At 24.1% G+C, this 72,089-nt stretch overlaps 4 protein-coding genes and 4 long non-coding RNA genes across 9 annotated transcripts in view; 5 read left to right on the top strand and 3 right to left on the bottom strand.

Annotated features, from left to right (window-relative positions):
- The window catches only part of LOC135929620 (uncharacterized), a 3,715-nt gene extending 791 nt beyond the window's left edge, over nucleotides 1-2,924 (top strand). Inside the window, exons 2-4 of the long non-coding RNA XR_010572619.1 lie at nucleotides 2,726-2,752; nucleotides 2,814-2,846; nucleotides 2,894-2,924. This is a non-coding gene — a long non-coding RNA (uncharacterized LOC135929620). The remainder of the gene's footprint in view (nucleotides 1-2,725; nucleotides 2,753-2,813; nucleotides 2,847-2,893) is intronic.
- Nucleotides 2,925-7,101: 4,177 nt separating this feature from the next.
- Nucleotides 7,102-8,780, top strand: LOC135929433 (uncharacterized). Its single transcript, XR_010572595.1, has 4 exons — nucleotides 7,102-7,119; nucleotides 7,265-7,288; nucleotides 8,642-8,689; nucleotides 8,748-8,780. It is a non-coding gene; the product is annotated as an uncharacterized LOC135929433 (long non-coding RNA).
- A 468-nt stretch (nucleotides 8,781-9,248) lies between these two features.
- Nucleotides 9,249-23,017, top strand: LOC135929951 (uncharacterized). The gene is made up of 23 exons (XM_065466709.1): nucleotides 9,249-9,278; nucleotides 9,328-9,348; nucleotides 13,719-13,751; nucleotides 13,820-13,840; nucleotides 15,858-15,893; nucleotides 16,102-16,125; nucleotides 18,436-18,456; nucleotides 19,081-19,113; nucleotides 19,172-19,195; nucleotides 19,261-19,287; nucleotides 19,382-19,405; nucleotides 19,460-19,492; nucleotides 19,558-19,581; nucleotides 19,625-19,657; nucleotides 19,710-19,730; nucleotides 22,044-22,073; nucleotides 22,137-22,151; nucleotides 22,211-22,228; nucleotides 22,360-22,392; nucleotides 22,507-22,530; nucleotides 22,589-22,621; nucleotides 22,673-22,705; nucleotides 22,910-23,017. Coding segments are annotated over exons 2-23 (579 nt in total). The 5' UTR covers nucleotides 9,249-9,278; nucleotides 9,328-9,347; the 3' UTR covers nucleotides 22,948-23,017.
- Nucleotides 23,018-23,906: 889 nt separating this feature from the next.
- LOC135929361 (uncharacterized) lies at nucleotides 23,907-24,498 on the bottom strand. Its single transcript, XR_010572572.1, has 3 exons — nucleotides 24,454-24,498; nucleotides 23,994-24,064; nucleotides 23,907-23,954 (listed from the first exon to the last, which is right to left on the bottom strand). It is a non-coding gene; the product is annotated as an uncharacterized LOC135929361 (long non-coding RNA).
- A 3,887-nt stretch (nucleotides 24,499-28,385) lies between these two features.
- LOC135929955 (uncharacterized) lies at nucleotides 28,386-30,155 on the top strand. The gene is made up of 5 exons (XM_065466711.1): nucleotides 28,386-28,578; nucleotides 28,626-28,832; nucleotides 28,883-29,333; nucleotides 29,381-29,543; nucleotides 29,592-30,155. Exons 2-4 carry the CDS (start codon nucleotides 28,741-28,743, stop codon nucleotides 29,462-29,464), a joined length of 627 nt encoding a protein of 208 aa, XP_065322783.1. The 5' UTR covers nucleotides 28,386-28,578; nucleotides 28,626-28,740; the 3' UTR covers nucleotides 29,465-29,543; nucleotides 29,592-30,155.
- A 20,043-nt stretch (nucleotides 30,156-50,198) lies between these two features.
- LOC135930480 (uncharacterized) lies at nucleotides 50,199-50,592 on the bottom strand. The gene is made up of 3 exons (XR_010572783.1): nucleotides 50,452-50,592; nucleotides 50,304-50,411; nucleotides 50,199-50,260 (listed from the first exon to the last, which is right to left on the bottom strand). It is a non-coding gene; the product is annotated as an uncharacterized LOC135930480 (long non-coding RNA).
- Nucleotides 50,593-53,844: 3,252 nt separating this feature from the next.
- Nucleotides 53,845-55,152, top strand: LOC135929726 (homeobox protein 3-like). Its single transcript, XM_065466430.1, has 11 exons — nucleotides 53,845-53,950; nucleotides 54,001-54,039; nucleotides 54,101-54,166; nucleotides 54,222-54,302; nucleotides 54,349-54,489; nucleotides 54,535-54,594; nucleotides 54,647-54,727; nucleotides 54,772-54,849; nucleotides 54,890-54,985; nucleotides 55,029-55,083; nucleotides 55,124-55,152. The coding sequence occupies exons 1-10, from the start codon at nucleotides 53,845-53,847 to the stop codon at nucleotides 55,034-55,036; spliced, it is 756 nt and encodes a 251-aa protein (XP_065322502.1). The 3' UTR covers nucleotides 55,037-55,083; nucleotides 55,124-55,152.
- Nucleotides 55,153-71,449: 16,297 nt separating this feature from the next.
- Nucleotides 71,450-72,089, bottom strand: part of LOC135929755 (uncharacterized) — a 7,342-nt gene continuing 6,702 nt past the window's right edge. For both annotated transcript variants that reach the window (XM_065466461.1, XM_065466460.1), the window contains exon 7: nucleotides 71,450-71,693. In XM_065466461.1, the coding sequence (XP_065322533.1) occupies nucleotides 71,533-71,693 (161 nt within the window). In that variant the 3' untranslated portion in view covers nucleotides 71,450-71,532. The remainder of the gene's footprint in view (nucleotides 71,694-72,089) is intronic.

A 72,089-nucleotide genomic window follows, 5' to 3' on the forward strand; every position in this document is an offset into this window, starting at 1 on the left:
CCTCTCTATTTTCTAGCCATATCCTATTTTTAATATCTGTTTTTTTATAAATTTTTGAATAGCAAATAAATTTATATATAATTTTAAGAGTATTTTGCTTTTTTTGGCATTGGGTCATTATTTATTTGTATAAAAAATATATTATAACAAAATGACAATATACAACACAAATAAAATAATGGAAAATACAAAATAAATAAAAGCGAATATAATATTGTTAAAAAATTTTATAGCTACAACCAGTACATTAATTCAAAAAAGACCCCTAATGATCAAGAGAGATCAAATTAACAAACATAATTAGCCTTAAGAATGGCTATTGTGATTCCCTGCCTTTAAAAGACTTCACGAGACTCCTCGAAATCTTCCTGATTAGGAGACCCATGTTCTTAAAATTTTTTATCCAATACCATATGTTGTCAAAGTGGAATAAATGATTGGTACAAATATGTAATTAGAAGAATAAGCGCTGTATATGACGATCTTAAAATTTTGCGCTCTCTTCAGAATGTTCTTGTTCAAATTGGAAGGAGAGTTCGTGTCCAAACAAGAAAAATCCCATATTAGAAACTTCTTTGTGAACATGGAATTCGTGTGATTCCATCAGACGCCTACCATCTGGAAAGAAACATTAATGCAAGAAATATAATTTGATTGCATCAATGCAGCATATTGTTCATCAATATAACATTTGTCTCTTTTATATAGTAATAAGAAAGGAATGTTGAGGCTGTTATATAGAGCATAGATGAACTCATGGTTGTTCAAATGAATTATGAAATTACTAAATGGATTAAACATCTAAAAAATTTTATCCATGATAAGTTCAATGATGAATGATATCTAGCCAAAGGTGTTTTCACAATTAGTAGATCCCAATCCTTGTTTCAGAGATCGAAAGGTTGTGGAGGATTTTGACCACTTCGTGCTTGCTGTATTTAAAAGACATCATGGATTGATAGATGTTGGTCAGTTAATCTATGTGCCTGTATGTAGCTAGCAATAAACACAGATCTCATACCAAGACCACCATGTTTGGAAAGAAGGGTGACTTGATGCCAAGCCTTATATGTAGACTTGATGTTTAAGCAGTCACTAAGAATGACTCTTATTCTGGTTTCGAATCTCACTAGATGCTCCCTCTCTAATATTGGGCTCTATCGTAGGATATAAAGGATATTAGGGATATTAAAAAATTCGGAAAAATAAAGGCCTTGCGAACAGAGAGATAGGGAAGAATGTCGTAAATATTGCCAAGAAAAGAAGAACTCACAGACTTCTCACCAATGGGAAAGCTCAAATGCCATAAATTTTTCAAGGAGATATGCTTAAAATCAACTTTAAATAAAATTATAGTGATTTCGAATATTCGGGGGTTTTGGTTTGGTTAATTACAAGTACAAGACTGTCAGCGAAAAATTAACAATATTGACAGCTTGTTTCAACTATATATGACCCCATCATCAATATACGATAGCATAGATCTATAGGAGGCGAGTAATAATTTTTGATTTTAGTTATCAACAGACAAAATAATATGGAGCCCATGTGGTCTCCCTGATGAATACCTTCAGAAGATGATAAGACATAATGGCCAAATACAAAGAGGGTGGTTTCTTACAGGATAAATGGATTGGTAAAAACTGGGAAATTTAATAAATACTTTTCTGTGAATGCTATTTTACGTATTTTTTCAAAATTAATATTTTGTTAATACAATAAAGTCTATCAAATCACCAAATAATTTATAATTTTCTCGATCTATTCAATGTCCCTACTTTAAAAAAATATTTTTTTAAATTTCTTTCATATAATAAAAATAAGCAGATTAGAATAAATAACTAAATAATTGAAACAATGGAAATTAAAATATAATATAAATTATTATCATTTGCTTTATTACTAATACATTCAATCAAAGGGAAATTTGCACATAATTTATTTTATTTTCCCATTATTTTTAAATTTTAAATATAACACAGCCATTAGCATGAATATTTCCTATTAAATTGACTTCTTTCTTGTATGTCTTTAAAAATTATAAAAATGATACTTCTATCATGGTTTCATGCTATATATTTTTGTTTTTTTCATTTAATATATCGAAATTTTAGTAAAAGATACCAAAGATATTTTGTTATCGGGGACCCTATTTAATTCAAGTAGATTCATTTTTACTTATATAATTAGAAGGAAACAAGATTTATTACATCTTAAAAAAATTGAATAATTTGTATTTTTTTAAAATTATATAAACCCAAGCCAAGACAGAAGAATTACTACGTATATACTAAATTTAAAAAAAGAATATATTTATATATTTCATATATTCTAATAAACCATTAAAAAATTATTCTCAAATCTCATTAATTATTTCCATTTCTGTTAAATTTTAAAATTATAATTCTTTGAGTATATGAAAATAATTGCAAAAAATGTATTTATTGAATCTAGACCATTTGAATGGTACCTTAATAATATCTTTAGGTAAACAGGATTAAATATATAAAATATTACTATTATAAAACATTTGTTCGATTAATCTATTCTTCATTTGATATATTTTTTATAATACTAACATAACATCCAATTCTAATATAACTTAAATCAAATTTTTTTTTACCTATTATAAAATAACGACAATAGTCATAAATATATAGATTCTTACTCATTATTTCAATAAGGAAATTTAAAAGCAAACATAACATTTTCTTCTAAAATTTAGGAAAAACAGAAATATTTCGTGGGCGAGGTATATATATAATTTATAAACCTTAATAACACAATCTCTAATTATTTTAACAAAATTATAGTCTCCTGGTATATTGAAATTTTATCCTCAAAAGGTAAAAAATGTATGTTATGATATGATTTAAAAATTTTTATATTTTAGACGCTAGATCATATTTTCTACAGCATAATGGTATGTCAATAATATATTTTATATTTGGACTATATTGAATTTTTACAAAATATATATTCTTTAGTAAAAAAACAAAAAATATTATATATTCATAAATTTTTGATGGGAATATATGTATTTAGTATAGAGAAATTATTGAAATCTGAGTTGATATTCAGTTTATTTCTGCACCATTGTTTTATGTATTGCAAATTAAAAAATAATATATTTTTACGCAATATAAAATTATATATTATATTATATATTATTTTTTAGGGAACTCTACACGTAATAAATATTAAAACATATTACAAACCTTAACTATGATTTAGTAACATATCTGTTAATATAAATTCTAAAAATAAGTCATAATTTTGCTAAACAATTTATTTCTTTTATTTTTTGAATTTAATATTTTTATGTTTTATTTATTAAATTTTAAAAAATAGCATTAAAATAATATGTAAAAAAAACATGTAAACAATTGAAAACAAGACAAATATAAACACATATTAAAAATATTTAAAAAAAACATATAAGAAGAGGGGGAAGGAAAGAGGTCTCATACTAAGATAGTTGCCTCGGATCACGGTGATTGTAACATTTTAAAATAGAAACTATTGAGATAAAGTGAAAATTCTTTCGGCTGTAATAATCAGGTCAATATTTAGTTTAGAGGAAAATGGAGACATCATGAATTAATAAAGTGTCTCTCTCTTTAAACCAAGAAAAAAATGTCAGTAAAACCATCTGGGTTTTCATATCTGACAGGGATAAATGAACAAGTTTCTAGAGGTTTTGGCAGTTGGTAAACCCTAATTTGTCAGAAATTAAAGAGTTATTTTATTTTATTTCAATATTCATAAATTAATATATTATTTTTTTACAAGAATAAAATTAAATGGAAAATTATTGTAGAGAAAATAAAATACAATTTAACGATCTATAAAATATTTATATTATAACACTATAGTAGTTGTAAGAGTTACACACCCCTTACTTCCAACCTTTCCTAAACTTACTCTGCAATTAAATTGAAACGATTGGATGATGTTAATTTTCTTTATTTAATTTCAACAATTTCGATACACAAAATATAAACCCAAAATATGAATATTTCATAATAATATATCATATATAAAAAAAACTAATTTTATAATCATCAAAAATATCAGAAAAAAATCAAAAATAATCTACAAGAATTTCAATAATCAAAATATATCAGAAAAAAAAAATCTCATAATAATTTTTAATAATGTTATCAATTATATTCGAACGAAAATATAAAATCACGTGTTCTTCAATGTTAATTATATTCCAATCAACCTTATTTGTTTCGGTTGATTGGCATTATATAATATTAATATAAATGTATATAAAAATACGACATGCCACTCCTTTATGGGCCAATGGCATGCCGACAAATTAAAAAAATATATATATCATATTTACTATATAAAATAGATGATGTTACGCAAATACGAGAAATTTTTTTTACTAGGCCTCTTGATTATTAAAAACATCTCTGGAATAATGAATATTCAAGGTCCTCTAAATATGCTAAATGGACACCATCATATAAATTGTTAGGATAGTACTCGCCTAATATGAATTATCATAACATCAATAGAATACTGAATATTCATGGTCCTACGCTATAGGAATATCATATACTTGTTAGACTGTAATCTGCTAATATGAATTCCCCATCCTATCATTTTCATAGCGTGCAAAGGTTTGATCTATACTACATTTAGGTCCTATGTATGTCTCATGGATCATTTTGTGTATCGATGGTCATCAGGTGATTGTGGTCTTGATTTGAATACTTGAAACGACGCAAATTTTTTTTTTCTTGGTTGGAGAAGGAGTAAATTCAGTAAAAAAAATTTATTCTATGTTCTCTTTTTTTTAAATATAATTTTCAAATTACAAATTATGCCATATTCTCTCCATAAACATTAATTAAATTATGGAACGTCTCTTCTCGCTGCCTGGCAAAGAAAACAAAAATAAACAAGGAATATTAAAAATATAATTTAAAAAGGGGGAAAAAGATTAAAAAAAAATAAAACACACAATCCATGTACAGTATCATCCCACATTAGCACTATATCTTTCATTTTTTTCCTTCTGCGGCTTGTTCAGATCAAAGCATTCCACAAGGATATAATAAAAAGAGAAAAATCACAAAATAAAAACAAACCTTCTCACCTAAACAACAATTAAAATCTTCTCCTTTTAGACTCGGCCAAAGATAGGAATTCATTGTACACTAACTCATCAATATACATTTTTATTTATTACGAAACAAACATTATAAATATATAAATTACAAAAAAAACACGTGCACGCTCTTATCTCACATTACAACAAAAATTTCTTCATTTTCACTTTCTTCTTGCGGCCTGACAAAGATGAAAAGCAATCACAAATATGTAATAAAAATATTAAAACGGTTTCTCTAACTCAAAACATGATTCCCTTTTAACAATTAACAATATAATATACATCAACTTTCCATTTTAATCTTACATTATATTTCAACTCTTATTTATGACTAATAACTAATAACCTCAATGAATACCAACTTTTTCCATTACAAACATGAAAGAATTGAAACCAATAAACTTGCATTTTATCAATACATCTCACTGCCACCGTGTAATAATTAATAAACCAAAACAAAAAGGATACCAACAGTTCACTTACATTTTAATTCCCGTTTATTCTTTATTTTTTACCCCGCAACTCCTCATAAACACAGAACACTTTAGATGCCTGTTAAGAGTATTTTTCCCATCAATTTTTCCAAATTATATTATGTAGTACATAATTACCCTTTCACCCCGGTTACTCCCTGGGTTTTACTGTTGTCCTCAACTATTAATTCAGTGGAAAGTATATGCATCTCAGAATTACAGGTTGAATTCCCTTCTTTTACAGTTGAATCCGTCCCTTCTATCTCTTAAATTTTATCTCAAACAGTATAAGCCATCCTCATGTTCTTAGTCTCATTTGTAGCCTCCGGTATCGCAAAAATATTCCAAAAATTATCAAGGGACCCAAGAACAATCCAACTCCACCCCATGATGGTTTTCACACTTTCCTTCACCACCCATAAATGCAGGGAAAAGATTACATCATTAATATTAACCCCCAATTTGGCCTTTCCCAACACGGCAACTTCTGACCCATCAAATTGCATGACGCACATAGCCTTTTTTAAGTTTAACCAGAGGCCAATACTTATAAAAATTCTCCTGAGACATTAGAGAAATACTAGCCCCGGTGTCAAACAGCATCTCTATATTCCTATGGTCAATTTTAAACTTAACCCTGGGACACGTACATGGTCCATTTAATCTCTCCGTCATTAGCAAGTATCCCTTTTGTGTCCCCTCCACCCGCAACGATTATAAATGATAATCTCTAAACATTTGTTTACTGACACTCAATTATTTTTCTGTAACTATCTTTACCATTATTCTATTTTGTTCACGTGTATGGCACTTCACGGAATTTCTGCTCAACCTCATCAACGCATTGATGACTTCATTCATTTCTTTTACTTCTTGGAGGATTTTCTCGGACCTCTCCAAACCATTTCCTTGATTTAATCTAAAACATCTTTTAGACTACTTCCAAGTCTGATACTTTTTTAACATAAACAGCTAACACCGGATAGTACTACTGCGTTGTCAAAAATTTATCAGATAAAATATATATCAACAAAAATTTTGTTTTACCTTTAAAACTTAATCACTCCAAATCTTCCGATCTGCGTCACGAGCACCACTGTAAACGTTACACAATATTTTCAAAAAAAATTATATCTCGTAATTTGAAATTTTTTGAATTGTAATAATAAATCAGATATAAAACGTATGAATAATACAAAAATATAAATAGTTCCCTTAATGAAAACTAAAATTTAATAAAAGAATTACGTATTTTCCAAAGAGGCATATTTGAGCTGCGAAACTATATTACACTATCTATATCAATCAATATTTATAAAAATTAGCAATATTTATATAAAGAGATCTATGTTTTTAATTAAAAATATATGAAAAAGAATATTTAAAATATACTAATAAGAAATAATGCTTAAAATTAAGCTAAAAAATAAATACAAGTATCTTTTTCTGGTTATACTTAAAACACAAATTTTATTTTTATTTTAACATCTATTTTAGACTTAGAAGCTGATCCGAGTAAATAATATTAGATTTTTTTGTATCATTAGTGCTATAGTGGTAGATTTATTGATTTTAAAAGCATATCCGTATCCGTTAATACTATTATATATTATCCACTGTAAATGGTTCAAATTTATATATTATATTTTTTGTTTACTAGTATTGGGCGAATCTGTGGATCACAGTATCAAACTTATGATATTTTATTTAAAATATAAATTCGCTAAGATAAGCTTATAAATAAATATAATCAAAATTTTGATAAATTTAATATAAACCTGTATTTTAGATATCCGAGCATAGTTTAAAAAATATAAAAATTACAAATTAGAAATCAATTTTTTTTTAATTAATTTGAATTCTATAAAAAATGTGGGAAGTTTATATAGTGAATGAACCATTATTTTAAATGGGTAATTTTCTAAAGTTCCTTGCCAGATATGTCTTTGGTATAAACAATAACTTCTTTTTTTTCTTTTTACCCTAGATATGCTGTTTTGTTTCTTTTATAAAACCGAACCAATTTAAAAATGTGTATTTTTTTTGCCAGATCTGATAATTTTTACAACATAGAATCCCTCTTCTTTTATAAAATTTTTAGATGTAAGTTATTACGATTTAATTCTAATTTTAAAACATTGGTATTTTAAGATTCCCATTAAAAATTAATTTTTTTATTTAAAATTTTTGATCTAGTCATCGCCCTTTTGACTTTTTGATTATATGATAAAAATCATTAAATAACTACTATGATGCTACATTTATTTTAGATCTTAATATTGTTTAGTAAAATTATTAACAGTTTAGACTTCTTTCCTTGTTATACTATTGTGTAAGAATGGCTCAAAGAAATTTATCTACATGTAATAGTAGTATTTTAATTTTAAGACAATATTAAAATAATATGAGATTTAGTATATTTTATTTTGCATTCGGTTGTTGTTTTACTGACTTCTGAATAAATATAAAATATAGATATTATAATTAAATTTTATATATTAGGTATTAAAAAATGTATTTGATGTATGTTGTAATTGGCTTGATTTAAATTAGTATTTTAGCCAAAATAATAATATCAAGTATTATGTTAATAGTTGTCCAAACCTTTCTGCATTTATGAGAAAAATCTCTAGGCTTGCATAATATTTTTTGCTAAGATTTTGGTTTGACGTTTAATAACACTAAAGATATAGTCAGTCAAGACCGCGTAAAATCGCCTTCCTTCAAAACTAGTATTTTATAACTATTACTAGAACTTTGATTCCAGAATATAGATTATCAATAGAGCTGTAATTTAGAACTAAAATATTTTGATTTAAAAAATTAATCTTGTTAAAGTAAAGAATATATAAATTGATCATATCTGCCCATACCAACTTCAGTTTTTGATATTTAGTAAACTTAATATTTATTAATATATAAATTCATAATTATTTAAATTACAAATATGGTTTTGTTAATTTATATGGGAGATACTATTTTAGTTATAGATAATTTGTTAAAAATTTTATTTATTAAATTATAAAACCCATTTTAGAATCAAATATGATAATTTGTCTGAGAAAAAAACCTTATTTCTTAACGCGTAAGCTACTTTTAATTTATATTTAATTCATATAAAACATTTTACTAATTTAAAATAGCTATTTCAACCAATACCATTTGCAAAGCGGAAAGTATTTATTTTAAAAACCCTATTAAATTATTGTATTGCAAATAATTCACTATATAATTTATTTGTAGATGGCGATATCTTAATCAAAAAAGGTTTATTAATTAATTATAACAACTAATAGTTGGCGTATATGTTGCATAATTTTTGCACAATATCTGCAATTAATAAAGCTTCCATAATATGATATCCCTTATTATTTACTTTATATTTTTATTAAAAATTTTATAGGAAACTTAAGCAGCGTTGTAAATGGTAGCTCTTATACTTTAAAAAAATTATTATAAAATATTTATATTTCTTTTAGATTACTTAAATTATACCGAAATTTCTATCCAAGGTATATTATTTTCATAATAACTTTTGATATTTCCTATATTTAAATATTACTTAAGATTCTGATTTCACAATGGGAATAAGTAAAAATAGAAATGATAATTATTTATGTAACATGTTTTAAAAACATTAGGATTGGGAAATAAAAAGCTCACTATTAACATAGGTATACTAACATTTTAAGAAGTTATCTATAGCATATATTTTTTAAATAGAACAAGAAAATAGACTCACAAGTAAAATACGATATATAAATCAAATTTTATATATAAATAGATTATACGTTAATACTTTCTTTCTTTTAATATTATATTTTCATAAATTTTTCTATAATTGTAATGATATATTTTGTTGCCTTTTGTTATTTACAATAATTACAAAGATATTAATAGCAAAATAAATATTAGATTAAATATACAATTATAAAGCTCCATAGTATATATATATTAATAACAGATTTACTGTTATATTATTTGTATTTAGATATATGTCAACATTTAGGATATTTCAATATACTTACTCATTTGTGGAACACATAATAAATATATTTACATGTGAATAAAAATAAATGTGTATTAGAAGATGATAAACTGTGATAAGATAGAGCTAATCTTATTTCCATTTGTAGATTAAATTACCATATTTCTAAAATGAAGACAAAATGAATTTTGAACATTATTTAGAGAATTTAAATCAATTAATGGACTTAAATGGTTATAAAACATTTCTGATTTACAAAGGTTAGGAAATATAAAAATTAGCTTAATGGAGTATCATAAAAGATAAAGAAACATTAATAATAATTTTAGGAAAAATTTCTATTTATTATTTTATAATTCAATCCAGTGCATGCAGAAGTTTGTTCTCCAGTTTAGTCTAAGGTTAAAATTTTGAGAAAGCTACAATAGACATGATGCTAAGAAATTAACCTACTTTGGTTTATGACCTCTGAAACCATTACGCGACTATAGTTTGATAATAATTTAATAATAGAATAAGCCATGAGCTGACCCGGAAAGAGCACAGATATAACGAATAACACTTTGGAAGCTCATAGGGATACAAATTGAAGAGTAATAGTCAATAAAATTATTACAATATTTTGATTCTATTAGAAGCAAGGGATATGATAATAATCCTAATGTATATCATAAAATATAGATGTTCAAAATGCAATCCGCCACATGGGGATTTACAAGCCTCAATACATCCTAACATATACCATTGGCTCAAACAACCTAAGAAATCTCGAATTACCTGTGGAATAATAAAATAGATAGTTCATTCACTATACATTTTACACAATAACAATGATATACTAAACAACGAGATGTTCAAATGTATGATTTTAGGTCTCAAGCATTAATTAATGTAAATAAAGTTTAAAGGCCTAAAATAATTCCATGTAAATAATTTTTACTTATGGTAATTAAATCTAAGTCATGGAGAAAAATTAATGTTACAATACATTTTAGCAAGATTAAACGTTAACTTACGACAGGAAAGGTGGTTGAACAAAGCATTTTAGACTGCCCTGGATTTTGGCGTTTATTTTGCCTATCCCTAAAAAGGAAGATTAGAGATTTGAGTACTCATAATATATTTACTGAATTCAATTATTTTTATAGTACCAAATCATAATTCATTTAATTAAAATTATTTTTTATTCAAAACAAATAAAAAATGATATTTTTTAATTATAAAATACATAAATATATATCAACCTTTAAACTTTAACGCACCTTCAATCTTTTTTTATGGCATTTTAGGAAGTTTTTACTGTTTTATCTTCTATCAATCAAGGCTATTATTCTTAAATTTAGAGCAATAAAAAAGTCATCTTTTTTTATTATTGATTCATAGTTTATTAACCGAGATTTATCTATCTTGTTAAAATATATACCAATCTAAAATGATGCGAAGTCAATACATGATAAATTAATATACGTATTTTATAATCGATTAATGAATTGTAAATTTAAGCTACGCCGAGGATTTGCTATATTAGGAATTTCTTGTCTTGTATATTTATATCTTAATGCAGTTGACTTTTCATAGTATTTTTATTCAAAGGTTTCTAATTTCCTAAATTCATTGCATTAATTCTTATCTGATTAAAAGTAGATAACGGTATGTTTCATTCATAAGCTGAAAGTTTGAAAACTAGATAAATAACTCAAGATTAAACATTTAACCTTCAGTTTGTTTATTTAGTTAATTAATTTAAATTCCAGTGTAAGAATATAAAAAATAATCTTCATAGTATTCGTGACCCTAGAAAAACTCGTGGCTTCTTCTTATAAAAATAGGTGGATTTTTCTTATTTAAAAGAATTCTTGCTTAAAAATTAATGCACCCCGTCAAAACTAGCCCCAGGTCTTAACACTTATTTAAAATTTAAAAGATATTAATTACCATTATTGTCAATATTTTTAAACATAAAATTGAGATTAATTTATAATTTAGATTCAAATAAAATCTTAGTAATTTTTATTTATTAGTAAATATTTAAAGAGTTACTTTGACTTGTTAAAATTTTAATTTGCATTTTAAATTTTTATGAGCATATGGGAAACTTATTGGACATTATTTAATGCTTAATTAATTTAATATTAAACAAATAAAAAAATTAAATTAAATTTATCAACATTGACTATTATGATGGTTTACCAATTTATAAAATTAAATGTTTTACTTTTAATAAATTATAGAAGATTAATATTTTATAATTTTATCTCATGCTGAGTAAATTTTTAAAATTTATTATTTTACTCCATTGTAACTTTAAAAGCTTTTATGGGTAAAAATTAAATTTCTTTGTGTTTACTTCATATTTATCGATCTTTATAAAAAAAATATCTGATATCCATTTTAACCAAATTTATTTTGGGAGAGGCATCACAAGATAGAATATAATCAGAGTGTTGTGTTTAATTTAATAAATTGGATTATGATACATTGCTAGTAGGCCTATTCAAAAACGAATTCGAATTCGTACGAATAATAAAATCTACTATTTGTATTCGATTCGAATTATTCTAATAATAGAAATAAAATTTTGTAAAAAAAATATATCATACTCAAATATATTTACAATTTTTTTATCATAAATTTAATATCAAACATAAAAAATTTTATAATAATCTTATGATTAAAAAATATGTAATCAAATTATTAACAAAATTATATTAATTTAATTTATAATTCTAAGCCTATTTTTAAGGCAAAAAGTTTTTCTTATATTTTCTTCCTTATTTGACAAAAAATTATTTCCAACTAAGAAAAGTCTTTCACAAACAGTTGAAGTTCTTGCATGGATAGATAATTCCTCGACATTTTTGCGGGTGGGGATTTAATATGCATTTGCCTCCCACCACATTTAACGGGTCGGTATCACTCTTTGCTCATTGCTCACTCAGATATTTCTCTCAATTAAATATTATTTTGTTTAAAAAGAAATTCTAATGTGTTTTATTGACACCTTTATTTATTTGGTGGTTAAAATTATCAGCTTATAAATTAAAATCATATTCCGTTAAATTGGGGTATATTAAATACCTTGTCAGTTAACTTGGATTGAGCTAGTCTAGATGCCAGGTGAAATTATTCCTTTTATTTTTGAATATTATTTCCTTGGCCAACTGTTCTTTTTCTGAAAATGTATTATATATGTAATTTAAGAGTATTGGAGCAGATTAATTTTACAGAACAATCAAGATCACTTATAAAATCTTAAAAGTTTTAAAAGGTATTTATTATTTATAAATAACTGTAGCAATCTTTAAAATTAATTTTTTAGCTAAAGAAATTAGTAATGTAGGCTTTAAAAATTGTCATTTTTATTATATTTTTACTGGGTGTGAATGGAACCTATTATGATGATTAATAAGAGAAGATGTTGTTTTGAATTTACTTTTTATAATGTTCTTGAGATGATTGCAAACAGCTTTTGACAGCCTATATTGATTTGATATAGTTCCTATAAAATCGTTTTTATTGTAAGGAAATTTTGTCAACTTTAACACAAGTATAACTATTTCATCAGAAGCATTCTCCTCTATCATAATTAGGTTAGTTAATAATAATTTATTGAGATGTATTATATTTTTATATACTTTTGTTTTGTGCAATTTTTTTATATAATTTATTAAGAGATTCAAAATAGGAAAAATAAAATTTTAAATATTGCTTCAATTTTACTTAAAGAGATTTTTAAATTTGTGTTAATCTTTTTATAATACCCTTATGTCAGATCGGGAGGTTATTTAATATAAATGACAAATGTTAGATTTATTAAAAACTATAAATATTCGGAATATTAGAATTATTCGAATCGAATAAATAAATATTCGTATAAGACAAATAATTCACATTATTCGTATTCGTATTTATTAGAATAAATATTTGAACTTTTTTGAATAGGCCTAATTGCAAGAATAATTAAAAGATATCATAAAATATTATGAAATTACTACAATTTTATAGTTTATATAAGTTTATCATAAATATATACTGGTATTATAATTTTAAATTCGATGATATATTTTAAAATCAACTTTATTATATGTGATAAATGTTTATCTAATATGAAAAAACTAATATATAGTGAAAGAAGCATCAGGTCAAGGTCGTACTACAAGTAGATTAATTTTAATAATATATTCAAAAAATTAAATAATTATTTTTTTAAAATTTATTGCGATTTAGTGATGTTACTTAAACGACTGGGTATGTAATAAATATATGATTTTTAAAATCTAATCAAATCCCACAATTGCTTATCAGCATTGACATATTTTTTCGGCCTTCGATTGGATCACGTTTAAGAAATATTTATTTAATCTTTTCTCTTAGTTATTAATTTTTTTAATAATGTATACTATCTTTTTATCTTCATATCCTTGAGGTTGGTCGAACAATTGAAAACATAAATTGTAAAATCTATGTATATTTACGTGCCTATAACCAAAATAAAAAATATTGACAACACTTTGAGTAATCTTACGAATAAATGAGAGCACTTATTCTAATTTTTTTCTTGGGTTGCGTCCTAACTCGACTTAGTCTTTGTTTTTAATTTTAAAATATATTCAGGAAAATTGCCTGTATATCATTGTTTGCTATATTTAATAGATTATGACATAAAGTTATAATATCTATAAAATACTTTTAAAGATGTACATATTTCCTTCAATTTTTTAAATTTAAAAATTAAAATTCTGAAAAAATATTTATACTTTTTAGTTATTTTAATGCTTTTAGTGTATAAAAAAAGATAATATTTAGCGATATAGGAATAAATTACAAAATTGGCATTATACAATTTAAGTGTCTTGCTTATTAAATCTTCAATCCATTTAGCCAACCAAAAAAAAATAAACAAATAAAAACTATGATTGCTCCCGTTTTTAGGCGAAATTTTTGAAAGTATTAATTCATATCAACAATTAGTGTGTATTTAGTACATCTAAGTGATTTTATGGTTAGATTGTTTTTTTAACAAATTTAGCTGCAAAATAAGGCAAAATAGCATTATATTAATATCAATAAAATTATAGATCGAATATCTAGGTGCCTATATTTGATTTCTGCTAGTATTCATTGATTCGCCCATAATTTTTGCCAATATAGAAACCTAGTTTAAAGTTAAATAAAATCAACAAAAATTACGCTACCTGTATCTTAATATCAGATTTTAAATAGTGATTTAAATATATCTAAATACATTATTATTCAGAATGTTTTGAATATCATGATAATACTATCTTTATTTGATATTATTTGTTGTTTTCTATTTATGTAAATATAGAAGTATTATAGATAAAATCTAATTCTATTAGTTTTTTTTAAAGTCTGACATGAATCTGAATCACCTTAAAACGCAGACTTATGCATAAAATTTGCCTAGCCCACATTAAGTTGGAAGCCTATTAAGTTATTAAGTATCACTTAATTGGTGTATATTTATGTTTGATGATTCATTTGATAGATTAAAGAAAATTTATAGCAAAATAAAACAATTTCAAAATTAGCATCATAAATCAATATAGAACCCAAATTTAGAGGCAATAAAAACTTATAATAAAAAATAAATTAATAATAGCTGTTGTTCGTATAAACAAGTATTAATAAATTAATGGCTTCTTTGAAAAATGTTATACTAAAAAGAGGGATTAATTATTGTGAAAATAAACAATTACAATAGATTAATTTTATCCTCAAGCAAAGCTATTGATTAATAAATTCAAATTAATATTAAATGTGCCTCTACACATGGAAATAGAAAATGTCTAATTCTAATATAAGAAGCACTTTCAAAATACAGAATACTTAATCCTTGATAATTTTAAATTATAGTGTCTTTTGAAAAACTTTTTTTATTAGAATAATATATTCATAGTTCAGAATACTTTACATTTTAAATGTAAGAATACCAAAGAGTTTTTATAAAAGAAACAAATTAATATTTCTAAGGTGGGGGATGTGGGTTAATCAATGTTAAAATTAAAAAATATAATTAAATAAAATTTTACCCCATTATTTTACCAAATGGAACCTCAACTCCACCTTTCTTCTAGATATATATATGTTTTTAAAAAACTAATCAATTAACCCTATAATATTTTTCATAGGGGATATCCCCAACCCTCTATCTCTCTCATGTCTTCATTAATGCCTACCTATCATTTAAATTTATTACAAGTCTTAGTAGATACTAATATGTATGTAAATTTATTAAATCTAGGACCTATTATAAACGGCAACATAGTAATACAGATAGGTAATAATTTATACATTAATATTTTTTTAAATTTAATTACTATAGGCAATATATAATTCTAAATATAAAATATTAACCTTAGTTGTTGACACGTATAGGCTTTTATATAATATTTTCTCTCATGTAAAATGATTACAACGATAGGTTTATACACCTAAATTCAAACTTAAATGTCAATAGCAATTATAATATAAAATTCTTTTTTTAGGAAACAAAACCTTTCGTGAACAAAGTACAAAATTATAAATGGATTCTTAATAAATAATTCCTTAATTATAATATTATTTTAGTCTCAAAATATATAGTTGTTAAGAGTGATTTAACAAGTAAATTAAAATTAATACTTGCATCCTAGAATAATTCCAAAAAATAAATTATTTTTAGAAATTAAAGAATATCTTCTACAACAGAATGGTATTTAATTAAAATATATAAACATTTTTATTATAAATAACTTTTTAAATGTCCTGATAAGATTTTTTTTAGACACATCTTCCTTCACTTTTTGATATTTATGTAAAATTCTATGAAGTCTTATTTAAATCATTACTCCTGATGACTTTCCTTATAAAACTTTTATAATGTAGTATGATTCAAATATATGTGGCATTTGAATTTTTATATCTTGCGACCGCATTAAAATATTTTCCCCAACAAAACCATATCCAAATATTTTTAGGTGATTAGAGCGTAATGGAATGGTGTTTAATGCTCTTATTGAAAAAGGAAGTGAACTTATCTATAAAATACCAAAATAAATGATCTTAACTTTTGAGGTAATGCAAACAAGGGTATTTACTTATATTGATCTATCACAGGTAGAGTCCCTGGTCTACTTAACAGATTTTATTATGCATTTATATACCAAATTATATCTTATTCCCTCTCCTTGTATAGCCAATAATTCCGGATTTATTAGTTTTACACAATGTTTTTTTCTTTAGTAAAAAGCATTGGCTCCTGAATCCACTTTATATATGCCGGTGGACCTTAACCCTTACCTTTGTTTTTAAACACTTATAAAAAAGGATTAGCTTTTTAAAATATATTTATGTCCATATTTTTCTAATTTATTACATTAAATTCAATAATTTTATCATAATTAACCAATTATATATTTTTTTATATTTTTGCTTAAATTTTTTTTAAATTTTGGAATCTGATTCTCTTAAAATATTATGATAATGCTATCTCCGCTTTGACGTCAGGACAGAGCTAATTGATTTTTCCAGTTATTGTAATTTAAATTTCACAATAAAAAAACTCTCTTTTCAATTGTTATCTTGTTACAATATAATCAATAGTATGTCACACAATCGTTTATCTATATAAAATAAGAATTTGATAACATCTTAAGTTTGAATAAAATTAATATATTATAAAAAAATTTATGAAAAAATTATTTAAAATATAAATATTCTAAACCATCCTATTTTATATCAATCTATCAACAGAAAAAAGCTCAGTAAAGAATATATGCAAAATTATTTGCTACTACATATTAACAACATATTATATTAGTAAATATTCAAATAAACTAACCATGACCAGAAAAAAAAAATAAAATAAAAAAATTATCAATAAAAATATTAAGCAACATATAAATATTTTATTATATTAGGAGTCTCATGAGGTACAGAAGGATTTTTCAAATTTTTAAATAATCATCTACAATCATTATTCCTCATACTACCAGTTTTAAGTAAATTACCGATCAATCAAGCTTATTTTATTCTCAAAAATACTCTTTTAATTTCACATATTTATTAATGCTTAAAAGCCTTGGTGGTTTCGCATTTGAAACTCTTTAGACTACGAACAAACATTTTTAAAATAATGTAATAGTTATTAAATATTCTAACTCCTGGTTTCAGGCAACTCTTCTTGCAAATCTATAGGCTTAGGTGAGATCTGAATTAAATTGTCCTCATTTCTTCATCTAATGGCTTGATTCCTACCCCAGTATCTTAAAAAATTAAACGCAACTTTTCGGTTTGCGCCTGGGTATACCACGTTTAAACCACTTGAAACAAATGTAATCAGGTCGCAAACTTGTGGCCATACGCTAGATTGTAAACTCATATCAGATATTAATAAACACAACAAAATAAATACACCTATTGTCTCAACTTAGCATTCTCCTTTATATATATAAATTTTTTTTTACCTTTTAATAAAATATTTGTTCATTTTTCAAATATTTTTCATGTGTTATTTAATATAATTTTATATGTTAATATATATATTTTTTTTTAAATAAAAAATGATTTCTTAAAAAAAATATATAGACTTTCTTTTTAAAACCATTTTATTGCCTCAATCAAAAAACAATTGAAGTTTTAAAAAAACCTAGATCTATATAAATAAAAGGCCGCATTTGTATTTTTGCATAAAAATATTTATTTACTACTTCCATTGGCTTCTATATCATTTTATCAGCTATAGACTAAAAAAATAGATGCCAATTTTATTAAATATAAGATTCTTATTATAACTTAAGAATATAATTAAAGTAATTTCAGATATTTATTTATTTTATCAGGTGTGGACATGAGAGATCTAAGTAAATATATATTTTTATTTATTTTTTAAATTTGAAAAGTTGAAACTAAATATTTTTGTTTGTTAAAATGATAGATATCACATAATATGTCTATTAAATTTCTGAGAATTTTTTATAAAAGAAATTTTGTTCCTAGCATTCCTTTTCGAATTCAAATGGGCCAAATTTTAATAAATTAAAAAAGTAAAAATTTTGTTCAAAAGGTATAATTTCTTATCGGAAATAAAATGTTAAGAAATTTTTCTGAGATGAGAAAAATTGATTAAAAATCTTTACAAAAATGAATTTATAAAAATTAATATTAGATTTTCAACCTACCAGCAGAAAAACTTATTTAAAACATATATTTTCCCGATTAATATATTGTAGCAAAATAATAATAAATAAATTAATATTTTTAGATTTCAAATTTTTAACCTAACAGCAGAAATTTATTTACAACTTTAATTTTCCCGATTATTATATTGCTAGCAAAATATAAAAAAATTCGTAAATATACATAATTTCGCAATTTTAAAGTTATCGAAGACGTAGGCCAAATATTATTAAGTTCTATCAGTTTTAAATAATGAATCAATATCATCATGTTAATTAATTATTTTTCATCAAAATACCTTTATTTAGTTAAAAATATAATGATTTGTGAAAGAGATTCAGGTAAGCTATTATTTTAACGAATGATATAAATATTTTTAAATTTAAATATTTATTTTAGTCAATATCACTTGCAGAAAAGAAAGTATATTTATTAAATTAAAAGATATTAAATTTATCATTGCAATTAAATATATTCTTTATTTATAGATGGCGATATTATAAAAACCACATTAGGTTTATCAATAAATTAATTAAAAAATTGTAGATTATGTGTGTATTTAATAACATTGAACTAATAATTCTCTACACCTTCTTTTTATAAATATAGAAAATATTCCATCCATCTTAAATAGTATATATATTTTTTTAGAAATATGCATTTGAATATAATATATATTTATTATAGAGTACTTAAATGTTGTAGAGTATTTCATCGAAAGTATATTATTTTACCATTTAATAAATATTGAACTCAATGTTACTTTAAAAATATTAAATATTAAGGTCCAAATATGTGGATTGGGATAAGTAAATTTATAGACAGATTTTGCAATATAATTTAATATTCTAGAAGTGGTAAACGGAAACCTCACTCTTAATCTAGGTAATATAAAAATATAAAAATTTATTCTGAAGTAAATATTTTTCTAAAACAGAACAAGAAAAGAAGCCCAAATGTAAGAGATTATATGTGAAGGAAATTATATATCCTAAATAATATTTATAAATAGTCTAAATCATATCCATAAAAATTTTTATCTTTCTAAAAATTCGTTGCAATATAATAATTTAAAAACATATTTTAATAACCATTAAATTTCCGCAAGGTCTGTAAGCGAAAGGCTATAAAATAATGTTAAAGAAAATGATTAATGACAAATTTGTTGATTATAATAACAAAAAATGGAGATTTTAAGAACATTTTAATTTTTTTATTCATTGTTATAATTTGCGGTTTTAATTTAATTTTACAATATTAATTTTTAAATTAAATTTTTAATTAAATTATATTATATTTGATCATGATTTATATAAATACAATTTTTAAAAAATGGAATTTTTAAAATTATATTTTTATTCTATTTATTTTCTTAAGTATTTTTCAAAACTAAATTGTCAGTAAGTATCAGGTATTCAAACCAAACCTAAACAGGGCCGTAAAACCGGTATTTTTTATAGAATCTGAAACGAACCTGATGTTAAATGAAACGGAACCGCTATATTGCTTTTGAACCTCGAACCTCATGATTTTATGATTATAAAATTATATGAAAGTTATTAGTATATTGATAACATTTAATATAATTTTTATAACCATTAGTATATCACTATTTTATATACATTTAAATATTTTTCAGCTTAGATCGTGTCCTGGGTTGACTTAATTTTGATAGTTAATTGTTTCTTAGGATAAAAATCTTTTTAAAACACCCAATTTTTGTTTTTTTTAAATTTGGTGGCATTGTTATTATTCGTATTTTTTTTCTTGTTTTTATTTTGTTTTTCTTAAAACTAAACCCCGATATTCGTTTCGATTCAGATCGCTGGTAATTACAAAGATACAGATATGACAAAACAGATGAGAAAATACATATAGAAATTTACACTGAAGTTTTACCTACCGAGAAGGGTTTAACTCTGTTGGCGGCTTCTCAGTATTGGATGTAGTAAATGACAAATATGTTTTTTAATATATTTGTTTAGGTTTTCGGTTCAAAAAGTTGCGATAACATTCTGTGGGAAAAAGCTAACACTTAAACTTTTGATGTTTTTATTTTCTATATTATTTTTTATCCTTTCGTATCATGCAACCTCTTATAGACCTTGCGCAAAAAAATATATTTAAAAAATAATATAGCACATTAGAATAAATCATCTCAAAAAAATATAAAAAAATAATATAACATATTAAAATAAATCATATCAAAAAAATATAAAATAATATAACTATTTAAATATATTATCTCAAAAAATATACTTAAAAAATAATATACATCAAAATAAACCTCAAAAAAAATATTTAAAAAATAATAATACATTATAAAAATTATCTCAGAAAAATATATTAAATAAAATAATATAAAAGTTTAACCATCTTAAAATTTAAATAATATAACTAACAAAATCTATGAAATATAAAAATTTTATAAATAATAAAAATTAATTTGTAACAAATGAATAATAAATTTATTAATTTATAAAATAGAATACATTACCGAAATAACCACTACCACTCCGAAAATAGCACATTGATGCTAACATCTAAATATCAAACTCTGAATTTGAATATCTTTAGAAATAAATTTTATATTTTCCATTAAAATTCACTTTATCCATATTTTCTATTCAAATTTACTTTATATTCTTTTTGAAATTTATTTGGCTATTATAATTCCTCTATTTTTCTCTTCCAAGCTTATTTCTTCCAGATTTAAATCTTTACAGGATATTTGGTATATCTAATTCATTCATCTTTGATTGGCATGTTTTTTTTTATCTTTTCATCTACTTCGACCTCATAGGCATGTTCGTTCTCCTTTTATCACGCCAGGTATATCCTTGTTTTATTTTATTTTCTATCATCATTGCCTGCCTATTACCAAATATCCAAAAAAAAAAATTATATTTGTTTTATTTCCATATTCTACTTCCCCTCCATTTACGCATCGATATGATATTAATATTAGACATCTAAATTTTTTTATGTATTTTCTTTGCCTGCATGCTACTCATAATAAACATTGTCACTAACCATATTAGGCAGATTCATGTAATCTCTTAAGAATATAGTGGGCCTTTACAAATTTCAATACCATTTCCTTTGGCATCCTATTGAAGTTTTGTTTTTAGTTATCTATGTCTTTTACTATGACCTACAGATACGATCGTGCTAATGATCGTATACTAGGTATACTGCTTTTTAGACCTCTCCTTATTTTTTAAGTTACAGATAATAAACGATATATTGTCTTTAACTATTTTATATATAGTAACTGAAAAAAAATTGGATTTTACCTCAGGTATAATTTTAACTTCATCTTATATTTATTCATTCGAAAAATTATTTATGTAAATTGTGATAGGAGGAGGCTTCATCGGTAATTTATAATGTTAAAATAAGTTAATATAAAAAAATTTAATTTGAAAAATAAAAAAGAGTTAGAAAGACTACTAGGTATATATAATTTTTTTTATTAAAACTGATATCCAAATTTTATTTAATCATTAAAAAACAACATCAAATAAATAGTTTTGTTATCATCCAGGCATAATTTAAGATTTATATATTTCATTAATCAAATCTAGAACCTGTAAATGGAATCTTAATATTATCTTTCGGTAAAAAGAAAATTATATTTATTTAATTAACTGTTCAAATTAAGATTTAAAAAATTAGTTAATATTTTTACATAACTATTATATTAAATATTACAATTCATTTTTATATTTTAGATAACAAAAATATCAGTGTGCCTGGTATACAATATAATTTAAGATCTTTATCACTAATCAATTTAAAAAAAAATTATTTCAGTCTCGGACTTTGTTTTAATTAGAACCCATATAGGTATAATAAATTTATAATGAATTATATTTATTCTAATATATTTTATTTTAGTATTGAAACCTTATTATACTATAAAGCATAATGGTATACAAATATAATAAATGTTTTCGTATAATTCATCATTTAATTTCAATATTTTGTCATAAAATTAGGTGGATTTATGCATTTTAAAATCACTATTAAAATATAATAAATTTATTTTTAATTTCTTTCAATAAATAGTAATTATTTCAAAACTTATACTAAGATTTACAAAATATATATTATCAATATGTATTTATAATAAAGGAACAAAAGTCAATTTAGCCCAAGAGAAGAAGAATTAAATTTTCAACAATTTTACATTTGCATGTATTTTTTATAATTATATAAAATCTTTTTCGTTATATGACTTGGGTTTTGCAATTAATTATAAATCATTATTCCAATATAGTTTATGGGATTGATTATTTAATAAAATTTATAAAACAGGTTATCAAGTGTATTTTGTTTTGATTGAATATAATCGTAATTAGAAAGAGTGAGGGGGATTTCTAAATGTGAAAAATTATTTAATAATTATACCGGATAAATAGTGGGATTGAATCTATATTTATATCATTTAAAAAAATGATTCGTCTTTAACTCTCAGAGAGAGTTGCTTAGGTGACAAGGAATAAATAAAATGTCAAAATATGATACAATCAATCTTTATATAGAGGTAACACTGAAAAGAAAGGAACTAAGAGTTAAGTAACTTTGAAGAATTTGAAACCTAAATATATCCTTTGCCCAGTCTAGACTTATTTTTGGTAATTAAGGATAAACAGCATTTGAACTAACTCACTTTATTTTGATGTATTTTATGTGTTTGGTAGCATTATTATTTTTTTGTTATTTTTTCGATTTTTTTGTCTATAAGTTTTAACCTTTATTTTTAGACAGTTTAGATAAAATTAAACAACCTTTGCCAGATTCTACTTCACCTATTTCGGAAAACAGACAAAAATTTTGGAGGAACAGTTAAAAACGTTTTTTTCAAAACCATAAACAAATAATTAAGTTATTTGAACATTAAATTGAAATATATGATTTAATTTGAAAAATATGACATATAAAGAAGATATACAATGATCAAATATGTTTATAAAATTAGATGGCAAATAAGAATTGACTAATAGCTGGAAAGAAACAAGTTGATTTCATGATTTAATAGATATAATAACTTTGATATAGTTTAATTGTACTTGTATAGGAATTAAATTATAAATATATATTTAGAAATATTTATAACTATATTAAAATTGGCATTATGTCAATAATTGAGCATTGTATAACTAAAATATATAAAATCCTTAACAAAACATTTTGATTGAAATGCATTTTTAAATACCTTTAAAACATTTAGCTTCGGTTATTTTTTTCATGTCTTGATAAAACTAATTTTTCTTTAATCATGTTTATCTGATTAAATAAAGGTAAAAAAGTTGACTTATAACTAGTAGTTGTAAAAAATTTCTTGTTCAAAAGTATTAATTTCTAAACCTTTAACAATCTTGATTTTTATTATTAATTCCTCTCTAGTAATATTAGTTTCTAAAGGTTTTAAATGTCTAGAAAATTGAAATTTATTTAAATTTGCCAATTAGTTTATACAAAAAAATTGGAAATCTAATATTCTTATAATTCTTTCCTTCTCTATATTCTGCAATTATAATGATTCTCAAGTCCCTTGTATACAAGAACTTTCTTCCAGTTGGTTAAACCCTTTTGGTATAGATTTAAAAATCTTACAAGGAAGGCAAATAACAGGAGTTTTCATTAATTATTTAATCTATATGTATTTATAAAACTTTAAAGAAAATCTTCTTCCATTTAGTAACAGAAATTTTGAGTGATTTTGGTATTATTAAAGATATTAATCAAAAAATATTATGTCAGCCCGTCATTTATAGCTGTCCAAACCTTTCTGTCGTCTATGAGAAAAATCTCCAGATCTACATAATATTATTTTGCTGCATTAATAAAATATAATTAATTATAAATTTTATTAAATAAAAATATTTTAAGGCAATTTTCAGAAACATGTTTTAATATTTCTTAATCAATTTTTATCAAATAAGAACTAAAGATTAATCATCTACTATTATATAAAACTCTTTTTAATTAATATTATAAGAAAAAATATATATTTACTAGCTTATTATAACTCAAAAAATAATTATCAATTTAAAATTAAATAAATATATCTCAAAAAGAGGACGTTAATTATATAAATATTATAATATCATATTACAAAACCAAAATGATTATTGCATTAGCGCTTTTTATATTTGGGTGTAGATACATGAGAAATTTAAAAGTTTTTTACATTTAATTTCTGAGTAAGTTTAGTATCGAAAACACCTGCAAATTTGTAAGGTACACATTGCAAGTGTTATTGATCGAAATATTTTCTTCTTTGTTTTCTATGCTTACATTATTTATATGTAAAATATTATCCCAAAATATTTTTAGGATTTTATGATTTAACCGATTTCCGACTTAAAGTAGGCCGAAGACTAAATATTTCATTGCTGGTTTTATCCATTAAAAAATATTCATTTTAGTTTTCTATCGTTGTAATTAAGTGTAAAACATTATACCAAAAAATATCTTAAAAATATTGTGATACGCATAATCCAATTATGTTTAACAGGTAAATATACGCATTAAAAAAAGTAAAGATATATAATTGGATAATACCAACAAAGTATTTAGTTAGGTGTTTATGAGCTATCGATCATTTTAAAATGTATTAAGATAATTTTTACAAGAGATCAAAAATGAAATTTAGTAACAATGTTTATAATTAAAGAAAATTTTTCCATTATTAGTAACAATCTTTATGAGTAAATTTGGTTTGTTTAAGATATTAGACAAGATAATATTATGTAAGCCTTATCATTTGGCAAAACATTTCTACCGTCTATGAGAAAAATTTCCAGACTTACATCATACTATTTTGATTAATTTCGCGTTTTTAAAATTGACTCGAATCGACTTTAAATCCGTTAAATACTTGCAATATGATAACATATAAATCTTACCTATCCATTTTGTTTTTGAAAGCTCAGGCTTATTTTCCTTATTCTGAATCTTGGCTTCTTGATCTTCATTCTTCCACCAAATTAATTAAATTTACATTTTTTCCTTCCTCATTACAATGTGAGATGTGTAGGCACTATTTGGTAATTTTAAAAAAAATTTTTTGGTATGTGAAACAGCTTATTTAATAATCGAACCTGGGCATAAAAGAAAGTTTATTTAAAATGCTTTCTGAACAGGTGTGATAGATTAACCTATGTTTTTATATTTCTTAATAAATCATTTTTTATCAAATAAAAACTAAAGATTAAGGATCTATTACGACATAAAACTTTTTTAATATTATTAAAGGAAAAAATATATATTTAATAGCTTATTACAACTCAAAATTTATTTATCAATTTAAAATTTTATAAATGAATCTCAAAAAGAAGAGTTAAATGTATAAATATTAAAATATATTACGAAACTCGTATTATTATTGGTTATCGCTTTTTTATATTTGGGTGTAGCTGCATGTAAAAACTTTTTTAAAATGATATGATTTTTAACATTTAATTTCTGAAATAAGTTAATGATAGAAAAATATCAAATTTGTAATGATCGAAATATCTCCTTTCATTATAATGCTTACATTATTTAAGTTTAAAACATTATCCCAAAGATATTTTAAAAATATTATAATTGAGCCGATTTCTGACTTAAAGTAGGCTGAAGAATAAATATTACATCGTTGAATTTATACATTAAAAACATATTAATTTATGTTAATATTAATATTAAAAACTATAATATGATGGAATGTTAATAAAATTTAAAGACTACTTTCTAATATTATTACATAAAATTTTAAATATTTATAATTAATTCTAAAGTGAAAATTTTATTTTATTTAATTTTAAAATTTAAATTTATATTATTTATTATAAATCTACATTATAATAGTTTTCAAAATAATTTAAAATGTCGACGATAGAGAGTGATATTGAAGATAAATTTGGTACAGATCATATTGATAAAGTAATTTCCAATATGGAATTTCTTTTTTTCTGAATTCGCAAATTATTTTAATCTTGATAAAAAAAATTAACACAAGGTATAAATTATATTGCAAGATGTGCCAGTTTTATCATCAGACAAGACTAGTAGCTTCAACGAAAACATTTAAAATTAATATATCAAAAAATTTAATACTTAATCTTTAAAATCAAATTTGATGGAAATAGAGATAATAAGAAATATTTAAAATAAAATTGTAAAGTAGCGTAAAAAATAGCTAATAACACGCTACTTTTAATAGTAGCTCTTAAAAAAACACTGCTTAATGTTAACTTGCTTTATCTATCAACTTTCTTATCATCTTATATTGTAAAATTAAGAGGGGCTCAGTAATATAGCTAATGTCAAATTATCGTCCATCCGTCCAGCCTATACGGGCGTCAATTAAACTCTACCAAATCAAGTTGGGAATAAGATTGAGATTTGATTTAGGATAACAAATTCAAATTGACATTTCCGACAAAAAATATTGATTCAATTAATTTGTTTAACAAAAATCTTTATTTTAATTTTAATATTCAAATATTTTTGAAAAATTGATTAACAAAATTATTTTAAATAAATAAATATGAATAAATTATAAGTTTAATGAAAAAAATTATATTAATGGATGATCTTAAATAGGAAAGGATGGTTAAAAAGGTAGGATGTTAGATTTGAATGAGAACAAAATTTAAAAATTTTTTTGGTATTTTCAGCTCAGTTTCTATTCAAAAACAAGGGCACGTTGGCCTGAACGATTTCTATAATTTATTATTGATTTTTAAATTTAATTATCATGTCTCTTTCTAAAATTATTTTCAGTTCCAAATCCAAATAAGTATTATATATAATTATTTATAAAATGTTAGGTAAAATGCCACTTTTACAGACGTATTTGACAGTTATATAATATATTACAGTAAATATTTTATCTTACTAGCAGCTTTAATTTAAAAAAACACCTTAAGGTAAAATCAATATTTTTTATTTTATAATAATTTTTTTAAATGGTTTTAATTATTTTTGGGCAATTCATTACATTAGTTGAGCTTGGGTTGTCAGATATGTTGCTTTTTTATATTTTTATATTTATTTTAATTTTCTCATTACTTGTTCAACCTCCTTTTTATACATTTTTTTTCTAAATTTAAAGTAATTTTTTAAATTGAATTGTAACATCCTAATTAAAAATATACATTTTATTATGGTAAAATTTATATTTTATTTAATTTTAATTTGATTTTTTCTTATTTTATTTTGATCAATAAACTTGGAAAATAATTATTTATTTTTATTTTATATTAATAAAATAAGTAAAACAAAATAATTAAAAAAAAATTAAGTACCTAAAAAGATATTTATACTGCTCATTAAATATTTGTCAATTTCTTATTTAAAAAATCTACCTTAATAATTTGATGTTTTAGATTATCAGTTAAAAATAAAGTTGATTTTTATAAAATAAATTTTAATTTAATTTATAAATTTTTATTTAGAGAGTACATGATAATCAATATTCAAAAATTGAAAATCATATCAATAGTTATAATAAAAAAGATATTAGCCAAAATATAAAGTCTTCCTCTTCTGAGAAAAAACAGTCAATATTAAATTTTAGTCAAAAAACATATGAACCTACAAAAACTGAAGGAGATAATGCAATCATTGGTTATGTCATTGAGACACTAGTTCCTTTATCAACTGTAGATAATCCTAGCTTTGTCAAAATGATAAAAACGTTTTCCCCTTAGGTAATGTGCCGCCGATAAAATGATGGATGATATTATAGAAATGATTTCTGGAGTATCTTATATGTGTACCACAGCTGATTGCTGGAGTGGATTTAGAAGGTAGTGCCTATATTTTTAAATGTGCTTGATTAATTTAACTTATAAAGGTCTTTTTTGGGTGTAACTGCTTATTGGATTGACACAAAATAATTGCAAAGAAAATCAGCAGCTTTAGCCCTAAGACGTGTTCAAGGCAAGCATACTTTTGATGTTTTGGCTAAGATGATAATTGATATACATAAAAGCTTTAAAATTCAGAATAAATTGATAAAAACCATTACTGATAATGGTAGGAACTTTGTGAAGGCATTCAGGTAATCTCAAATATTTATTTTAAAATTATAACTTTCCTTTTATTTTTTAGAATGTTTGAAGATAAAAGTTCTGAGATTGATGATGATTTCCAATTTGTGGATATTGATGATATCCTAAATAATAGGGCAGAAAGCTTTGATTATCTCCCTCAACATTCAAGATGTGCTTGTCACAATCTTAATTTGGTGGCAACAGTTGATGCAGAGAAAGCTTTAGGGGATAGAAGCTTTCAAATAGTATCTCAAAGTTTATTCCAAAAGTGTCAATCTTTGTGGAATAAACAAAATATGTCTACAAATATGGCGGACGAAATTATCAGAGAGTTGGGTAGGTATCTAATATGCCCAAATTCCACTAGGCGGAATTCGTATTATGAGTCTATGGTTTTGCTAGATAAAATGTTAGATGAAAAACAAAAGGACCTTGATGAGTTGTGTGATAACCATGGGCTTATACGTTTTAACTCCCAAGAACGTAAATTTATTAAAGAGTATAGTCAAGTAAATATTAATATAATCGTTATCTTAGTGATATAAATAAATTTTAGGTTATGGAACCTATGAAAAAAGCTCTGAAAATCCTTGAAGGGGAGCTTCATATGGACATGGGTTTTAAGTCCTACCATTTTTAAACTCATTTCAAAATTAAATGAATTATCAGATTTTTTGCCAACCTCTTGTAAAGTCTCTCATCAGCGGTTTTAATAAAAGGTTTATAATAAAACATAAATTATATCTATTTAAATAACCTTATTGCAGATTTCCAAATATTTATAATGATGATAATATAATTGCAGCGATTGTCCATCCTGCATTTAAATTGAATTGGGAATGGATAAAAGATCCAAAAAATATGGAACTAAAAGCCAGATTAATAATTTTTTAGGGAAACAAATACCCGAAGGAAAAATAGCTGCAACTAGTTCACGGGAACCTTGTAATGATTTGGAAGATTTCTTTGGATTCCATGAAATCGATTACCATGAAAATAATATATTGGATAGATATTTTTTAAATAATGATAGCAAAATTACTATTTTTGAACAATTCCATGAATTAAAAAATATTTATATTAAATACAATACCCCGCTTCCCTCTAGTGCTCCTGTGGAGCGCCTATTTAGTATCGCAAAACAGGTCTTAGGGGAGAAGCGTGGGTGTTTGTTAGATTCTAATTTAGAAAATTTATTACTTTTAAAAGCTAATAAAAGATTATAAATATTTTGATATATCATATAATATAAATAAAACGTTTTGATAAAAAAATATGATTTTGTTTCGTGTACCTTCTAAAAAAATGAAAATCAAAGGAAGCGGTTATGGAGCGGCACTCCATTAGTTGGAGCGGGAGCGCTCCTTTTAATCTGTAGTAGCGGGAGCGGGAGTTCGCTCCTTTTGAGAAGGTAGGAGCGGGAGCGGGAGTCGCTACTTTTAAAAAGGAGCGTTAACGAGACTGAGTTTAACCTAAAAGCTATAAGTATATTTATATAGTAGTAATGTTTAATTGTAAAAAAAATACTTCCGACTCTTGTCCAAAACAATTATTTTTAGTTTCCTTGCAATGATTAAGATAAAAATATATATACCTGAAAGCAAAGGAAAAAATATCTGACCTATACCAATCTACAAAAGAGTTGTCCAATTAACGTAATCATCCGAGTCCATAATAAAAGATGCTTTCAACTATTATTCATCCTCGATTTCAAATGAATTAAAGTTCGAAAGATCAGTAGACGAATATAAAAATTGCATTATCATATTGGATTCGTGAATCAAAATAGTAAATAAAATCATTTAAAAAATATTTGAAAATCAGAGTGTCCTTTTCAAATCTTTCGTAATCGTATTAAAGGATTTTGCTAAAATTGAAAATCGATCTAAAAAAATTAACGAAAAAAATAAGATAGCCTTTTATAAAAGAAGGCTTTTATTTAAAAGCAAGTTATTTTATTTTTTTATTCAACAAGCTTGTTTTTTTCTTTAACAAATAAATATTTAAAAAAAGTTGTTTATCTAATCATTTTAAGTTATAACATATTTATTTATTTTGAATTATAGTTTAAGAATTTCTAAAATTAAATTAAATATGTCTCCTATTTTAAAAAAAAATATAGATGGTTTTCATATTGTTGAAGTTTGTATAATAATTAATTGGGTTTACTAAGTATCATGAAATTCTCTATAATGTAGATTGAGTAAAATATAGAATTTATTTTTATAAATATTTAACGCCATCTAAAATGTAAATATTTTCTCCTTTATTTTTGTTTTAAATAAATCAGAAACCTGCAGAATTACTATATGTAGGGCCCGGCCCGAATTTTTTTATAAAAAGTTTTTTGTCCCGGGCTTGATTTTTATAAAATATATTATATTTATTTTTAATTTTTATACCTAATAATGGCAATTAAAATATTCGGTTTTAATTATATATATAATAATATTTTACACTCATTAATTAACAAAATTATATCTTATTTATATAGTTTATAATTAAAAAATAGTTCTAAATTAATTAAAAATCCCCGATCAAAATTAGGCCCTGATTTTCTTTATATCACGCGGTTCGTAAAATAATTTTGGACAAGTTCACGTCGACTATAACAGCAAAATAATTTTATGTAATTTGGTGGCTCCCCATAATAATTTCATATGAAGGATGATGAATTTGTCTAGCTCTAAGCTTACAAGTATAATAAATTTCAGCTTGCAAGCAAAAAAATTTTAGGTACGGATCTTTGTATGAATATTAAAGGATTTATTTTCAGTGTTATTTTAATAAATTGTATTTTATATTTTTCACTATGAGGAGACTTGCTCTATTTTAAAAAATATAAAAATTTATTCAACTTGAAGTTTTTATTCATTTGTTTTAGCGCTAATTTGTATAATCTTTAGTAAATATTTGGTGTGGCATTACAATTATTTCTTTTTTAAAAAAGGAATGGGTGGGTTTTGGACATTATTAAAAACAATGTATAACGTTTATATGTCATCGAAGAGAAATAAAAATGTATAATAATTTATAGCGATTTCAAAATTCCTGACCAAATTATTAGGACTCTGATCTCTCTCTCACTTCATTTAATGAACTCAATCTAATACTGATCATCATTGATGAGACGACTATATTGACAATAGATTTAAAATAGATTTAAAATAGAATACCAATGGGAGGCACTAAAATAATCTCCATTTTGAAAATAGCAACTTTTAATTTTAAAAACTCTACTAAAATTTAAATCGCATATATTAACAAGACATATTTTTCAAAAAGCTATAAAAAAATCATTAAACATTTTTTAAATATTCATATTTTAATGACTGTAGAAAATTAAATATATTTATTAAACAATTTTTATAATAATAATAAATGATAGGAAGGTAAAGTAACAAAATAATTTCCACAAGATGTATCAATTTTAAGAAAAAATTAATTTGTATATTTCTTATATGACAAAAATAGAGCTTTGAATTTTAACAGAGTATGAATATATATAAATATAAAATTAAATTATTTGAAATTCATGTAAAAGTTTTTTGATTTTTTGGAGGGAATAGATAAATTGATAAATCATGGTGAAAGAAAAATTAATAATAACATCAAAGTTTATAAATTAATGAAAAAAAATAAATAATTGGTCTAAAATATTGTACTTTTAATTAATTTATTTTATATTTATAATATTTATTTTTAAATTTAAGCTTTTTCTCTCTCAAAATGATTTAATTAAATGTTTTCATATCTATGGACTAAATTTAATTAATATTTAAAAATGACTAAGGGATCCCAATTCCTTATCTAGCATAAGCTATAATCTGGAATGCCAGATCTTTTTGTGCCAACTCCATAACGGAAGCAGAGAATACAAAAACCAATAAATTTACCACCTTAATAATGTTTTGTTCTTTCCGGGAGTCTCAGACACCTGTGGATCATTTGGACCCTACGCCTTAAAATTATTCAAAACAATAGGACAAAGGTTACGAACACAGATGATCCTATCAAAATCTGTGTTCCAACTGCATATCCATTGGGTCATTAAGCCCGGTCGATTATGCCTAAATATAAATTTTTTTTTTAATTCCCCTTCTTTTACTTATATATTTTTTATTGATTATAGATATAGTATGTTAACATAAAATTATTATATTTTATCAAAATCGTAAAATGTTTCACCATTTATTCGATGATTTTTAAATCGGGAGTTTTTTAAATTCATACTGATTTACTCAAAGTTTTAAATAATTTTTTTTCTATTTTTCAAATATTTTATTGATAAATATCGCTATATTTAATGCCTATTTAGTTCAAAGAGGTGTGACTATTTGTTTGAAAATTGCTATCCGCGAATTTCACTGTCAAATAAAAAGTATATTAAAAAATGTTTTTTTCTTCAAATATTGCGTTAATATGGATATAATATTCAGCAATAGATGGAATTATTGAAAACACAACACAAGGAACAGATGGTAATCAATTGTTTAGAATTGAAATTATAACCTATTTTGAAATAAATAATATTTATTCAAGAATTAATATATGTTGCAATCAATATATATACCAAATAATTAAAACCTTTATGGAATTAAAAATCTAATTTTTAAAATATTTTATTTATAGGTTATTTATATTTCCAAGATCATAAGGTGGAAGGTATATTAATTCATGACTCGATTTTACTTCGTATTTAATATATATTAAGCTGATAATTTTCAATTGGGAATAAGTAAATTTATAATTGATATATAATTTTTTTATATATACTTTACAGAGTACCCTGAGTCACATTAGAATATAGAATTGTTTATTTCGTTGGATAGTAAAGGTTTTCCCACTTTTTTTCGCTGGGTAATTTTCACGACGAATCTTTAAAGTCTCAGAAATTTTTACCATAATGAATCTCATCCTTATGAGACTCATATTCCAAAGAGTCTAACCGTGCACTATTTAATCAAAGTGTAACCCTATATAAAATTTTAAGCAATTCTATGTTTAACCTGATTTTATAAAATAATTATAAAATAAATCAATATAAATGAAATATTTTAATTTTATGATAATAATTATATTTATTAGATATGGGAAATGAAAGCCTTACTATCAAAATAAGTATGAAACTTTTTAAAAAATATATAGCAAAAATATTTTCAGTACAAGATAAAAAACAGCAAAGTAAATAATGTATTGTTTGTCTAGAATTAAATTAACTATTTCAATTTAAAAAATAATAAAATATTATTTTTTAAAAAAAAAATTTTTTTGAGGGGGGGGGGGGGGGGGTAGTTATTTATTTTATTCAAAAAATTAAATATTTGAAATACTGTTCTGCCAGCATATTAAGGAGCATAGCCCATGGTTATAACGAGGGAAGCGTCAATCATATTAAAGATGTATAGTTTTATTTTAAAATGATGTATAAATTTAATAAAGTGGATGCAACCATTCGCATATATAGTAATTGAACACGATAGCACTATTGTTTGAGAACTCTCTAAATTTCCAAGAAAATCTGATTCATGATATATAAACCTATATACATATTGTGTCATGTGCGAATTTTAGATAGTTAATGTGAAAGATGAGACTGTCAATTAAATAGAATTTATTAATGTTATTAACAATTTATGATACTAAAAAATATATCAACCTAAAAATATTTTGCCATTCAATATTATAATATTATATTGAATCAAATCTAGTAAATGTTGCCTATTGATATTTATTTGTTAATTTCATTTAATATTAACTGATAATTTTTAAACCATTTATCTGAAAATATTTATATATTAAAAAATATTTAAAACCTGCAAATTATTTACTGATAATATTTACCCTAACGAAAAATAAAAATTATATTATGCAATGAAAAAAAATAATCCCATCTTAATTTATAAAAAATGAATGGCAGAATTTAACTTAATGTAAAAAGGATCAATAAAAATCTTTTATTTTGATATATAAGGACTATTTTCTCTTGAGAAAAATTTTTGCAATCATTAAAAATTTAACAATTGTTATTGACTTTTTAAGAGAAAATTCATAAAAAATTTATAAAAATAAATCACTAGAAATAAAGTGTAAAAGTGTCCAATTTTTTTAATTGTATTTTTATCGTAAGAATAATTTATATTTTTAAATCAAATTTCAGCTTCAGAACAATTTTCTATCTAATTTTTAAAATTATTTATAAAATTTTTGTGATTTTCATAAGACATTCCTTATATAATTTTGTTATATATAACCTGGGGAAAAATTTCTTGAAAACTAATTTCAAAAGAAAGGATCAAGCAAATATTAATAGAGATTTGGAATTAAACTTTTAAAAAATCGCCTCTTTTTTCTTCCCAAATCCTAAGGAAAATTAAGGCTATACTTATGATATATATATTTAAATTATAAAATAAAGTATTTTAATGATTAGTTTATCATATCCTTGATTTTATACATCTAGTTTTAGATAATACAGTCTTGCTCAAACCAGGTAAAGTATTTCACTGAAAAATTGAATTAAAACGAATTTATTTATTGGAAAATATATTTTAATCATTATATTTTAATATGTAAAATAGAGGGCATGAAACTTCAAACGATAAGTATATATTTTAAATAAAAATAACTGAATTATTTTATCTGCAATCAAATTTAATATTTTTTAATTCTAAATGGAATGGATAATTGCCTAATTTAAAAATAAAAATAATCATAGAGGTTAGCATTGGAAGTGCGTACTACATTTTAAGAATTGGCTTGCTGGCGATAAAAAGTTTTTATTTTTGTTATTTAAATCATTTAAATAAATATTAATAAAAAATCGATCTTATGAACTTTTTTGGGTATTAAAAATTGAAAAGTCCTTTATAAACATTTTCTTAAATTTAATAAAATTTTTGTATACTAAAAATTATTAATATTTTGGGATGATTCTTTATAGTTTTTGCATTATAATTAATTTTTATGTTTAATAATTTCATAAATTAACTTTTTAATAAAGGTGTAACGCAGTAACGGAATTAATTTTTTTTATTAGATGCTTAAAAAAATTTAAAAAATGGACATAATTAATTTTTATAATTGCAGGCTTGGGTTAAATTTTCTTTAAAAATTATGGATGGGTGGGTAAGAAAAATTTAGAATAATGGGCGGGAAAGCGGGTAAGAAATTATGAGGGGGTGGGGGGGGGATTTTTTTGAAAACTATAAGCGGGCGAGTTAAATTTTTTAACATACAATTTTTTTTTTGATGAAGTTCATTTAATATTAAATGTTTTTATTCTAGTTAATATAAAAGGCAATCTTACAATATCTCTAGGTAATCATTAGACTTTGAGTTTATATATATGTATAAATAATTATAACCTTAATACAATTCAAACCGCTTAAACGAAGCGTTAAAAAATTTCAATATTCATAGTTATTTACGATAAAATTTAATTTATTTATGATTTATCTTTTATTTTTAACCTTGAATATGTTAATATAATTGTTATCTTTTTAGAAAAACATTTGTACTTTAAATTCTCATTTCTTTATTTTTTAATTTTAAATATTTGAAATATTGATTTCATTCATATAGGTTTCTCAACGATTAAATATAATGAATAAGATTCTTATAAAAATATTTATTCTATAAGAACTATATTACTTTTATTGACTTCTAGGCATACCATTCCTTTGGTTGATTCGCATTTAAACGAATAGTATGCAGATATTATAATTTTTAATCAATTTGAGTTTAATATTTTAAAGAAAGTTTTAGTCTAAATGTTTAATTTTGTTTTCTGACCACTTTAAAAAATTGATTGATAATTTAAATTAAATAAAAGCTGCTTATCTCGTCATGCTTAAGTTTTTTTTAAAGAAAATATTATTTAATTTTTATTCTAACTGAGTGTAAATATCAAAAAATTAAATTCAAACTTTCAAAAAATTTTTATGAAACAAGAAATAGCATTTTTAAATATAAAAATATATAAAATTTATTTTTAGAAAATTTCTTAAATTTACCAAGAGATAATATTCCTTAAAATTCAACAAATTTTGCATTTTAAAAATTTATTTTAGACTCAACATTAAATTAAATTCTTGAGAATAGATGCTGTTTTTATGAAAAGTATCACCCATAATCTAATCGAGGTATACAAACTTAGATAAAAATGGACCCCCTCCTCCTACCTAGACCAAAAAAAATAAATATTTGATTGATTTTTATTATGCATTATGAATATTGTTATCGATTTAAATAATCCACATTTGTTCATCATGGACATGTTTAAAGTTTTAGAGGCTTTCTAACTAATATTTTTTTATATAAATGATAATTATTAATTAATTAATAGTTCAAATCAAAGAGAATCTAAGTAAAAATATATTTTTCTTATTTGATATATTCTTTATTGCCATAAAAGCCCACTTTATAGTAAGGAGTTTCAAATAAAAAATTATTAATATATATTATATATATTAATATAGATCTAAGGTTTATTTTTAATATAAAATGATAAGATTAATTAAATCATAATAAAAAAATTCAACCTGTAGTTTTAATGGTTTGCCCACTTATTTTAAACTATGCATCATTTGTCCCTTTTCTCTGAATAGCGTCTTTTTAAATATTTCAAAATTTTAATTATAAAATAATTGTACTACTGCTTTTACTTATAAAATTCAAATGATATATAAAAAATAAAATAAGATATGAAAAATGAATAATTTGAAATAATTATTATAATATACCAAATCAACAAATAGACCTAAAGCATATAAATTCTATTAAGGATGTTTGAAACTATTAAAACACGAATAAAGTAGAATAATCAAAAATTATAAAAAATAGTTTGCTTCCAATATATAAAATAAAAATATTACCATGAAGAATGAGTTAATCATTAGAAAAATAAGTGAGTATTATTTGGATAAACTGCGATAATGACTAAAAAATAACTATTTCTTTCATATCTCAAAACCACTCATTACCTTAATTTAAGCCTTAATCTACAGGTTTAAATCCTGTCTTAAATATTCTTCATGATATGTCTACAAACTGCGCGAATCCTAAATTCCATGCTATTAGATACATTTCCTTTTGCCATATATATCTCATCTTGTTTACCCAAAGGTGCAAGGCTTCAAATAATAAGTTCTTCTTCCAAATCTACCATTTTGATTGATACTAGTTTTCATCAGTCAGGCATTAGTTTGGCTTTTATCTTACTCTTTTCTATAGATACCTAATCCATTAACAAATGAACAATACAAAAAAAATTACTTCAGTGATAAAAAATCTCTCACGAATAATAAAAAGTTTAAGATCCTTTATCTAATAATGGATTAAAATATTAATCAAATATGTTAGTCAATTTAAACTCATGGTATATAGATGATACAATAAGAAGCTAGCCCGACATAGTCAACAACAGATAGGCATAAAAAAATCCTATGAAAACTTAGATTTTTTTTCCTTTTAACTTTCACCTTTTGTGGTGGTAAGCTCCTTCACTTATCTATTATATTATTACTCATGATATCTATTTTTATCTTTATATTTCTCTGATCGATTTCATTTGTATCGATCACCGGTGTGTCACTTTCAAGGCCAAAGTATATCTCTCACCGGTGTATCAAATCAATATCGAGCAGATATCCCACCTGAGTATTTCAACACGGAGTTATCAAATCGACAGATATCCCAATCCCATATATTTGTATTTTCTGATCGATTTCATTTGTAACGATCACCGGTATATCACTATCGAGGCCAAAGTATCTTGCACCGGTGTATCAAATCAATATCGACCAGATATCCCACCTGAGTATTCCTCACACTGAATTATAAAATCGATAGATATCCCAACCTTGATCTCCCACTAGTATAATCCCAATGGATTTCTCACGGAGTATCGTTATCATCTGATACACGAGTTCAGCTGGCTGTCTTTTTTGGTTTATTGGACAAGTATCCTAGCACCCGGCCAAGCCTGTCGGTGTCCGGAGTGGCATTTCTCAGCTCAGAAATTTATCATATCATATGCCTAAAGCCATATTTCATCGAAGAAAAACCCGAAAATTTTTATCTTTTTAGGATTGAACCGGCGTCCTCTGCGTCCTTCTGCAAGCATACATCAAACCCATTAGGCCACCCCGGCGATCCTATGAAAACTTAGTAAAAACAAATATTCTTGTTCTCTTCTTAACAGCAATGAATGAATAGATTTGTATCACAAATTTTATGTGACACGACCTTCTAATATCCAACAAGAGCCATTATTTTAGCATTCAATTTTTTTAGATGGTCCTCTAAAAAAAATTGATCTATCTCTTATCGTAGAAATTATATTAGCTTTATATTGAAAAAATAAATACTCAATATTTTATTATATTTGATCTCTTATATTCTATTTATACAATTAAATATTATATATTTTAATCAATCCATTTTTAAATATATCTTAAAAATTAAAATAATTCGAAAAATACTTCCATAACAGGAAAATTGGGGCGGGTAGCTTAATAATAATACAAATAATTTCTGCAACAAAAATAACAAATTAATATATAAATTTTTTTAAAAAAAACAGAGTTTTAAATTATTTTTCTGGATTTATTATAATTAAGATTATATCGATATAACCTGATTAAAATCGAATTACTTATTCATAAATTACAATTTATGCATTTTTTTAATTAATTTTTTTTGAAACTTTTTCAGATCTAGACGTCATGATTTGTAGGAGTTATGAGAGTATAAGTTACCTTTAATTTATATAATTTGATAAAAAAAATAATAATCTTTATAATTAATTATTTCAGGCATCTTCGCCTGTGAAACTGAAGGTATTATTTATGGATTATAAATAAAATATTACATTAAATTGAAATTTTTCCTAATTTATAGATGGCGACATCATAAACATCGCGAAAGGTTTATCAAATATTAGTTGTCAATTAAAATAATCTCATAAATTATATAACTATGACATATATTTTTTTTTAATTTAAAGATTATATAATTTTATCAATCAATATTCATGTTTAATTTTTATTATCATAGAATATGTTATCAATTTTATAAAACGTGAGTATTTAAATGTAAGCATTATCAAAAAAAACTTTTTTTATATTTCTTATAGATTACCTAAATCATTGATCATTACATTCAATGTATGTTATTTTTCTAATTTTTAAAGAAGTTGACTAATATCTTTAAAATATTTCAAGTTTCAAATTTGCTGATTGGAATTTGTAATAGAAATTATAATTTTTATATTATAATAATTATATTTAAATAATTAGGATTAGAATGATATGAAAACCTTACTCTTAATTTAGGTATAAAAATTTTAAGAAATGAATTTTATTAAATGTTAATATATTAGAACAAGAAAAGAAACCTAAAGGTAAATTCAGGGCAAATTCGTTTTAATTTCTTTTTAATATCTAATCAAAATAAACATTTTCTAAGTTCAAAACTCAAAATAATAAAATATTTACACATTTTAAAATAAACTCTTAAATAGACAAGGTTAAAATACGTTTTTATTTTTATTTATTTGTGTAGGTATATTACCATAAAATAATTTTCTTATTTAATTTCTAATATAAAATAAGAAAAGGCGATATATTTATATAATCATCTAATGGGGCATTGAAATATTATATGTAGAATATGAAAATATTTTGCCTGTATACGGGTGTTATTTCCAAATATTTTTGTTTATGATTTTATTTGTATTCGCTGGAAAATTAGTATCAAGTTTCCTTATAAATAGCGATAGTAAAAAGCTTTTGTTAAATATTATTTCGTATTTTTAACACTATAACCCTCTGATTAAAAAAATCCAGGAAAATTTAGGGCGCTATTAAAATAATGCAAACGCCCTTAGCTAAGGGAAATCATGGCCTTTTCCTCTAAAATAAAATTTGATCCCAAACTTTACCTCTAAATATGTTTATAATGGCTTATAACAATCATTAAATTAAAAATATTCGTTGCAAATAAACCTCCTCCACCCCTCTCAGCTCCGTATTTAGCAAAACAAAAGTACTTTAGTATATTTTTATAAGAAATATAAACTTAAATTATCAACATATACCAAGTAAATATTTAGGGAGGGCATCTTTAACGAATTCAAAATATAAATTACTTTACATAAACTAAAAGTAAAATAATATTGAATAACTATTTCTTTCATTCTTAATGTTAAATATCCCTTTAGTTTAACGAGTTTTTTTTTACCCATGTTTTTTAGAGTTAATAATTTATATAATACATATTATGTGCCTTTTGGTCTTTTATAAGAATAAAAGTTTATTTATTAGGTCATTCTCCCAACTATTTTTATAATTATAAAAAGAATATTTATTTATTAAGTTTTTCCTAATTAGTTATTAAATTTATGAAAATAATAATTTTTTATTACCTTTAAATATTTTGATATTTATATGTTTTAAAATAAAAATATTGTAATTGATTTTGAATACTTGAAATTTTCCATCATTATAAATTCTTCAATCTCATACGTATTTTATTTAAATTAGATAAATCTTTAAAAATCTTTGAAAACAAATTCCATCTTTTAAAATGTTATAATAAAGTATTTCTCAAATGCCCTATAATTGGCAGTATCAGGTCTTTAGTCTATTTAGGGAACTTAAAATAATCGTGAGCTTGTTGTTCAAGAATTATTCTGTATAAACATTAAAAATAAATGCTACTTTTTAAATTTACTGGAAAAAAAATATATCAAAAATTTGTATTTTATAATTCAAAATAATATAAAACATTTTAGGAATTATTAAATCTTCTGATTAGAATTCGTGGGCTCCATATGCGCAAATTAAAAAGAGAAGATCACTAAAGTTTAAAATAAAATATAGGAAAACTTATTGATCAATTTTGGCAGAGATATAACTTTGCCAAAAATTAATATTTTTAATCTAGTTTTTATTTTTATATATATTGGGAATAAATAAGTTATTATCCACTTCTAACTCCAAAATTTTGAAAATATCGAGTGGAACACTCCAATTCTAGACCGACGAAATAATAAATGTTGATATAAAGGAGAAAATCTCTTTGCCGCTGCACGTGGTAAAAATATTTGTGATGGAGTGTAATAATAAGAATAAGGGTTGTTAGAGCTAGTCTTTAAAAGCTTAATTTGGATCAATATATTAAAAGGATTTTGGGAATTTTAAAAAGAAAAAAATTTAAAGGGATTTTCTTTTGAAACAATGAGTTTTTCTTAAATGGTAGATCCTAATTTTAATGTTTTACTGAGATCGGAAATAGGGTTACGGCTGCCATTGAAGTCAACAGTGGGGATCTTATATTAAGACCGCTGTGTTTAGAAGGAAGTTTGGGTTAATGCCAAGTTATGTCTGTAAACTTGATGCAGTTACTAAGAATAACTCTTATTCTGGATTCAAATCTCACTAGATGCACCCTCTTTAAAAATATTGAGCTCGATTGTAGGGTGTAAAGGATTTTAGGGATATAAAAATTTCTAATAAAATAAAAGGCCTTGTCAACAGAGAAACATGAAGAATACGTTTTAAATTTTCAAAAATATCATCAATATTGTTAAAAAAATATTTATTGACTCCCACCATAAGGAGTCCCCCCAAAGGCGATAAATTTTTTAAGGAAGTTGCTTAAAATAAAAAAAGTTAAATGGAATTGTATTGATTTTGCAATATTCGGCTTTGATTTGGTTAATTTCAAGTGCAAATCCTCAATGAAGGCCTTAATATTAACAGTTTTGTAATACAGAGTTGCAGTAGATGGCCCAAGTATCCTACCATAGATGAAGGAATTAGCAATCATTTTTTATTTTAGTTATCAACTCATCAATTCCCAGACATAATAGAGGCAGTCACCCTGATGAATACATGAAGAAGAGGATAAGATATAATGGCTAAATACAAAATGGGATGGTTTCACTGGTAAATATTTTATGAATTGTGAGTGAATACTTTTCGTTGAATGCTATTGTACGCATTATATATATTTTTTTAATTAATATTTTGTTAATAATATGGTAAATTTGTTACAATAAAGTCTATCAAACCACCCGATAATTATAAATTTCCTATTCAATGCCCCGATTTAAACATGTATTTTTCAATTTCTTTCTCGTAATAACTAAATAAGCAGACTAGAATAACTAAATAGACAAGACAATGGAAATTAAAATATCATTTTATTACTAATGCATTCAATCAAAAGGAATTTATACCGAACTTATTTTATTTTAGCTTAATTATTTAATTTTTTATATAACACAGCCAAAAAATGGCATAAATATTTTATATTATTTTAGCTTCTTTCCCGTTAGTTTTTAAAAAATTTTAAAAATAATAACCTCTTTCAGGCTTTCATACTATATATTTTTGTTTATTTCATTTAATATATCGAAAACTTTATTTATTTTAGTACAAGATACTAAAGGAATTTTGTTACCTGGGATCCTGTTTAATTCAAGTAGATTCATTTCAACTTATATTGAAAGAAACAAGATTTAATACACCTTAAAAAATTGAATAATATATATTTTTTAAAAATTATATAAGCCCAAACCAAAGAAAAACTACTAAGTATATACTAAAATTTAATAAAAAGAATATATCAATACATTCTAATATACCATTAAATAATTATCCTCATTCTGTTAAATTTTAAATTTATAAATCTTAAGTATATTAAAATAATTGCAATAAATGTATTTATTAATTCTAGGCCATTTGAATGGTACCCTAATAATATCTTTAGGTAAACATGATTAGATATATAAAATATTACTATTATGAACTATTTATCCGATTAATCCATTCTTTATTTTATATATTTTTTTATTATATTAATTTAACATCCAATTCAATATAACTTATATCAAATTCTTTCATCTATTTTAAAATAATCACAATGATCATACTTAGATTCTTACTCATCATTTCAATCTGGAATTTGAAGTATACATCATTTTTCTTCTAATACTTAGGAAAAACAGAAATATTTCGTGGGCGAGGTATATATAATTTATCTTTAATCATTTAATTAAAATTATAGTCTCCTGGTATATTGGAATTTTATCCTCAAAAGGTAAAAAATATGTGTTGCGACTATAATTAAAACAAATTTAACTATTTTAGACGCTAGACCATTTTTTGCAGCATAATGGTATGCCAATAATATAATTTATATTTAGACTATATTGTTTGTTTAGTAAAAATATATATTATTTAGTAAAATAAAAGAAAAAATATTTATTTCATATTTTTTTGTAATTTTATGAGAATATATGTAATTAATTTGCTTGAATCAATGTTTAATTTATTGTTTGGATAAGTTATTGAAGGAGTAGACATTCAATTTTTATTACTGAATCATCGGTTTATGTATTGCAAATAAAAAAATATTAAATTTTTACACAATCCAAAATTATTCATTATTTATTTTTTAGGGAAGTTTATAAGTAATAAATATTAATATACACTAATGAAAAACGCATTAGAAACCCTAAACTATCAAGAGATTGAGAATAAATAAAAGATAATTATACGAAATTAGTGAAATACATTGACAATTTAAACAAATAAGGATTTAAAATTGCAAAGGATCCATGTGTCCAAAAAGTGTTTATTTATTAGTTGTTTCTGTTTCTTCTTTTTTTATTTCTTACCATATTCAATCAAAAATCAGAAATAAATTTTAAAAATAACGTCCAAGAAGCTCTTATGAATCACTGAAAATTAGCCCCAGACTCTTAATATCTTTAAAATTTAATTTTATGAAAATATATCTTTTGTTCAAATAGAAAATAATTTTAGGAGACCGGGGACAGTTTGTCCATGCTATAAAAAATAGACAAAGCAATTTTTCTAAAATTTTTTTACATAATTTTATTCTTTATATATATCACTAAGGTAGAAATTAATATTTAAGACATTTAGTTTTTAATTAATGCGCAATTTTATAAAAAACACCCGTGGTACCTATTTACCTTTCACGTTACGCGTCATAGCTCTTTTTTATTTTTAGATTTTTAAAAAATAAAAGTGTTGATTTCTAAGTAAATGATAAAAATAAATTGTCAAATATGTTAAATTTATTAGGGTTCATCTATATCACATATATCACCCGGAAGTACTCGTTGTGTCTTAAATCTGTCATATAATTACAAAAAATAAGTCATTCATCTTCATATTTTCATTAGGGTTAAACAAACTAGTGACTTCTAATGTTTTTATAAATTTAGTTGGATTTTTTTACAAAATAATCCCTGCTTAAAAATGGCTAATACGTACCCCGCCAAAATCTGCCCCATGTAAAATTTTAAAAGGTTATATTTTAAATTTGCATTTAAAAATTTTTTCATGAGCAATTTTGTCCAAAACATTTTTGGACCTACTTAAGCACCTTATTTAAATAAAATTTGGCTTAAATTTCAAATCTTAAACTTTATTAATTTTTAAATTATTCGAGAAGAAAATACTTACCCCGGGAACACACTATTCCCGGTCTCCTATATAGAATTGGGTTTAAACTTTTATATAAGTTAGTTATTGGATAATTAAAACCATAAATTAGAATTTAAGAAAGTTTCTTTTGAGAGTATAAATCATATATTATATGATAAAAATTATATGTGTGATCCAATAATAAAAAAATTTTATGTGTGATCCAATAATAAAAAAATTTTATGTGTGATCCAATAAAAAAAAAATTTATAGCCATATTGCATAATGTAATTATTCATATATGACTAAAAATTTTACCATTAGAGTTGAGTACTAAAGAAGAAAACCTCAAGGCTCGGAAAAACCCTTGGGCTCATAATATTCCCGATCTCCTAATATAATATTATTTTAGAATATAAATTTGAATTAATAAGAAAATATAATAATAAAAAAACAGGTCATTCGATATAATAATGACCTAAAGAATATATTTAAAAAAAAACATCATAAGTTTGTGATACCATTATCCACATATTTCTTCAATACTAAATAAAAATTATAATTATAAATTTGAACCACTTTTGTTTTTAATGGGCAGATAAGATATAATAGTAGTAACGGATATATTTTTAAAATCACTAAATCTACGAATACGATAACACTAAAATTGTTTATACAATTATAAAAAGATCTAATATTATTTTCTCGGGTCAGGCTAAAATAGATGTTAAAATAAAAATGAAATTGTGATTTTGTATAACGAAAATATATTCAAAAATGTGTCTAACACACTCAAGCTAGTTATCTGCAATTATTATGCTATAACAGATGTAATTTTCCTTGAGAATTGCAATTGATATTACTTTAGTGTTTTTATAGGAATTTCTGAAGTTCGTTCGAGTTTGACCGATATCAATAAGCTGTCAAATCACATTATTATAAAGAGACAGAATAGAGAAATTTAAGAATTCCGGGATTTTTCTGGCGTTTTAGTTTTTATCATATAGGAATATAAGAAAGTCATGGAAGAAATAACAAGTTAAAATTATTTTTCTTGTTAATAGAATACGTATAATTCTATCAGCATATGTATTGTTGATAAAAATTTAAATCAATTTAGTTGTATCACTCATTTAAAGAGATATTATTATATTACATTTAAAATATCAGGATTGCTAGAATGGCGATCATATAAAAGATATGATGGCAAACTGTGATCAGAAGTTCAATATTTGTAACATAATATAATATATTGAGCTTATAGAATTTTTGTTATTTGATTAAAATCAAAAATCATAGGCTTTAAACTAGAAATTAAGGGGATAGAGTTGTTATGTCATGCTTTATTTATACTCTGAGATGATTTCTTATTTAACTATACTCAAAAATCACATGAGCTGAGATATCACTTTGTTTAAAGCAATCTATAATAGCAAATAACTTGTAATATTGTTGCAGTATTCAAATATAGATTTAATACAAAACATTTTAATTTATATTTATAAATAAATATAATCGTAATTTTGATAAATTCAATATAAACATAAAATTTTAGATATCCGAGCATAGTGTTCTATCAATTAAAAAATGTAGGAAATTCATATAATGAACAAACTATTATTTTAAATGAGTCATTTTCTAAAGTTCCTTACTAGATCTGATTATTTTTGCATTGATATGAACATAACTTCTTTTTTTTCTTTTAACCCTAAATATGCTGTGATCAATTTTTTTTTGTTTCGTTTAAAAAAATCGAAACAGTTTTTAAATGGATAATTTTTTAAAATTCCTTGCCAGATCTGATATTTTTACAAATCCCTATTCTTTTATAGAATTTTTAAGATGTATATACATAAGTATATTGTGATTTAATCCTAATTTTAAATATAGCATTGCCTTTTTAAGATATAAATTTTAAAAAAATTTATATTTATTTTTAATCTAGTCATTTCTTTTTTGACTCTTTGATAATATGCTCAAAATTATTTAATAACTTATATAAACAAAAATGAGGCTAAATTTGGATTTTAATAGTGTTTAATATAAGTATTAACATTTAAGACTTCTTTCCTAGTTAGGCTCATAAAAATTCACATACATATATATATATATACATAATCGTAAGACAATATTAAAATAATATGAGACTTAATATATTTTGTATTTAGCTATTGTTTCACTGACTTCTGAATAAATATAAAATAAGGGTATTATAAATAACCATAGTTGCAGCGTATTAAAAAAATATATTGAGATATGTTTTAATTGGCTCTATTTAAATAAATTAATATTTTAGCCATATATTAACAAGTATCGAATTTTGTTACTAGATACCCAAACCTTTCTGTCATTTATGACAAAAATTCTCTAGGCTTGCATAATATTTTTTGCAAAGATTTAGGTTTGCCATTTTAAGTCAAGCAGTTTAACAACACTAAAGGTTTAGTTCATCAATAAAATCGTTCCCTCAAAACTGGTATATCTAAACTATTATTATAGAACTCTTATTTCAGAGTATAGAATAGTAATAGAGCTTATATAAAACTAGAATATTTTATTTTAAAAAATTAATCTTCTTAAAGTAAATAATAATTATAAACTCCTATCACATCTGCCCATACCAGCTTCTTTGATATTTAGTGATGAACCTCATAAATACAAACTTAATATTAAATGCATCTATAGATTCACAATGATTAAAATTACAAATATGGTTTTGCTAATTTTAGAGGAAGATAACAATTTAGTTATAGATAATTGAATAATATATTAATTTTATATTTTATAAATTTTTTAAATCACAAAACCCATTAGCACCAAATATAATAATTTGTCTGAAAAAACCTAAGCTATTTTTGATTTATAGATTCATATTAAGCATATTATTTAAAAATAGCTATTTCACAAACATTACCATTTGCAAATCGGAAAGTATTTATTTTAAAAACCCTCTTTAATTGTTATAATGCTAAATATATAATTTATTTGTAGATAGCGATGTCATAATCAAAAAAGGTTAATTAATTACAACTAGTGTTGTGATGATTTAATGAAACATGTTGACGATTAAATTAAAACCTATTTTTTTTAAACTTCTCTTAACTTATTATTAATGAATACCTTCACTATCTCCCGTATATTAGATTTTTCAACATCTACAAGTTTGCAACATTTAACATTATATTGCTTATTATATATATTTTTTGTCTCAAAAAATACATGATTATAGACTGGGCATTAATAGCAATAATATTTAAAACCTACCTGAATGAATTATCATCCATTTTTAAGTTAAATCCACTAATAATTACGGATAATGTGCCTATTCAGTGTGCCCATATAATAACTAAAAATTATCAAAATATTGTATATCTTCCACCTTATTCTTCGCAACCTAACCCCGTTGGAAACTTTTTTGGAGTTTTGAAAAATCAATATCGCTTTATATATCCCAAATCAAATAACAGAATCCATTTAATCGAGGCAATTTCTAGTCTTTTGCTTAATTTCATTAATTATGATTTCACCTTACTCACGTTCGATGCAATATGTTGAAGAAGGAATCAGATCTATTCTTAAAACGACTAATTTAATAAATAATTACACTAAATTATTATATATTATAAAAAAAATTTCGTTATATTAAGTGCAATACAAATAGAAGAATAAGCATTTTTTGATCTTTTATGTAAATAAAATAAATAAACATTAAATAAAGATCTCACAAGTCATTTTTTAAACTATAATATTAGAAAGGTATAGAAAATTAAATAAACAATGAAAAAATTAAGTTAAAAAATTTTCATAATTTGACCTTAAGTTTATCCAAAAAGATATTGTGTATTTATAACTCATCCAAAAGTCTTTTAATAGATAAAAATTAATTTCTTAAAAAAATATTATATTGAAACATAGTCCAAATTTATTTTCAAATAAAACTTAATTCTCGATAATTTTTTGCTATCCTGTAATTTAAAAGGGTCAGACATTCTATCAGCAAACTCATATTCATGCCAAAATTATTTAAAATTTTTTTATAAATTGTAAATGTGTTATTTTAATTATTTTTGCAAACAAAATATTTTTATATGGATGGTTTTAATTTAATCGTCAACATTTTCATTAAATCATCACAACACTGTAATAGGAATATGCGTATGTGTTGCATAATTATTGCACAACATCTACAAAATAAAGCTTTCATAATATGATATCCCTTATTATTTATTTGATATTTTTATAAAATATTTATAGAAAAATTGAGCAAGGTTGTGAGTGGTAAGGTCTTTTACTCTTTTACTGTATAAAGATTATTATAAAATATGTTTATATTTCTCCTAGATTACTTAAATTATTTGGATCTTTCTATCCAAGGTAGATTATTTTCATAGAATATTTTTTCTTTTTCTAATTTTAAAATATTACTTAAGATTCAAATTTCACAATGGGGATAAGTAAATTTAGAAATGATAATTATTTATGTAACATATTATTAAATACATTAGGATTGAGAAATAAAAAGCTCACTATTAACATAGGTATACTAAACATTTTAAAAAATTATCCATATAGTATATTTTTTAAATAGAACAAGAATATAGACTCACATGTAAAATACTTATATAAATGAAATTTTATATATAAATAGATGATACGGATAATACTAATAAATCCTAATTTGTAATAAATTACCATATTTCTACATGAAGCCAAAATATATATTGAACATTATTTAGGGGTTTTAAATCAATTGATGTACTTAAATAATTATAAAATATTTCTGATTTACAAAGGTTAGAAAATAGCTAATATAAAATAAAAGAATACAAAGCAGCTTTATATGAAATATCATAAAAGAAGAAACATAATAAAGTTAATTTATAAGGAAAAATTCAATTATATAATTCTATCCAGTGCAAAGCAAAAGTCTGTTCCAGTTTAGTCAAAGAATTTAAATTTTGACTGGATTTCTAAATTTGAAAACTAAAATAGACATAATACTAGATAATTAACCTGCTTTGGATTATGACCTCTGAATTCATTATGCGATTATAAATTTGAGAGATGAACCTTGCGCTGGCCCTGAAAGAGCACAGATATAAACGTGTAACCTTGTGGAACCTCAAATAGGGATACAAAATTGAATAGTCATTTGGCTTACTGCTTTATCCTGGATCAGTAGATACGTAGTTTATTAATCAAGATTTATCTATCTTGGCAAAAATATCCAATCTAAGATGATGCGAAGTCAATACACGAAAAGTAATATACATTATGGTTGCCATAAAATAAAAGAAGATAGCATTTTATAATCTATTGATAAATTGTAAGTTTGGCCCATTAATTGATGTATTAAAAATTTTCTTGCCTTGTATATTTCTATCTTAATGCAGTTGACATTTCATAGATTATTATTTTTCTAAAGGCTTATAATTTACTAAATTCATACCTTATCTGATATTAAAGGTAGATAACGACTTGTATCTTTTTTACACAAGTTTGATAGCTAGATAGATAACACAAGATTAAAATTTAACCTTCAGTTTGATTATTTAGTTAATAAATTTAAATGTTTGTGTAAGAAAAGAATCATTAAGTCAAACATCTTAATAATATTTGCGACCCTAAAAAAATTACTTTTTCTTATAAAAATAATTGGATTTTTTATTAAAAATAATCCCTCCTTAAAAAGTGTTGAATCCCGCCTAAACATGCCTATCTTAACATTTAATTAAAATTTAGAATCAGGATAAATTACCATAATAGTGTCAATATTTTTATACATGATAAAATTAAGATTAATTTGTGATTAAATCTTAGTAATTTTTATAAAAATATTTATAAATAAAAATTTTTTTAAATTATTTTGAAGTGTCAATATTTAAATTTGCATTTAAAACTTTTCATTAGCATACGAAAAACGTTTTAGAACCATTGAAGAATTTTATTTTAAATTTCATATATCAAAGTTTATTAGTTTTTAAATAATTGGAAGAAATTATCTGCCCTGGTTAACACAATGTATTTGGTAAATTAATCAATAACTATTATCTTTGTAATATCTTTCATTTTAAATTTACTTTCGCTATGGCCAAATACATTATTTAATTTAATATGATTAATTAATTTGGTATCAAACAAATAAAAAAAATAATTAAATAAAATTTCTCAACATTGATTACTGGTTACCAATTAATAATTATTCAAAAATTTTATATTTTTAATAAGAATAACTTTATCAATTAGTGAATAAATTGTAAAATTTATTATTTATTTTATGCAAATTTTAACATAAAAAGCTTTTATGAGTGAAAATCATTTTATTTATGATTATAGTGTTTATCTATCCTAATAAAAAAAAATTTCTGAATTCATGTTAACCAAATTTATTTTAGAAATAAACATCACAAGATAGAATTTAATCAGAGTGTTGTGTTTTATTTTAGCTTATATTTACATTTTTTAGTAAAGTAGGAATGATGATACATAGATGTAGGCCTATTAAAAAACGAATTTCGATTAGTGATTATTTGTATTCGTAAGAATAATAAAATCTCTTATTTGTATTCGATTCGAATAATTCGTATTTGAATCGAATAAATATTATTCGGATAAAACAAATAATTCACATTATCGTATTTATTCGAATCGAATATTCGAATTTTTTTTTGAATAAGCCTAATTATATTATCATACTACCTAAATATGGAATTTCTACAATTTTATAGTTCAAATATAAGTTTAATCATAAATATATGATTAAGAACAAGGGGTAGTGATTCATTATCCACTTTGAATTCGATGATATATTTTAAAATCATTTTATTATGTGAAAAGTGTGATAAATTACGTTTAAGTATTTAAATGATTATATGATAAAATTATTCATATATAGTGAAAGAAGCATTAGAACGAGGTCGTACTACAAGTAGATTAATATAATAACTACTATATTTTAAAAAATTAAATAATTATATTTTTAAATTAGAGATTTTAATTAAACGATTGGGTAAAATCTATATTCTAAATATATGACATTTTTAAAATCTTAAACAAATTAGAAAACAGGCGTTTTAATATTACTAATTAATTTTTAAATAACAGGTTTTGAGAAAATGATATTCAGGTCACTTTACTTTCTAAATGTAAGAATAAATTCCCAAAGATCTTTTAGAAATTATAGAAGAAAATCAACATTTCCAAGGTTGAGTTGCCAAGTGGGACCTCAACTCCACCTTTCATCTAGCACAAATAAAAGTATTTATAAAACTCATCAAATCTTATGATAATTTTAGGTGGTATCCCCTACTCTCTCTCTTGCTACATCACTGCCTACCTATCATTTAAATTTATTACAAGTTTTAGTAGATACTAATATATAAATATATTTATTAAATCTAGGACCTTTTATAAATGGCAGCATAGTAATACAGATAGGTAATAATTTATACATCAGTATTTTTTTAAATTTCATTACTATAGGCAGTGGCGTAGCTACGGGGGGGGTTTTCGGGTTTGGACCCCCCCCAGAGCAAATAATTTTTTTTTTAGAATATTCGTTTAAAAGACTCAAAAGTGACTTTATATCAAATAAATACCATGAATAATTATATTTTTCTGGTTTTGATGTTTGTGGAAGGATATTATTACTTTTAATTTTAAATATATATATAAATTATTCTGTATATTATTTTAAAGTCATTGATAATAATCTATTAATTTTAATAATATATTATTGATGCATTTTTAAAAAAATATTTATTATAAATTATCCAAGATATGGTTCGATAATAATAATATGAAATAAAAAAGTGCATAATCTACCCCCCCCCCCCCCTCAGAGCAATTTTTAGATTATTCGTTCAAAAGACTCAAAAGTGACTTTATATCAAATAAATACCATGAATATTTATATTTTTCTGGTTTTGATGTTTGTGGAAGGATATTATTACTTTTATATATATATAAATTATTCTGTATATTATTTTAAAGTCATTGATAATAATCTAATAAATTATAATAATATATTATTTATGCATATTTAAAAAAATATTTATTATAAATTATCCAAGATATGGTTCGAAAATAATAATATGAAATAAAAAAGTGCATAATCTACCCCCCCCCCCCCCTCAGAGCAATTTTTTTAGATTATTCGTTCAAAAGACTCAAAAGTGACTTTATATCAAATAAATACCATGAATATTTATATTTTTCTGGTTTTGATGTTTGTGGAAGGATATTATTACTTATATATATATATAAATTATTCTGTATATTATTATAAAATCATTGATAATAATCTAATAAAATATAATAATATATTATTTATGCATATTTAAAAAAATATTTATTATAATTTATCGAAGATATGGTTCGAAAATAATAATATGAAAATAGTGCATAATCTACTTTCTCTGCTTTTATTTCTAATAATATATATTTGGTTTATATTTTGTAGCATTTTTATAAATGAAATTATTAAAGAGATTAAATTTATGACTAAAAAGTAAAGATTGTTATTTCCTATTTACGAACTTTAAGATTGAAGGAAATGGACATTAGAAAATATTTACTAAGTAACAAAAAAAATTTACCAGCTAATATCTCATGCAATTTATGCCCTGTTGAAAATGATAAGCATGATATAAATACACGAGGTTAAAAAATATTTAATCCAGTGTACTAATTAATATCTTATGCATTATAGGCTCTATTGAAAATAATAAGGATGATGTAAATACACCAGGTCAAAATAACATTTAATATAAAAGATATTTAAAATTAATAGCTAACTATTTTTATTTTAGAATTTAAAATTAAACACCTAGTCATAGTTTTAACTAAATTAAAATTGCCAGTACAAACCACTTTGGGTAATTTATTATTTTAAATAATTTTGGCTAACCAAAATATTTTGACATTTATAAGATATACCCAAACGTAGGAGGGAAGAAAATGATCTTGATACACTCATTTATATACCCAAAGACCATATAAAATCACTACCTAGTACAAGTAATATAATCTATTAAGATTTAAATATTTTTTATTATAGATTTAGATATATCAAGTATTACATTTAATAAAAATGATGATAGTCAACAAAATGAACATACCAAATCACTAATTAATATAGAAAATCAAAATTTTAATGATGAACTTGATACCATAAGCAACAATTTACCACCCACATCAGGTATTTTATAATGACCTTATTTAAATGAATCACCAATTAATATAGAAAATCAGAATTTTAATGATGAACTTGATACCATAAGCAACAATTTACCACTCACCTCAGGTATTTTATGAACTTATATGACCTTATTTAAATGTATTCATTTAAATTTTAGAAATACCTAGATACTCTATAAAAAATTATGATAAAAATAAGCTAAATACACTTGATCACTTCAAATCTCTACCTAGTAAAAGTAATGTTAACTATTACCTTTAAATATTTATATCATAATTTTAGGTATATCAAGTATCACATTGAAGAAGAATGATAGTAGTCAACAAAATATTATAGGCTGTATCAATTTAGAATTTAAAGGTTATCTAATATGTTGTTTTATTTTAATTTATTTTTATAGGAATATCTCAATTAATATTCACACCAAGGGGTAAAAAAAATAGTGATAACAAACAAAAAAATACACTAAGTCACAACAAATCACTATCTAATAAATGTAATGTAACAATTACTTATTAATATTTACATTAAAATTTTAGATATATAAAAAATCTAGGGAGAATTTAAATGGAAATGAAGTTCCACTCATGTCAGGTATTAGTCTTATTTAAATTATATTTATTTAAAATCTTAGCAATTCCCACATACTCCAGAAAACTAAAGTATAATAGACAACCAATTATACTAGATCATTTAGAACCATCACCTACTACAAGTGATATAGTCTATTACTTTATACTTATAATAATCAAAAGTTGGTTCCAAAGCTAACATGTCATCTATGATTATTAGCCTAGGTTTCTCAATATTAATTTTAAACATCTATCATATATTGGTAAAAAAATATTGCCAACACAATTTTGATTTTTTCACTTTGAAGGATATCGACTTAAATTTACAGTTTAAAAAAACATTTATTTTTTAATCTATAGTTTTAATGTGTTTACTAATTATAAAATATATCATTTATAATTAAGGCAATATAATATTTATAATTAAAGCAATTTATATGTGTAATACTAATATTTATAATTAAGGCAATATAATATTTATAATTAAAGCAATATAATATTTATAATTAAAGCAATATAATATTTATAATTAAAGCAATATAATATTTATAATTAAATCAATATAATATTTATATTTTAAATAATCGCTTTTTATTTGTAAATAACTTCTAAAAGTATAATAAAATGAAACGTATATCAATAAAATTGTGTCAATGTGTTATTTTAATTAAAATTAGTGGCTCAATTTTAGCCGATATGGCTAACTCAATATAAATTTTGCTCATGGAGATACAAGTTTTATATTATTCGAGAAATCTCTAGGCTTGAACAATATTTTTTGGCAAAAATATTGAGTTAGCTGTTTATAAAAATCAGCTCAAGTCGAGCCGTTTAACAACACTAATTAAAATAATTAATAATTCTAGGACTTTTATATTATAAGAAAAACCAATATGATTTTTAAGATAAACCCGGCCGAAGGCCGGGCAAAAGAGCCGAAGGCCCGTAAAAGGGGGTCTGGGGGGCGAAGCCCCCCAGGCTTTTATAAATGGACCCCCTCTAAGGAAAATTCCTAGCTACGCCACTGACTATAGGCAATATATAATTCTAAATATAAACCATAGTTGTGGCCTGTAAAATGATTATAACCATCATTTTCATACACCTAAATTCAAACTTATATTGTCAATGAAGAATATCATACATAAAATTTTTTTTATTCTAGGAAACAAAACCTTTCGCGAACAATGTACATAATTATAATTAAATCCTATAATTTCTTAATTATAATATTTAGTCTCAAAATATATTGTTATTAAGAGTGATATAGTATATTAAAATAAGGGCCCTACATCCCTAGAATATACTAAAAAATATATTATTTTTAGAAATTAAAGGATATCTCCTACAGCAGAAAGGTATTTAATATTTAATTAACATAAATATTCTCATTGTAACTATCTTTTTAAGTGACCTGATAAGATTCCTATTTCCAGACAATCTTTCTTCACTTTTTGAATATTTATATAAAATTGTATGTAGCCTTATTTAAATCATTATTTCTGCTGATTACTTTCCCTATGATTATTTATATTTGGTATGATTCAAATATATATGCCATATGAATTTTTATATCATATAAAATATCTTGTGAGTATTTTTCAATATTCCCAACACCATATCCAATGATTTTTGGGTGATTAGAGCGTAAAGGGATAATATGCTTAATGCTCTTTTTGCAAAAGGAAGTGAACTAATTCACGAGTTTTATTTGGATAAAAATCTAACACCAAAATAAATCTTAACCTTCGAGGTAGTGCAAACATGGATATTTACTTATATTGATCCACCAGTAAAGTCTCTGATCTTCAATTAACAGATTTGATTTTATATCTTATTTTCTCTCCTCGTATAACCAATAAAATTCCTGGTTTTATTGGTTTTATTAGTTTTACAAAACGTTTTTTTTAGTAAAATCATCAACTTTATAAATGCTGGTGGACCCCTAACCTTACGTTGTAATCACTTTTAAAAAAGGATTAGCTTTTCATAAAAATATTTTGTAAATGCTCAAATTTTTCTAATTTAATATCATTAATTAAATTAATTAATTTTATCATAATTAACCTCTATTTTAATATATTTTTTACTTTAATTTTTTTTTAAATTTTTGAATCTGATTTTCTTAAATGTTATGTCACCGCTTTAACGTCAGGACACAGCTAGTTGATTTTTCCAGTTATTGTAATTTAAGTTTCACAATATAAAGAGACTCTCTTCTTAATTATTATCTTAATACAATATAATCGATCTCTTTCAGACAATCTTTTATCTATTTAAAATAAGAATTTTATATCATCTTAAGTTTGAATAAAAATGATATGTTAAAGAAAAATTAAATTATAAAATATACAACAATCATTTAAAATATTAATATTCCAAACCATCCTACTTTATATCTAATTACAACCATCAACAGAAAAAAAAACGCAATAAAGGATATGTGCAAATAAAAAAATTATTACTTAAATTATAAATCATCATATAAATATTTTATTATATTAGGAGGCCCGTTAGTAGGCACAGAGAGTTTTCAAATTTTTAAATAATCATCTACAATCATTATTCCTCATACTACCAATCAAGCTTATTTTATCTTCACAAATGCTCTTTTAATTCCACAAATTGGTTACGCATTTGAAACTCTTTTAAAAACTATAAACAAAACATTTTAAAAATGATAATGTAAGGTTATTAAATATTAAATTCGCTTCTAACTACTGGCTTCAGGCAACTCTTCCTTGCAAATCTGGAGGATTAGGAATCCCAGGGAAAGTCAGGTACAAGAGAGGCCGAGACAAGCATTAAATATTACACTTATTTCTTCCATATCTCCTAAATAATTCGTAAAACACATCATTTGCCAAATCATTTCAATTGATAATAAATGTTTAAAGAATAAAGCCTTAATTATTGGGACATCAACCTTATATCTAAGACTCATCAAAGCAAAAAGACTGGGATCTTGAATTCTTCATTCCTTCGCTTACCTCAACTTGAGCGATAATAGCAAATAAACAGAACTCTCAATTTCAACAATTCCCGTCATGAATAGCTTGATCCTACCCTAGTATCTTAAATAATCAACTAATAGGTGACTCCACTTTCGTTATTCAATCAGTTTGCTTCTGGGTATACTATTTTTAAACCATTATCAACAAATCACCTTAGACGCCATGCGATAGATTGTAAATTCATATTAGAAATTAATCAACACCACAAAATACATACACTTATTGTTTTTAATTTTTCTATATAAGTTTTTTTTTATGTTATAATATTTATTCTTTAGATATTTTCGTGTGTTATTTTATCTAAATTTTCAATATATATTTTTTAATTAAAAATTATATATTTGAACCTTTTTTATAAAACCATTCTATTGCCTCAATTAAAAAACAATTGAAAGTTAAAAAAAACTATCTCCATAAAAAGTTACATATTTGTGTTTACTTAGAAATAATTGGTTATTATATTTTCAATATCACGTTATAGACTAAAAAATAAAATAATAATTTTTCCAATGTTCTATATAAATATAAGATTCAAATATATTATAACTTAAGAATATAATCAAAGTAATTACATATATTTATTTATTTTTTCAGGTGTAGATATAAGAGATCTAAGTAAATTTTCTATTTTTATTTATTTTTAAATTAGCAAAGTTGAAACTAAATTTGCTTTTATTAAGCTGATAGATATCACATAAAATGTCTATCAAATTTCTTAATTTTCTTAATAAAAGTAATTTTGTTCCTAGCATTCATTTTTGAATTCAAATAGGCCAAGTTTTAATAAGTCCACTATAATAAAACGTGTATACATCATGTATAGGATCTATATATTAGTGTACATGGTGCACGCTACATTCCTGGTGGGTGATAAAATTGCACTTCGTTCAATTTCTGCGTGGTAATGAATGATTTAAATTAAAGGACTAAAAATTTTGTAGAAAAGGTATAATTTGATTTATAATCAACCTCCCAGCAGAGAAACTTATTCACAACATTAATTTCCCAGAATATTAAATTGTTAGCAAAATAAAAAGATTTTCGCAAAATTAGTAAATATATATGAATCCGATGTAGGATAATTGTAATATTCTCTGATATTATTAAAGTTCTATTCAATTAAAAAATGAAAATGTATTATGCTCATGTTTAATTAATTTTTTTCATCAAAAAATCTTTATTTAGTTAAAAATATAATGATTTGTAAAAGAGATTCAGGTAAGCCACCCTTTTAACGAATGATATATAAACATTACCAAATTCATAAATATTTATTTTATTAGTCAATATCACTTGCAGAAAAGAAAGTATATTTATTAAATTAAGAGACATGATTGTCATTGCAATCAAATATATTATTTATTTATAGATGGCGATATTATAAATGCCACAATAGGTTTATCAATAAATTAATTAAAATTTGGAGATTGTATGTATTGTATAATCATTACACATTTTTTAATTTAAATAACATTGAACTAATAATTATTTATAACTTTGTTTTATGAATATATAGAAAATATTCCTTCCATTTTAAATGGTATAATTTTTCTACAAATTAGCATTTTAATATAATATTTATATTTCTTGTAGAGTATTTAAATCTTGTAGAGTATTTCATCGAAAATATAATATTTTACCATTTAATAAATATTGAACTAAATGTTATAAAAATATTAAATGTTAAGGTTCAAATCTGTGGATTGGAATAAGTAAATTTATAAAAGACATATATAACAATATAATTTATTGTTCAAGGATTGGTAAAAGGAAACCTCACTTTTAATCTAGGTAATATAAAAATAAAAATATATTTTGAAATGAATATATTTCTAACACAGAACAAGAGAAGAAACCCAATTGTAAGAGATGACATTTATTCATATGAAGGAAATTATCATATTTATAATATCATCGGGGTAGCCAAAAAATTTCCGTTAGGGGGGGGCAGCTGCTTACTTATGAAGGCCATTATTTTTTAAAAATAAAACAAATAATTAAGCATTCATAGATATTTTTTGCTATTTTAATTAAAAAATTATTAATGTTATAAGAATACAAAATAATACTATAATATGAACATACAAAATAATACTATAATACGACGATGTTTATTTTTAAATTTTAAATAAATGAATTAAAGGATAAATTTCTAATTTTTTTTCATAACCCATCAATACTAAATTTTGCTTGCTTTGATCTTTCATTGAACCTCTAGTGCTCGATAAAACTCTCTTAATTATAGAGAAAGATGCCACATAAGAAGCCGTTGTTACCCCAATGCTGGGAATCATTTCAATTCTTTAAATGCATGATGATATTTTTTACTGAAGAACCAACAGATCATCATTACCTAGAACGTTTTATGCTTATCCACCGACATCAACCGGAGGCAAATTTACTATCTTTATTCTTATCATCATGCGGTCACGGCCTATATTCAAAATTAAAGTTAGCCTTTGCACCTAGGCCTATTTAATTTTAATAGACTTCCTTTTGGTATTTCCTCCGCCCCAATAATTTTTCAACGAACGATGGACATTGTAACAGCCGGTCTAAAAAAGACCGTCACTTATTTAGACGATATTCTAGTATCAGGGAAAACTCCGGCGGAACACTGGTTCAATTTGCATCAGCTCTTCACACGATTGGATGATTTTAATTTAAGAATAAATCTAAAAAAATGCAAATTAGCGCAACCCTCAGTGGAATATTTGGGCCACATCATTAATGCAGACGGGTTAACTCCTAGTCCTAGAACAACAGAATCTATCAAAAATTGTCTCGTTCCAAAAAACGTTCACGAAGTGCGATCCTTCATTGGTCTCGTTACATATTATGCAAAATTTATACCAAACATGTCTACCATAGCTAAACCGTTATACGATCTATTACACCAAGGGGTAAAGTTTAACTGGAGCCAAACCACATCTGACAGTTTTAATTCCATCAAGACCCTATTGATTTCCCCCCAAATCCTTTGCAACTACAACCTCGAAACCACCCTCACTCTATCTTGTGATGCTTCCGCTTATGGTTTAGGAGCCGTTCTATCACATCTATGGGATAACAATATCGAGAAACCTATAGCCTATGCTTCCCGAACGTTATCGAAGGCCGAAATTAACTATTCCACCGTAGAGAAGGAAGCCTTGGCCATTGTTTTTGCCGTTAAGAGATTCCGACAATTCCTGCTAGGAAGACCATTCATCATAAACACAGACCATAAGCCCCTACTAGCCATATATGGAAAAAAAATTGGGATCCCAACCATGACTTCCGCAAGATTACAACGATGGGGAGTAACATTATCGGGCTTCAATTTCAACATCCAATACAAAAGAGGGCCTACAAATATGAATGCCGACGCTCTTTCCCGACTACCGCTTTCTAACATCGACCATCAAGATGAAACCGAGGTAAACCAAATTCTACAGACCCGTATTAAAGACCTACCCTTCACTAGAGATAAAATAGAATCCATAACAATGCAAGACCCAGAATTATCACAGATCAAAGAAAATATACGAAATGGCTGCCCCCCCCCAGATAATAACCACCGAACTACAAGAATATTGGAACAAAAGATGAATTGTCAATAGACGGGGAGATAATTGTCCGGGGAACCCGATTAATCATTCCCAAAACCTTACGACCCGCTATCTTACAAGAGATTCATAGTGGACACCCGGGAATTGTTCGAATGAAGGGAACCGAAAGGATTTATGTCTGGTGGCCCCAATTAAATAAGGATATCACAAAAATCAGTGAAATATGCAACCGTTGTCAACTATACAAAGAAAACTTCCCCCAGAGATTACTACACCACTGGCCCGTCGCCCGCACAGTGGGAGAAATGGTACACGTCGACCTCGCTGGACCCATACATCAAATACATTGGCTAATTCTAGTAGATGCCTATTCCAAATGGCCAGAAATAGCCCGCTTGAATAACACTACATCCAAGGGACTCCTAACAGCGTTAGAATGCATTTTTAATCACCTAGGCTATCCGCGAAACCTCATAACCGACAACGGACCCCAGTTTGTCAGCCACGAATTCAACCAATATTGTGAACGCCATGGAATAACCCACATCTACACCCCCCCGTACTCCCCCCAAAGGAATGGAATAGCGGAACGATTCGTACGAACCTTTAAAAATGCTATAAGAGGATTTCCCCGAACAGAAATTCAAACCCACCTTACCAACTTCCTAATAGCCTATAGAAACACTCCACATCCAACCACGAAGCAAACCCCAGCCATGCTATATCTAGGACGCAAGATCAGACGACCATTAGTCCTCCTCCATGAAAAATCAGCATTTCACACCACACACTACTCGGTTCAGCTCATCTAAGGAATGGGGATCTAGTATGGGTGCGAACACCCCCAAGCATTCCTAACCCACGATGGGAAAAAGGAACTATAATAGAGGTTATAGGATCTGTCGTTTATTACGTGGAAACAGCTCAAAAAGCCAGACGATACCATCGCCGAGATATCCGACTTCGACGGGAACCCGAAAATCAAGAAGAAGAGCGTAAAAACAAATTCAACAACCTACCACCCCGGGATAGCCGTATTTAAGAGGGGAGGAAAATACCGTATTCCCACAAAAACACCTTTCTTTTTTTTTGATTTTATATATATTGATTATTTATTTTTTTGTGGTCTTCCACCTGTTACAAATCCCTTTTTTTTATTATTAGTCGTTTTTTTATCCGCTCTGAACCAGCGGTGCGGCGAATGTTGTTTTATTTATTTTATTGACTTAGGATCTACCTTCGTTATTAAATCCGCTCTAAACCAGCGGTGCGGCGAATGCCGTCTTGTTATTTTTTTTGCAGGAATTAAGAATGAAATGGGCGCCGACGGCCGGGTAGCCGTATTTAAGAGGGGAGGAGTGTTATGTTCTACCTCCCCCCTCCTTTTGCCACATGTAACTTTTCTTTTCTTTAAGTTTTTCTCCACTTGTTTCTTTTGTTTTTCTATCGTCCTTTTTTTTATATTGATATATTATACCTTATTTTGATATTGTATTTGAAATTTGAAACTGGTTCTGACCAGTTTCAAGAATGATGGTATCGCGATATTATATATCAACATGTTATTTTTTTTCCATTGTTTTATAAATTATAAAAGGTTGCAAAAATACCTTGAAGGCGATTTATATACGCTTGATGATTTGTGGGGAGTGAGATTAAATTTTGTTGAAAGTTTTTCAGCCTTTATTCTAATCAAATCAATAGAATTATTGCTTCTTATATTTTTTGAATATATTGATAGTGGAATCAATACAATTTTTACATCCACTTGATAAGTACCTACTGACTGTAGATACATAGTGGATCTATTGTTATTATTATCTCATAAATTATAATGGCTTATATAATGTAATTTATATTAACGTATTGAGATAAAAGACCATAGACTTTTAGAGAATCATGAGTGCTAACCTCTGAATTAAAAGTTCTATTAGAAAAGTAAACTAATACTTCACCAATAGCCTCAAAATTAACATAAAAGATGCGAGATGTTTCTAAATGACCATTCCACATCTAGTCAAAAAGTCTAAGTGTGGCCTGCATATTTACAGGATACGTTAAACCGCCTAAAAATTATGCAATGCATTGAATAAATCAAAGAAATTAGAAATGATAACATTATTACATACCAATTTTGAACCACAAGATGCAACATGTTGTTGTAGCAATGTATAATAGGAACTTTTTTATTAATTTTTTTTTGAAGTAGGGTTTGCACTCCTACATTTCGGCCAGACATAACATTTGCACCATCATATACCTGGTTTATCATATTCGTTGAATTAATATAAACTCATTAGTTGCTTTAAAATGCAATTAGTAATGCTTTCAGCAGAAAGACACTGTAAATTAATAATCCCTATTAAATTTTCTTGGACTTCTCCAGAAAAAAATATATATAATTATGTTCAGTTTTCAAAACCTGATGCATCTTTTGTCACATCAGCCTTAAGACAAAATAAAAGGCATCTCACTTTTATTATATTTATCTGAAATATAATCAAGCATCATATCCACCATAATAGATTTTACTTCGTTTAATTCGGGTGATGTTTATCGCGTATTTTTGTATTTAAATTTCGTAATTTTATTTAATTCAGGATCTTTTTGGATGGTGTATGAAAACATAGCTATAAATAGTCTAGAAAGAATAAATTATGTTTTTTATTGCAGCATTCGTAATTTTTGTTGAACCAGTCCCAGGGGAAATATCATGAAATCTTGATTTAAGATCCTAAAGATTACGGTTAATTTGTTGGCTTATCAAAATTTTTGTTATCTCAGTATTTTCTTTATATTTCTAAAATATTCACCGCTGTTTTAAATAACTGGTTATATCGGGCTTAGAATATATTATTTTGCCTAAAATCTTAATCGAATCATTTTTAAAAATCGGCCCAGCTGTTTAGCAACACTGCACAATAATACCAAATTTTATATAAATTTATTAAGAACCTTTTTTATTTTAATAAATATTTACGGATCGGTATCAATCTGTTTCCTTATCTTTGATATATATATATATCAAGCCTTGAGTAACCACTTGATTAACTTCAGAAGTGTTATATTATTAATATATTTTTTTAAGATAATTTATTTTAAATGTTATATTTTTTATTATTTTGAGAAAATTTATAATGTGTTATATAATTTTTTTTTAATATATTTTTTAAGATAATTTTTATAATGTGTTATATCATTTTTTTATATGTTTTTTCTTTTACCTGCATGCAGAATTTTTCCAATTATATTGCTTCTTTATTATGACAAATATTTTTCCTGTATTTACGTTTTCCAATTCAATTTTAAATAGTTAATTCAATATATGGCGCAAGCAGATATAGATATATTTCTGTCAATTCTACAATATTTTAGCATTGCTTTCGGATCATTTTGATTTTTCTAGAGTTTTTTTAATTGTTCTATGCTTAACTTTATTGTACATTTATTTTCACTTCCAGCCCCCTATTTTATTATAAATTTCCTAGTTCAAGTGCCTATTATATTAACTGATTATTTGTAATTTTTGACAAGTCTTGGTAAATATTAAGACTGTAGATTCCGGATTGCTCACGTTTGGAAGGAATGTGCGATACGGCGTTTATCCCAATCAATATATGAAAAATTATTATCTCTTGCATATATTTTGGCGCGTTGATATTCGTACTAGTTTATCTGTATTAGAGGGAACTAAGATATCTCTGTTTATTTATTATATTTTTTATATTCTGATAACCTTTTCCAGTCGTTCACATAGTACCTTTTTCGTGTTGTTTGTGTAGTTTAGCACTCCTATTGTAGATCTCTTATAAATTTTTATGATAATTTAAAAAGCCAAGAAAGGCTACTACTTTTTATTAGTCAATGACGTTTATAATTTTCTTTTATTACGTCAACTTTATATCAGGATTGTATGTCGGCGTTATCTATATCACATATGTTATATATTTGTAAAAGAATATTTTTTACAGTTTTTTTTTATTTCCACATATAGCATAAGACTTAATATATGTTAAAAAAATGCTTTTTTTTTTATTTTTAGTTTTTTTATAATTATTCAAGCTTATTTCTATAATTGTTAATAATTTTGATATTTGGGAAAGTATATTCCAATTAAGTTTTTTCTTATAATTGATAAAATTGGGGAAGATAAATTTATTATTCTTAATTTGAATCTAATCATCCATATATTGAGGAAAATTATCTTCTCTAACATTCATCATTTATTAATTATCAATCATCTTTTTAAAAAATTAAGCATATATAAAAAAAATATTCTAGCTATTTTTGTTTAGCGGTTTAGAACACGCATCGGTTTTTTAGACCTATCCTTGATTTTTGCAGATAATAAAGGATATATCTTAATTTTTAATATAGTAACTGAAAAAATATTGGATTTTACTACAAGTAATTTTACCTTCATATATTTATTAATTCAAAAAAATTTTCATGTAAATTGTGATTAAAGGAGGAAATTACTTCGGTAATTTTTAAATAGTTAATTTTAAAAAAATTAATTCGAAAAAATAAAAAAGAGTTAGAAAGACTACTAGGTATATAGTATTATTATTTTATTTATTAAAATTGACGAAAATTTCATTGATAAACATATATCATTATTTTTTTTAAAAATAACATCAAATGAATTATTTTATCATCCGAACATAATTTAAGATTCATATATGTCATTAATCAAATATAGAACCTGTAAATGGGACCTTAATATTATCTTTCGGTAAAAAAAATATATAATTAACTGTGCTAATTAAGATCTTTGCTTTTAACAAATTAATTAATATTTTTTTACATAACTATGATATTAAATATTTAAAATTCATTCATTTTTATATTTTAGAAAACAAAAATATTCGTGTGCCTGGTATACAATATTATTTAAGATCTTTTTATCCCTAATCAATTTGAAAATATTATTACAGTCTCAGACTTTTTTTCAATTAGAACCCATCGTATAATAAATATATGACGAGTTATAAATCATCATTTATTCTTATATTATTTATTTTAGTATCGAAACCTTCTTATAGTATAATGCATAATGGTATATAAAAAACAAATAATTTTCGTGTAATATTCATGCATTCAATTTTCAACATTTTTTTCATAATATTCGGTAGATTTATGCAAAATTTAAAATCACCCCTAAAATATAATCAATTTAATTTTAATTTCATTAAATAAATAAATAGTAAATAAAAATTTTATTAATTCACAACTTATACTTAAATTTTCAAAATATATATTTTTTAAATTTGCATATTAAAGGAATAAATGTCAATTTAGTCCAAGAGAAGAAGAATTAATTAATTTCAACAATCTTACATTTGTATGTATTTTTTTATAATTATATAAAATCTTTATCGTTATATGGCTTGATCTTGGGTTTAGCAATCAATTATAAATCATTATTCCAATATAGTTTAAGGGATTGATTATTTTATCATTAATAAAATTTATAAAACAGGTTATCATGTGCATTTTGTTTTCATTGAAAATAATCCTAATTAGACAGAATGAGGAGGATTTCTAAAAATGAAAAATTGTTTAATATGTTTATACCGGATAAATAGTGGGATGGAATCTATATTTAGATCATTTAAAACAGATGATTCCTCTTTAACTTTCAGACTGAGATGAGTTAGGTGACAGTGAATAAATAAAATGTCAAATTATGATACAATCATTTATTATAAATAATAGGTAACACTAAAAAGAAAGGAACTAAGAGTTAAGTAACTTTGAAGAATGTGAAACTAAAATATAGCCTTTGCCCTGTCTAGTATGTTTGGTAATTAATGTTGATTAAGGCTAAACAGCATTTAAACCAAGTCACTTTATTTTGGTGAGTTTTATATGTTTGATACATTTTTTTTTGTTGTTTTTTTTCGCTTTTTTTTGTCTTTATATTTTAACCTTTACGTGTAGACAGTTTAGACAAAATTCAACAGCTTGCTTGTGTGGTTGGCAGGGAATTAGACAAGATTAAAAGAGTAATTTAAAAAATTTATTTAAAAAATATTTAACTAAAAATACAATATATTTTTGCTCTTTATATAGTTTATTAAATCAATTTATATAAAAAAATCTATTAAATAATTTATGTCAAACTATTGAGTTAATATTATAAAATGAGCTCGTGAGGTTAATATTAAAGAATAAAAAAAATCAATCTTTAAGGTTAATATTGAGTTAATACATAGCTAAAAATAAATATTAAAAATATTAATCAGGACATCTCAACAATTAGCATTATGTTCAATAATTGAGCAGTGTAAAACTAACATACAAAATATTTTAATTGAAATATTTTTAAATACCTTTAAAACATTAATTAATCGGTTATTATTTTTTCATGTCCGATAAAACTAATTATTTTTTCTTGTATCATTACTCGAACGTTTATCTGATTAAATAAATCTGTATAACGGTAAAAAAGTTGACTTACAACCGATGTGTTAATCTAAACTTATACAGAATATTTGAAAACCATTTGGAAATGCATTTTGGTATGGGTATAGAGATTTGACAAAATTTTATGTAAAACATTCTTTTTAATTTTCTAAACTTTTAACAATCTCGATTTTAATTACTAATCCCTCTTCAGTAATATTAATTGCAAATAAAGGTTTTATTATGTCTAGAAAATTAAAATTTATTTAAATTTGCCAATTAGTTTATATAAAAAAATTGGTAAATCTAATAATCTTATGATTCTTTCCTACTCTGTATTCTGCAATTATAATGATACTCAAGTCCCCTGTATACAAGAACTTTCTTCCAGTTAGTAAAACCCCTTTTGGTATAGATTTGATTCACAATTATTTAAGTAATCTTACAAGGAAGGCAAATAATTGGATCAGTTTCCATTAATTATTTAATCTATACGTATTTATAAAACTTTAAAGAAAATCCTCTTCCATTATTAGTATCAGTATTTTTAAGTGATTTTGGTATTGTTTAAGATATTAACCAAAAAATATTATGTAAGCTCGTCATTTGGCATATAGATGTCCAAACCTTTCTGCAGTCTATGAGAAAAATATCCAGACTTATATAAAATTATTTGGCAGCAATAATAAAAAATAATTAATCATAAATTTTATTAAATAAATATTTTTTTAAGTCAAATTTTCAGAAACATGTTTTTATATTTCATAATCAATTTTTATCAAATAAGAACTAAAGATTAATCATCTACTATTATATAAAACTCTTTTTAATTAATATTAAAGGAAAAAATATATATTTACTAGCTTATTATAACTCAAATTATCAATTTAAAATTTAATAAATATATCTCAAAAAGCGTACGTTAATTTTATAAATAAATATTACAAAACTCAAATGATTAATGGTAAGCCCTTTTAATATTTGGGTGTAGATACGTGTGAAAAACTTTTTAAAACATGTTTTTTACTTTTAATTTCTAAGTAAGTTTAGGATTAAATAGTGCAAACTTGTAAGATACACCAAGTGTTATTGATCGAAATATCTTCTCTTTGTTTTATTACATTATTTACTTGTAAAATATTATCACAAAATATTTTTAGGATATTATGATTTGACCGATTGACTCAAAATAGGCCGAAGACCAAATATTTCATTGCTGGTTTTATCCATTAAAAAATATTCATTTTAGTTTTCTATCGTTGTAATTAAGTGTAAAACATTATCCCAAAAAATATTTTAAAAAGTGATTTGACGCATAATCTAATTATGTTTAACAGGTAAATATATGCATAGAAATAAAGGTAAAGATATATCATTGGATAATGTCAGCAAAATTTTTAGTCATGGGTGGTTATGAGCCGGTTATCGATCAAAAAAAATTTTAAAATGTTTTTGTGATAATTTTTACACAGGATTAAAAATGAAGTTTACAATGTGGCTCCACAAAATATTTGGTGTAGTAGATTGTGAGTAATTATTAAAACATGGGTTTTAGATGGCAGAATTTAAAAATATTTTTAATAATACTATTTAAAGTTTGAATTTCTTATGTCAACATTATCAGGAAAATATTTTAAAAAATTCTGAAATAGGGAAATTTTAATAGACTCATTTACTATATTTAATTTTTGTTTAAGCTTGACATTTTTTACAAAAAATTTTAAACAAAGCTGTATCAAAGACTTTTCGTAAATGATTCATGGTTTGTTAAGATTCTTTTTATGGTATTTATTGTGTAGAGGAAGTAATGGTATTTTTATAAAAAAATATTATATTTAAATAAAAATTCTCAAAATCATAATTCCAGAATATTAACTCCGAAAAGAAATTAAAAGAAATGGTTGTTATTTTTGACTTGCAGAGTCACCCCATGGTTTATATGCTTTAAATCTATTTATAATTAATATATTCTGGCAAATTAAATAACTAGTACTGAATGTTTCATATATTAATATGAGTTAATCCTATTTATTGATTTGAGCATTTTAGATTCAATTCCAAGCGCTAGGAGTCGCAATATTATAATTGTTAAAGTAATAATTTTTATGTTCATGATATACTTAATATCTTTTTGATATGTTTCTTAATTATTAACCTTCTAAAGACCTCATGAATACCATGTTTATGCCCTGTTCAATTTTAATTCTCTTACGTTTTATTATTTTATTTGAAATTGTATTTTTATATTTTCACTTAATTTGAAGTGAACTAATAGAATATAAATTTGTAAATAATAATTTATATCCTTAATTTTAATTGGGGATTGTTTTAGTATGTTTGAAAATCTTATTCTATAAATTAATCGTTTCAAATACATTGTCAGTTTATAGGAGATATTAAAATACTTATACTAAAAAACTAAACTCACAATTGATAAGAAAAAATGGTGGTGTTTGACCCAGGTTAATATTTCCTATATTTTATAATTTTCCCCTATTTACTCAATTTTCTTAATCAATCTTTCCTCAATTTTTTCCCAATTTTCATTAAAACATAAAAAAATAAATAAATAATTTATAAGTAATATATTTTAAAAAAAGTGAATCACTAAACAATTGTTAGAGTTAAATGTATAAAATCTCTTTTCATCTTATTTACATGACAAAATTATTTATCCAACAAAGTACACTGTCTGTGCATAACTAATATTCATAAGTCATTAAATAATTTTGCATTTAATAAAAATATATTAACAAAATAATAACAATTAAATAATCTTCTAGTTACAACATATGTAGCATCTAGTTAAAATTTAGAATCTGATGGGGTCAGGTAGAAAACTCATATTGATTTTCATTCACCACATATATCTTATTTAATAAAAGCAATTAATTTAAATCTAAAAGGTAAAAAAAAAATAAAATTATTATATAAACAATTAATTTTATACAAAATTTTAAAAAAAGAAAACTAGATTGATATATTTTTTAAACACAAAACAATCAAAATTTATTTTAATTTGATTAACTCAAAATTTTATTATTTAACTCCACTCCCTCTCCCAGATCAAGTCCAGCTTATTCATTAAGTTGTACCCTTATCGCTATTTGCGTTGGTAAATATATTTCTCACATTCCCTCTCCCCTTTCCCAAGACTTTAACTCGCCCATTAAGGATGAAAAGTTGAACCTAAAGTTGAATAGATCTTTTGATAACTATCGCTTGATACCTATATTGGACATATCTACTCTTATAAATAAAAGAAACCTAGTGGATTATAGTCATGATGGAGATTTAATACCATTGGATGAATAGTGATATAAAGAATACTATTGATTAACATTTATTGACGATTATATATACAAATAATTTATAATAAAAATTAAAGAAGTATATTATATCATAGATTAGCGTCACAAGGATTTCCAACCGGGCCCGTAAATATTTTTCATAGGCGCCTTTTAAAAATTTCTTTATTATTAAAAAAGGACGTTTTGTTTATTTCCACAATCGTTTTAACAATATAAAATCTTGAATATATTGAGGTAATAGCAATATGTCTTTATCGAATATTATGCTCTCTTCCAATGATTTTCCATTTTTTAGGCAACAGTTTCTGATTACGATTCTTGTTAGCCAGGTTAGAGGTAAGGGTAAATCTAATTATTTTTAAGAATATTTGTAATGTATGATTAAAGTTTTGAGTTGGTATTAGGGTCATTCTACATCAAATCACATACATCTCAAAATCGTTCATATTTTACCAGTGTCAATCAAACCTGGATATAAGTTAGGGTTCCAGGAAGATAAAATTTTTAAGGTTTAAGTTCGGTTCAGTCGAGGTCTTGATCTCCCTATTTCCAACAAGGCGCTCTCCTCCACCCAGTCATCTTTTGACTTACGTTCCACGTGCCAAAAGTATCTTAGGTTTTTTCTCATTACCACCCCAATCCCTTCTATTCTCATCCTTGCTCGTTTTTCTCCCTTATCCATCTAATTATCCTCATTCCCGTTCTTTCCAATTCAGCTTGAGTCACTTTCATTACGTAAACTTT

This window comes from Gordionus sp. m RMFG-2023, chromosome 5 (genome assembly GCF_954871325.1).
Source record: "Gordionus sp. m RMFG-2023 chromosome 5, tfGorSpeb1-WG-v2, whole genome shotgun sequence".
In the NCBI taxonomy this organism is placed as follows: domain Eukaryota; kingdom Metazoa; phylum Nematomorpha; class Gordioida; order Chordodea; family Parachordodidae; genus Gordionus; species Gordionus sp. m RMFG-2023.

Bases quoted from the DNA above. Each gene is read 5' to 3' on its own strand.
- LOC135929726 (XM_065466430.1), top strand. From the start codon at position 53,845: ATGGACATTAGAAAATATTTACTAAGTAACAAAAAAAATTTACCAGCT. The intron at 54,490-54,534 runs GTATTTTATAAT...CAATTAATATAG, and splicing joins CAATTTACCACCCACATCAG to AAAATCAGAATTTTAATGAT. The intron at 54,850-54,889 runs GTTATCTAATAT...TTATTTTTATAG, and splicing joins TATCAATTTAGAATTTAAAG to GAATATCTCAATTAATATTC.
- LOC135929951 (XM_065466709.1), top strand. The intron at 22,393-22,506 runs GTAAAAAGAAAA...TTTATATTTTAG, and splicing joins AATCTTAATATTATCTTTCG to ATAACAAAAATATCAGTGTG. The intron at 22,622-22,672 runs GTATAATAAATT...ATTTTATTTTAG, and splicing joins TTTAATTAGAACCCATATAG to TATTGAAACCTTATTATACT.
- LOC135929955 (XM_065466711.1), top strand. From the start codon at position 28,741: ATGATAATTGATATACATAAAAGCTTTAAAATTCAGAATAAATTGATA. The intron at 28,833-28,882 runs GTAATCTCAAAT...TTTATTTTTTAG, and splicing joins AACTTTGTGAAGGCATTCAG to AATGTTTGAAGATAAAAGTT. The intron at 29,334-29,380 runs GTAAATATTAAT...AATAAATTTTAG, and splicing joins TTATTAAAGAGTATAGTCAA to GTTATGGAACCTATGAAAAA.